The sequence below is a fragment of the Vicia villosa genome, unplaced genomic scaffold (genome assembly GCF_029867415.1).
Source record: "Vicia villosa cultivar HV-30 ecotype Madison, WI unplaced genomic scaffold, Vvil1.0 ctg.000605F_1_1, whole genome shotgun sequence".
In the NCBI taxonomy this organism is placed as follows: Eukaryota; Viridiplantae; Streptophyta; class Magnoliopsida; order Fabales; family Fabaceae; genus Vicia; species Vicia villosa.
In genome coordinates, this window is record NW_026705277.1 from 321,351 (window position 1) to 392,157 (window position 70,807).

General features: G+C 34.4%; 8 protein-coding genes across 14 annotated transcripts in view; 2 read left to right on the forward strand and 6 right to left on the reverse strand.

Annotated features, from left to right (window-relative positions):
* Positions 1-11,563: 11,563 nt before the first annotated feature.
* Positions 11,564-12,193, reverse strand: LOC131629756 (uncharacterized). The gene has a single exon (XM_058900531.1). The coding sequence runs from the start codon at positions 12,191-12,193 to the stop codon at positions 11,564-11,566; it is 630 nt and encodes a 209-aa protein (XP_058756514.1).
* A 119-nt stretch (positions 12,194-12,312) lies between these two features.
* On the reverse strand, positions 12,313-13,420 carry LOC131629757 (protein FAR1-RELATED SEQUENCE 5-like). The gene is made up of 3 exons (XM_058900532.1): positions 12,614-13,420; positions 12,467-12,556; positions 12,313-12,408 (listed from the first exon to the last, which is right to left on the reverse strand). The coding sequence occupies exons 1-3, from the start codon at positions 13,418-13,420 to the stop codon at positions 12,313-12,315; spliced, it is 993 nt and encodes a 330-aa protein (XP_058756515.1).
* A 4,808-nt stretch (positions 13,421-18,228) lies between these two features.
* On the forward strand, positions 18,229-24,783 carry LOC131629772 (ultraviolet-B receptor UVR8-like). 3 transcript variants are annotated; one of them, XM_058900558.1, is made up of 13 exons: positions 18,229-18,666; positions 18,832-19,018; positions 19,286-19,367; positions 20,206-20,352; positions 20,925-21,006; positions 21,357-21,512; positions 21,774-21,953; positions 22,293-22,364; positions 22,862-22,933; positions 23,080-23,198; positions 23,977-24,062; positions 24,233-24,285; positions 24,498-24,783. In XM_058900558.1, the coding sequence occupies exons 2-13, from the start codon at positions 18,883-18,885 to the stop codon at positions 24,567-24,569; spliced, it is 1,257 nt and encodes a 418-aa protein (XP_058756541.1). In that variant the 5' UTR covers positions 18,229-18,666; positions 18,832-18,882; the 3' UTR covers positions 24,570-24,783. The 3 variants fall into 3 exon arrangements, with proteins under 3 accessions (XP_058756541.1, XP_058756539.1, XP_058756540.1); XM_058900556.1 differs by lacking the exon at positions 19,286-19,367 and having other exon boundaries at positions 18,230-18,666; XM_058900557.1 differs by lacking the exon at positions 19,286-19,367 and having other exon boundaries at positions 18,232-18,666; positions 21,780-21,953.
* Positions 24,784-29,397: 4,614 nt separating this feature from the next.
* LOC131629773 (auxilin-related protein 2-like) lies at positions 29,398-35,925 on the forward strand. Of its 2 annotated transcripts, none has more exons than XM_058900560.1 (8): positions 29,398-30,017; positions 31,736-33,365; positions 33,663-33,786; positions 33,893-33,990; positions 34,325-34,390; positions 34,825-34,914; positions 35,106-35,282; positions 35,497-35,925. In XM_058900560.1, exons 1-8 carry the CDS (start codon positions 29,644-29,646, stop codon positions 35,533-35,535), a joined length of 2,598 nt encoding a protein of 865 aa, XP_058756543.1. In that variant the 5' UTR covers positions 29,398-29,643; the 3' UTR covers positions 35,536-35,925. The 2 variants fall into 2 exon arrangements, with proteins under 2 accessions (XP_058756543.1, XP_058756542.1); XM_058900559.1 differs by having other exon boundaries at positions 35,561-35,925.
* Positions 35,926-36,150: 225 nt separating this feature from the next.
* On the reverse strand, positions 36,151-38,944 carry LOC131629774 (amino acid permease 3-like). Of its 2 annotated transcripts, none has more exons than XM_058900561.1 (6): positions 38,549-38,944; positions 38,083-38,316; positions 37,841-37,934; positions 37,405-37,619; positions 37,173-37,312; positions 36,151-37,069 (listed from the first exon to the last, which is right to left on the reverse strand). In XM_058900561.1, exons 1-6 carry the CDS (start codon positions 38,652-38,654, stop codon positions 36,443-36,445), a joined length of 1,416 nt encoding a protein of 471 aa, XP_058756544.1. In that variant the 5' UTR covers positions 38,655-38,944; the 3' UTR covers positions 36,151-36,442. The 2 variants fall into 2 exon arrangements, with proteins under 2 accessions (XP_058756544.1, XP_058756546.1); XM_058900563.1 differs by having other exon boundaries at positions 38,527-38,942.
* A 1,579-nt stretch (positions 38,945-40,523) lies between these two features.
* LOC131629775 (amino acid permease 3-like) lies at positions 40,524-43,957 on the reverse strand. The gene is made up of 6 exons (XM_058900564.1): positions 43,817-43,957; positions 43,472-43,705; positions 42,957-43,050; positions 42,437-42,651; positions 42,195-42,334; positions 40,524-42,023 (listed from the first exon to the last, which is right to left on the reverse strand). The coding sequence occupies exons 1-6, from the start codon at positions 43,881-43,883 to the stop codon at positions 41,391-41,393; spliced, it is 1,383 nt and encodes a 460-aa protein (XP_058756547.1). The 5' UTR covers positions 43,884-43,957; the 3' UTR covers positions 40,524-41,390.
* A 12,156-nt stretch (positions 43,958-56,113) lies between these two features.
* LOC131629777 (amino acid permease 2-like) lies at positions 56,114-59,621 on the reverse strand. 3 transcript variants are annotated; one of them, XM_058900568.1, is made up of 8 exons: positions 59,489-59,621; positions 58,780-58,901; positions 58,563-58,684; positions 58,235-58,468; positions 58,053-58,146; positions 57,148-57,362; positions 56,919-57,058; positions 56,114-56,835 (listed from the first exon to the last, which is right to left on the reverse strand). In XM_058900568.1, exons 3-8 carry the CDS (start codon positions 58,654-58,656, stop codon positions 56,191-56,193), a joined length of 1,422 nt encoding a protein of 473 aa, XP_058756551.1. In that variant the 5' UTR covers positions 58,657-58,684; positions 58,780-58,901; positions 59,489-59,621; the 3' UTR covers positions 56,114-56,190. The 3 variants fall into 3 exon arrangements, with proteins under 3 accessions (XP_058756551.1, XP_058756549.1, XP_058756550.1); XM_058900566.1 differs by having other exon boundaries at positions 58,780-58,837; positions 59,489-59,615; XM_058900567.1 differs by lacking the exon at positions 59,489-59,621 and having other exon boundaries at positions 58,780-59,481.
* Positions 59,622-62,797: 3,176 nt separating this feature from the next.
* The window catches only part of LOC131629776 (amino acid permease 4-like), a 10,543-nt gene continuing 2,533 nt past the window's right edge, over positions 62,798-70,807 (reverse strand). The window contains exons 4-8 of the mRNA XM_058900565.1: positions 70,596-70,807; positions 70,278-70,371; positions 64,464-64,678; positions 64,039-64,178; positions 62,798-63,720 (exon numbers count right to left, since the gene is read on the reverse strand). The exon at positions 70,596-70,807 is cut by the window's right edge and continues 22 nt beyond it. Coding sequence (XP_058756548.1) covers positions 63,076-63,720; positions 64,039-64,178; positions 64,464-64,678; positions 70,278-70,371; positions 70,596-70,807 — 1,306 coding nt within the window. The 3' untranslated portion in view covers positions 62,798-63,075. The remainder of the gene's footprint in view (positions 63,721-64,038; positions 64,179-64,463; positions 64,679-70,277; positions 70,372-70,595) is intronic.

The window sequence follows — 70,807 nt, forward strand, 5'->3', positions numbered from 1 at the left end:
AGCAATACTGATCCACCATCTTGATCACATAATTCCTCGAACAAGTCTTTGTTTGGAGTCATGTGCCAAGTGCAACCTGAATCCATAATCCACTCCTTCTTAGAGTCACTGCTTGAAACCACAAGAACATCAGATGATTCGAAATCATCTTGAACAATGGCAGCGTTGCCATTATCCTTACCTCCATGATATTTCAAGCGTTCAGGGCACACCTTTCTTGTGTGACCCTCCTTCTTACAATGGTAGCATCGAATGCCAGATGCTTCGCCACTGTAAGTCTTCGACTGACTTTTGCCTTTCTTCTTGTCGAACTTACCATCCTTTCGTAAGAGTTTTCCTTTAACGGCCAAACCTTCGCCAACAGTCGAAGGTTTATGCTCCTTTCGTTCATTCAAGTCCTTAGAGTACAAGGCTGATTGAACTTCTTCAAACGTCAGGGACTCCCTTCCATACAAGAGAGTTTCTTTGAAGTGAGCATGTGATCGAGGCAAAGAACACAATAGTAACAGCGCTTGATCTTCATCATCGATCTTCACATCAATATTTTCAAGATCAAGAATCAGCTTGTTGAACATATCCAACTGCTCAGCCAATACTTTGTCTTCAATCATCTTGAATGAATACAAAGCTTGCTTCAGGTAGAGTCGATTTACCAGCGATTTGGTCATATACAAACTTTCAAGTTTCACCCATAACCCTGATGCCGTCGTCTCCTTTGATACCTGCCGGAGAACCTTATCACCAAGGCTCAACAAAATTGCGCTGTGTGCTTTCTCGATCATATTTGTCTTCTCCGCTGCCGTCAATTCTGCATTCATGGCTGTCTCTCCCTTCAACGCTTCCAAACAACCCTGCTGAACCAGTAGGGCTTTCATCTTCAAGCGCCACAGACCGAAATCATTCGCTCCGGTGAACTTTTCAATCTCATACTTTGTTGAAGGCATCTTCTCCACGCTCACCGCACCAATTTGTTGTGAAAAACGATACCAATAACAAAGTATAATAGGGAATTATAGGGGAGAAGAAGAACACAATAATTGGTTATAACCGTTATTCTTTTACTTTCTCTTAAAACAAGATTACAAGTTTACAAGAATAACAAATAACCTCTCTCACCCTAAATTAGGATTTGCAGCTTAGCAATGATGAGAGACTAGTATGCTATTTATAATAAAACCTAACATACTAACTAATGGGCTTTTTTCCACAAGACCCATTATACAAGCCAACTTAATAAACAAGCTAACTTAACAAATTAGGGTTTAAACACTAAAACCTAATTTAACATGCTAACAACCCTAGCATCTTCGACACAAGCATGTGAACAACCTTCGACTTCATGCTCAATCCTATCGAACCAAGAAGCTACCTTTCGACCATACTAGAGTTCGATCCAATATCTCACAATATATATATATATATATATAGTCTTGACACCCCTAAGAATGAGTATGATTCCATGAAAATGTGCAAAGATTGAAAGACAAAGTTTGAGACACGTTCAGATTTGAAAACATACTGAAAAATAGCCACTGACTTGCAGGAAATCGACTTCCAAAACATGGGTAATCGATTTCCTTGTGAAATGTTGCACCTGAAATTCAAAAATGTGTGAGGGAAATTGATTTCCAATAATAGGGTAATCGACTTCCAAGCCTGAAAAATGAATTCTTGAAAAGGGAAATTGGTTGGGCATGAAATGGAAATCAATTTCCCATATAGGGGTAATCAATTTCCTGATCATGATTTTGACACTAATTTTGGTTTTAAGGCAAAAACATAATGTATTTTTTTTAGAGCACCAGAGACCAATGCATGCTTGTGTTTTGGAGAATAATTGAGCACTAAGATTATCAAAATAAATGCATGCTTAAACCTCTATCAATCAAGATCCATGCTTAGTCTTCAAATTTAATCTTAAGTAATTTGGTGCTAACTTTTGTTCATGATAAGACTTGGACGCTTGAATTGATATAATTCTCTTGAAGCTTTTTCCAAACTTTTTGACATGATTATTTGACTTGCACTTTGTATTCATCAAAACACATTGGATGGAGAGTCTTGACTTCACATTTGTTTTTGCCTAGTGACAAACTCACTGCATCCAAAATTTTCAAATTCACGCAACTTCTCTTAGCGAGACAACAAATTTCTTAGCGAGAGTGTCATTGCAGAGCATTAAGAACTGGGTTCATACACGAAACCCTCTGTTTAAAGACACTTTCAACTCATACATAAAAATACTACAAAAAGGCATGTCCGTGGTGTTGGAGATAACATCGTCCTGAGAGCATATTTCGGTTCATCTGGAAAAACCATCGGATAGACCCAAAATGAAACGTTAGAAGATTTACATAAGAAGATTGATAATCAACAAAGAGAATTTCAAGATAAGTTAGACGTGGAGCAGGAAACTCGCATGAGAGAAGTGGAACAAATAAAATAGTTTTATGTGGTATGTGAGAATATTGTGATAATTCTATTTTGTGCATATGTGTTAGAATATTGTGTTAATTATGTTATTTGTTCCTATGTTTTTTATGATGCATAGAATAAGTGGTATCGCCCAACCGTGTACGAATGAAGATGATGATGAGGACGATCAATTGCTTGCTAGAAATGTTATATGTGGAGAAAGCACAAAATGGAGTTGTTCAACCGCCCTCACCGATCACGAGATCGATGATGGGTTATAGAATCCCTCTGAAGGATCATATGCCAAAATGTTAAGTACCGTTATGCACCACGATGACGAGTTATTCACTATTGCGCTAGAACTTGATCCAGATATTGAGGGGTTAGAGGAATTTATAATTTATTCTAAAGATATCAAGGATTTGGTTGTTGGACAGAAGTGGTTGGACTTAGGGCTAATACAAGTTGGACGCACGTACGTATATCTCATTATGGTACATTAATTGTTTTTTTTGTAATTTTGTAATTTCTCACGTGTTTTTTGTATTTTGTTTAACCATGTAGGTGCATTCACCGTATTTGTAGAGTTAAATAAATCAGATACTTATGGATTTTTGGATCCAGTTAGAGCACGATTTACAAGTACTCAAAAGAAACGTTGAAAAATTCTTAACATCACAGAGAACAGGTGGGAAACAATGTTACTTAGCACCATTCCTCCATAAGTGAGTAATTTAAAAAAAATGGTTTATCTATTATAGTTAGCTTTCATGTTTTACCAAATACTAATTATATATATGTGCTTGCATTATTCATTCAAAGAGCATTTTCAATTGATTATCATATCTCTTCGGATGAATATGATAACTACACTGTGTTAGTTAAACAGACCACTTGAACCTCATCTCTTGAATCAGCAATAATGTAGTGAAATAGGGGATAAAATGAGTGATGTTTACCTCAAATTGTAGTTTTATATACTCCCTTTGATGTGATCAACCGTTTGAAACTTAATTTTGAGACGAAAAATGGATTGATATTGATGGAAGTTTTGGAAATTGTTTGGGTTAGTTTTTGATAGAAATGATGAAATAGTGAAGGGAAAAAAATGGTATATGAACAGATTATTTCGGAAATATACTTCCGAAATAATACCTGACTGTTAAAACTAACGTATATTTTGAATTTTCATGCATTTCAGAGATACATTTTCGAAGTCTGAAAAAATCTTTAAAAAATTACTTCGGAGATACATCTCTGAAGCAGGGACAAGTTTAAAATTTCGCTGAGATCACCAAGAAATTTTCAAATAAATTTGAATGTGTGGCAAAGTAGTATATAAATTTCAAAAACGTGGCAGGTTGGTAAAAAAAATCTGAATTTCAAATTCAATATCCAACCTGAGGACTGAGGAGTTTCTAATACTTGAGTGGTTTATCCAACATTTATCGTGTCTGATGCACATTGTCAAATCCAAACAGCATCAGCAGAGACCCCGGGTAATATCGCAACAACAATTCGACACGTCAACACACTTAAATGAGGCAACAAATAATGTGTGGGACATGTTATTTCAAAAACTTTTATGTCATGTACTTTCTATAAGAATAAATATTGAATATATTTGATCTTAAATATATTTAACTTTTTATTTATATTTAACACAATAATGTTTTATTACTAATACTACTGATAAGTGTGGTTTGGAGAGCTGGATTTTAGGTGTGTAGTTAGTACTCCTTGTTGCTGCCTATTAAAAGTTTGTTGATCTCCAACCTGGCTCATATTTATGGTGAAAAAGATGGATTTAAATTAGTCTTTATCCAATTTTATGGCCGGATACAATCATAGTACAAGATTTTAGTATAGTAGTCAACTATTGATGAATAATAGAAATCCTCAAAGTCGGCTCCTCGGATATACTAGCTAGTGTTTTTTGTTTACATATAATAAGAAAAGAAAAACACTCCTATAAAAGAAAACTTTTAAAGCATTAAACAACAAAAACTCAGACTATACCATTCAAATTCTATAATTTTAATGGGAAATTCTTTTACTGAATTTGAGTTTGAATTTGAGTTTGAATTTTTTTTAACAAAATTGAGACGTTAATATTTATCTTAAATCTAATCAATTAATAATTTAAAATATTTAATTTTTATATTTAGAATATTAATTTTTTGATTATCACATTAATTTTTTTTATTTATATACTATTATTTTAAATATTTGAAATATATATTTGAAAATTTATAGGAATGTTTTAATTTACTATTTCTAATTTATGTTAATAATTGTTACAGTTCGAGGAAAATTATGTGTTTGAAAAAATTGACTATTTTAATTTTAAAAAATTGATTCTGATGACTCGGATATGGGGCGGGGATACCCCAACCCATTTGAGACGAATTTTAGATTCAGTTATTTATTTTCGTTTAGGTTCGAATTGGTGAACATGTATTTAACTGAGATTTAGGTTTGGATATAGGGATGGTAAGACTCGTCTCCTCCCTCAACATCATCATACCTATCAGCTAACAAGAACATAAATAGCCACAACATAAATAGCCACATTGGAACATCATGGAGCTGAACTAGATTGATTGAGCAAATTGTCCATTTCTCGACAAGGAAATTTGTACAATCATTATTCTTTTGAAGATAGGGATGAAAAGAGATATTCCAATTTATATTCATATATCCCTTAATGAGTTCTAACAAATTAGGTTATGGGGGAACTTCGAAAATCCATTGGGAACCAATTCAACCACATGCTTAGAGTCTAAGTAAGAAACAAGATTTCTGAAACTTGTTTCCCAACAAAGTTTTAAGCCTACCAACAAAGCCTAGATTTTTTGTGTGAAGAATACTTAACCATCATGAAGTTACATGTCCCTAATACATTCAAGGGGAGAATTCCAATACAGTTTTATTGTTGCTTGTCTTGTCGCTTTCGTTTCGTTTATTATTGTTTATTGAGTCTCCTTCATGATTACACATCTCTGAATCAAGTTTGAATTGATTTATTTTTAGCATGCATAATTTAAGTAGTTGTATTTGAGTTTGATCATAATGTTTTAAGTCAATTGCTTAAGTTAATAAAACAAGAACCATATTTTGTAATGCCCTAGACTACTTTCAGGATTATCGACTGATCCCACAAACCAACACTAGTCTTTTCAGCATGTTTTGTCCTCACTCACAGCTTTCTATGAAACTTTCCAGAAGGTCACCCATTCAAATACTACTCCAAGTCAAGCACGCTTTAACCGTAGAATTATTATTTGTTAGGCTGCTAAAAAGAAGATGCATCTTGTTGGTATAGGTATTACTAATCAATCCTTACAAGCCTTCCTTCAACCATGCAGTCCCTTCCCTACACAACCTAAGGATCCCTCTCGTACGATATTTCTAATGACGATGGTGCATCAGGGACAATTAAACGGTTGTTGTACATGCCAAAATTTACTGTAATAACTTGAACGACATTTCTAATTATTTCTTTTATACAAAAGCAAAGATAATCGTAGTACAATGGAAATGGTGGGGTTATGGTTGAGGCCGAATCCATGTATTTCTCCAGTTTAGGGATAGAATAAAATACGTACCCGCAGACATATGCAGATAAAATCTATCATGGATATGAGGCGGGTAGCTTAAATATCTGTTTGTTAATTGATATGGATGCAGGTTTAGTGATACACGTACCCGCAGATATACATATCCGTTAATAAATTATAAAAATTATTTAAATATCCTTAGCTTATTATACCTTGTCTTTTCATCTTTTAAATAAATTAGTCTTATATTTCTTTATGTATTTTATTTGGAAATTTTCTTTGAAGAAAACCTTTCACATTCCATACAAATTCTATTAGTTATTTCATATTTAAGTTTCTTCAATATTCCATACCTCACTTCAACAATTCCACCGTCTAACTAACAAGTGTCGTCCTTCCTCTGTCGAACCAGTGCCTCCTTTTCTACTCCTCTGTCATTTGTTATTCTACCATAACTCACAATAACAATATCTTTTATTTGTTTAGTTAAAATTGAAATGTATGGATATTATGTTTTGATCTTATTATGTTTTGGATCTTATTATGTTTTGGGGAAAAAAGAAGAAATTAATGTGATGAAATTTTATTGTTAATTTGAGAGCAAATTGTATAGATGTTATGTGATAATAACTTTTTGTGTCTTTTAATGAAGCTACATTTTTTTTCAAAAAATAATTTTAGAAAAAAAATATTATTTATGGATATATGTAAATATTCGCGGGTACCAAAAAACCAGCGGATTCCCGCACGGATATGGGACAAATAGGGATACCATATTTATCCAACGGAGTGGATACGTGTATCATAGTATCTGTCACCATGGATATCTATTTACATCACTACTTTAGTTCGAAAGATAAGAATTTTATTTTGGCAACCATCGCATTCTATGGTGTCATTGAGGAGTTTTTTAGATTGATTATGTTATATTCAAAGTTTCTTTATTTAAATGAAAGTGGGTTCCTAATAACAATGATGTACAAACTGATGAGTTAGGATTCACACGGGTTGAACTTGACAAGGTAACTTATAAGACCTAACCATTCACCATGGCTATTCAAGTAAAACAAGTTTTTAATGTGATATACCCTACAGACTTATCAAGGAGATGATTAATTGTTCTCAAAGGAAAACACATCCCTTATAGTGATGATGAAAGTTCTAATATTCCTTCCATTTCTTCTTATGCTACACAAGTGCCTACTTCTTATGAAGAAGTTGATCGAGATGATGTGCAAGTTATTCGTAACGATCATCAAAATGGCATATGAGAAAATTAACAAGTAAGTATTTTATATTCTTCATTCATAATTTATTGTATTTTACAATTTCTAGTGATGTTATTTTTTAAGAACTGTTATTATTTGAAATTATAGGCGTTTAAAGCTAAGACACCAAGAGACAGTACACCGAGACAACAAGATAATATTATTTGATGTAATGATGTGTATATTGTAAGTTATTTTGTACCATTTTTGTTTTTGATGTAATATACAATTTTTGGTTCCTAATGGAATTCTGCCATTGATGTAATACAATTTTTGGTCTAATTCAATTCACAAATAGGTGCATTGTTGTATCTGGTCTGATATCGAGGTTAAAAATTTGGGAATTCTGTAAGTTAGAAAAATATATATTAAAAAAATGATATCACAACGGTTTTTAATTCAAAAGTTGTTATAAGTAGAACACTATTCAGAATAATAAACTCCAAGAACTATGAATTATTTCACAACGGTTGTTTTCTTCATCCGTAGTTATAAGTAGCGCATTATGTAACTTATAACCATGGGCACACACCCGTTGTGGTAACCAACATACATACAATCACAAGCTACATAACAACGGATGTGCAACTATCATTATATGTGTTTCACAACCGTCATTATATGTGTTTTTCGTAGTAGTGTGAACTTCAGGAGTAACATGTTTCATCGGCATAAGACACTTTATAAATTTACCCTAATCACTAGTAAAAGAGTTAAACCAAGGCACCCGGGAGCAAAGGAAGATCAACCCCTGATCCCGGGCATCATCTTAAGAAGTACAGGCCACGTAAAAAATATCCCAAAAGATCTCCAAAGAAGGTTTCCAAGATTTTTTCTTGGCACAAAGTGGGAATACCTTCATGTTAGCCGAAGCTCCAAAATGAAGATGCGAGAGGGAGACTCTCAGACGATTCATCACAACCACCTGAAAATCAGAAAAGGGGAAACATATACCCAACCTGGTGAGGAGGCATTTGTATAGAGGAACCGAGCAACCTTAAAAAAGATGCATATCCTCTCCTTCAAGCCTACTAGAAAAATCAACCAATCCGAGGGGTTGTCAATCCTAATGTCAGCATTTGCTATAGCCTCGATAATGCTCAAGGTGGAAGAAGTCCAAGCCATTTCGGTGGCCACACAATGATATCTATCGACATTATCCAGATTAGTTGACCGAAGTCCCATTCGGGCTAGTTCATCAGCTTTAAAGTGATCGTCAAGACTGATCCAAGATATAACATTGGATATCTTTGATACTCCAAATTATTTGTGATCTCAACATCGATAGGCTTGTGATCGTTCCTCCTTCGATAAAACTAGACGAAGTTATCCAAAATGCAACATTGGACATCTCCGGTACTCTAAATTATTCGCGATCTCAACATCGATAGGCTCGTGATCATTCCTCCTTCGATAAAACTAGAAGAAGTTATCTGCATATTCCCTCCTTCACTGAACAACTTTTATTTCTGCCTCAGGCAAGACGGAAGGGGGAATTGGTCTTTCAATAAGATCCTTACCCCATCAATTTTCCCTAAAAGGAGAGTTCCTGAAGAGTCGCATAACAAAGCTCTCTCATAACAGGAGTTCCTTGACACTCCTTCTATTTCAAAATCCTCGACCAGAGAAGTGATATCTGATTCAAAATCCCTACTAGTAGAGGGAAGATAATGTGATTCAGGCTCCATCCTCCTTGAAGAGGAAGAAACACCACCCTCTAGATTACTCTCTATGTTAATAGGGTTATCGCTCATTGTAATGAAAATACGGTAAATGCTTGAATGAAAAGTTGAAGTGAAGAGAATGTACCTTGAAGTGTAAAGCCAACGACAATAAAACCAAAAAGAACGCCTAAAGTTAACACTTTGATGCTTTGAATGCATAACAACAATTACTCTAGGAAAAAATCTCTTAGAGAAGAGGGAAAAACTCAACGGAAACAAGGGAAACTCAATCTAAGAGATTGCAAAAACTTTCTCCATGTTTCCTCGATCCTTATATAGGGGAGGATGATCGAGCATATCAAATTGAAAGTAAGAGGACAATGTGAATCAACGGTCATATTTCATCTTAGAAACACAACCAAACTCAAGTGCACAGTAAGAAGCGTCACGTCACTCTCTACCTTTTCATGTCGAAGGAGTGAAAAATACTTAGAAGGGGGGATTGAATAAGAGTTGTATCTTTTTGGCAGTTAAAAATAATGAACACAATTATTTTTATCCTGGTTTGTTTGAACTCAAACTACCTCCAGTCCACCCTCACAGGTGATTTACCTCCACTGAGGATTTAATCCACTAATAAAAAATGATTACAATGGTTCTCCACTTAGATCAACCTCTAAGTCTTCTTGAGTCTACAGATCACAACTTGATCACTCAAGGAATTTTGGTTTACAAAGATATAATTAAATACAAGAGATTAATGTTGCTTCTAATAAAGCTGTAATCACCAAGTGATTTTTCTCTTAAGCTTAAGTTCTAAATCTCACTAAGTATACAAAAGTACCTGAGCTTGAAGATGAAGATTACTTCTTTGTTCTTGAGCTTTTAGCGTGAGAAAGGTTCAGAGTCAGATGATGAGTATATGAAAAATGAACGTAGGCTTTCTAACATTTTTCCTTGCTGACTTCTTCCTTTTATAGGCGTGAGAATATGACCGTTGAACAGTTCTGCATTTAATGCTTTGCGTGTACAGTACAATGCTGCATTTAATGTTTCACATTTTTGTCAACTACATCGAGCCTTACATTAACTGCTACTTATGACTTTGCCTTTTGTAGCCATACTTCCAACGTTCCTTTTGTCAGACACACAGACTAGACTTTCTAGCTTTTCATCATTTGCTTTTGTAATGGATTCAGACTTTGCAAGTATCTTTGAATATCAGAGTTTCCAGCGTTTGGTGCATTGTTAGAACTTCAGCGCTTCAGCTTTTGGAAGTTCTTTAAAGCGTGATACCTTTAGAGCTTCAGAACTTGCTTCTGCTTGTCAAGATCTGATGTGGCCATCCAGAACATCTGAGTTAGAGCATCTGAAAGCTAATGTAGCGCATACTCTTTTGTACTTTTCCTGAAATGGAAAACACAATTTATTAGAGTACCACATTGTCTTATACAAAATTCATTCCTAATGTTATCATCAAAACTAGAAAATATGATCAGAACATTTCATGTTCTAACACATGTCACATGTCAAAAGAAAAAAAGTTAAACGTTTCAATGATGGGACCATATTTAATGCTCCTATTCCCTATTACGCTTTTTCAAAATTAAAACAGTGCATAACAATCGACGCCTGGACAACCATTCCTGAAGGCCGACCACTACTGCTAAAAGACTCCCCCCATAGTGCCCGAGGAGTCTTGAGGGCAACTGTTCCATGCCGACGAAAGATCCAATAAGATATGACCCACTTATTTTTCTCGCTCCATTAGGCCCGATGTATAAATACTTTCACAAGAATTTTCAAGTACACAATCTCTAATCTTCACTCTCACTACGATTATTAATGCTAGTTCAAGATCACTTCTTCGATTCAAGAGACACCACAATCGCTATCTCTGATCCAAAGTTTCGCATCACTAAATCACTTAAAATGCTTTGCTCCACTGTAGTTTCTGCAATCCTCTCTATTTTTGGTTCTACAATAAAATATAACTCTCATACTTTTTTAAGCTCCAACAATTTTAATGATTCTCTTTCAAAAATATAATTATTAAATTTAGAGCCTTCTGTTATAGTTTCAAAAATATATCACCCATTTTCTATCAATGAACCTTCCGTAGGTATATCTACGGAAAGAACCTAGATATTTTGTTTCTGTAGGTGTACCTACGGAAAAAAACCCAAAGTTTTCAAATTTAGAGCCTTCCGTAGATACATTTACGAAACTTTCACTGTATGTTTTTTTTAGTAGAACAAAATAAAATTAACAGTGCAGAATTTATAAACACCTAAACACAAACTTAACCTTCCATTAGAATTTATAATTGACAAAAAATGATTATATTGCAATGTTAAAGAGTGCATATATTATACTTTTAAAGTACAAAACACATCAAAAGAATTGTCGCCGTCTAAATCAATTGTTGGTTCCAATTTTGACTTTTCCTTATTCGATTCCTTTTCAACATTGTTCAATCTTTCAAATTTGTGCATCCTATCAACAAAAAGATCTGGTCACGTCTCGACATCTTCGATATGATGAAGCGCCTATTCTGGTGACGTAGGAAGTACGGAGCATCCCGGTTTCAAGTAAACTTGCACAAAATGATTCGATTTTGCAAGCCATCCAATATACATGATGCGGTCATTTGGATTTATAGGTGGTACAGTGTGGAGCGGAAAAACCCGTATCGCGTCAAGTCAATGCACACCCTATCATATATGCATGCAATAAAATGTTCCATTTCCGGGAATCTCATCCATTTTGACACTGGTGCGTAAGCGTCCAACAAAGGAACAATAGCTTCGTGCACCTTTTCAGATTTAACTTCCTCTCCATATAACCGCGTGTACGAGTCTTTATGCGTCTTCAACTCTTGGATAAATTGATGAGATACAAGCGTATGACTATCCTCTCCATTACCAATCAACGCCGAGATGGCCCTGTAACCGCAATTCCTGTCTTCCGTAACATTGACGATCCGCTCGATGTATTTGTGCATAAAAACCGACATTTGTTTGATGAATGGAATTTTTGGTAGAATAAGCATCTCTTCGATGAATTCAATTTTCGGTGGAATAGGTGTCAGAGGCGGTTTGCTTATGCGAGCTATTTTGTTTGAACTTTTTTGAGATTTTTGAGATTTAGGAGTCGGTGAGTCGGGAAAAAGTTTATAGACGTGTTCACAATAACAAGGAGCCAGTGTAGTCGAGTTGTCATTTGGTGTAGGCTTCACCTTCTTCGGAGAATCCTTTGTCTTAACCGATTGAGAAGGCGGTTTCATGTCGGTTGTTTCGGGATATTCAATCTTCCGCAATTATTCTTTGATGTGGAGTTTCATGTTGTTATCGGCCTTCAAAAACCTCTCTTGTATCGCTTCCAATTCGGAAGTAATAGAGATATTCAATTTTCTCCTTCGATGCAGCCATCATCATCAAAACTAAGTCTTTTCCAATGAGGGCTAACTTCGTTCATTCTTATTGGCTCGTCTAGTTTCATCTTCTTAGCAATAACACAAATACATGGGAGACCATATGCTTTAGAAATAGTGAAATACCTTTGCCACCTCATTCATCAACGTGGTATCGCGGTCTGTAACAATTGCCTCCGGCATCTCGACTTGTTCCTTCAAAAGTGACTGACACACCTATAATGCCCATGTTAAATTATCCTCTTTTTCACACTAAAAAAAAGCAAAACCAACCGCGTATGTCTTCTCGATGGATGTAACACCGACCATCTCAAATAACGGAAGTCTATACTTGTTGGTCCTGTAGGTAGAATCGAGAATGAGCATTGTCGAAAACGTGTTGAATAACTTTATCGAATCCGGACGAGTCCAAAAAATATCTCGAACCGTAACTCCATCGTCACAAGTTCTGTACCGTGACACGTATTTGTTATCATCCAACAATTTCAACAGTTGTTGCATCTCACTTCTATCTCCCTTAATCACCTTATTATTGTGGTACCAGATGTCAGGTTCCTTCCGTTTCAATGTGACAAGTATATTTTTTGGTTGGACAAGATTCAAGGACATGTCACTAATACATGTCTTCTCTTCCGGTTTGAGCCGACATACACTAGGACGACCTTGTAATTTTGAGCACAAATCATGGTTATGCAAATCATAAATAACACTAAATCTCCACTTCTTGCTAGTCAACATATAACAACAGATTTTAAATGGACACTCATATTTTCTACTACCCGTTTCGTCCCTTTTAAACTTCATTAGAGGAGAATGGTATTTCTCGCTTTTTTCGCACAACATTGTTACGAAAGCGTTTCTTCTTGTCGTACCATTATTCGATCTTCCTATTACCACACTAAAACCAAGGTTAATTGCAATCCTACGAATCCATGTGAGCATGCTTTCACGATCATCAAACTCTTTCTTGTTATTAAAGCCACCGCCGACATCTACCGCCTTTACGACTACCCCTTCAACATTCAGAGAAACATCGACTAAAGGAACTAATTCTCTTGAGATATTATCAGGATGCGCCATACCTATTTGTAAACAATAACACAAAATCACAAGACTGCTGAAAAAATAGCACAAACATGTTCCGTAGATACACTTCTGGAACGTGTTCATCTTTAACTCGTTCCGTAGATGTACCAACGAAAGCAACATTACATTTTTCAACAAAAAATTGATTGATAATGTGAGCAATGCAACAGATAAAGATGAATGTTTACCTGAAATTCTGTCTTCTCTTGCTCCCTTTGATATGTTGCACCAAAAAGTTGGAGTTTTAGAGTGAAAAATGATATTGATGATGTAGGGTTTTTAGGTTGTGGAGGTGAGTGTTGAAGAAGAAAACCAACAATAGGGGAGTGATCATGCTAGTTCAAACTATATCAGATGTACCTACGGAAAATTCTCTAAACTGAATTAATTTGAAGTTTTCTCAACATTCACTGGTTTAAAATGCTTTCGTAGATGCACCTCTTAAAAAAACTAAATTTTGTTAAAAAAAAATATTTTTAGATATGCATCTACGGAAGCAAGAAACATAAATGGAATTTCGACATGTACTCTAGAATTTCAAAAGGTACATTGAGATTTTCTCATTTTTAATCATAAATATGTTTTATCTACTTAATCTAAATGCAAGGTTGTCATGATGACAACCTTTGCAACAAACCTAAACCTAAAAATGATGTGTCATTCTAATATATAACACCAATGCTGACGTGTCAATCTCTTAAAATTTCTAATATTAATTAGTCATTTGTATTATAATATTTTGAAATACATAATTAAATTAGTTTTTAATCTTATAGTATTATAACTCAACAATTAAATATACAAATACTTATAGACATCTTTATATAACCTTAGCTAGAAAAAGTATCCTTATAAAAAATAATTTTCTTATTTAGCAAAAAGTATCCTTTTAAAAAATAATTTTCTTATTTAGCATCACAAATACTACATATATCACTTAAAATAATCTCATTTGTATAAATATTTAATATTAGAGAAAAAATAAAAATAGTAATAATTTTTAATATGAATAAAAAATTACAATGCATCTTATCCTATTTATATATAATATTTATATATAAAAATTTAAGATAATTTTTAATTTTAACCCATTATGATTTCATAATTAAATATAATATTTTATACAATTCAATATGTAAATAAAAACAATTCCTACGAAAAAACAGATGATACAATTTATTTACGCCGCATTAATTCTCTTCCCATCAATATTTGTAATTGATATTCTCGTAGTTATAATTACTACAATTATAACTCTCCAATTATTATGAGTACCTCCACATCCATTTTCTTTCCATCATTATTTGTAACTATTCTTAATATATTTATAACTCTCCGATACAAATCAGTAACGATGCATTTTGAAGGTTTTCTCCATCCTATTCTAATGACCGTTTATGTTTGGAACAAAATCAGTTACAAATTTTTTAATTATATTATTTTTATAATTATTACAAAAATTAATGTTAAGAAAGTGAAGAGTTTTATGAAACTGTCCATCATAATATCATTTTATTATTTTGAAACCGATAAATTTGTCCATATTTTTTTCTTAAATAGATAAACTCTTCTCACTTTCTTTCTCACACGTATATTTTGGAATTTGATGAATAATCTGAAAAAGCATGGAATGAATGAGTGAAATTTTCTATCGGTTCAAAAAGAGAATTGAGTTTTATATCTTTATCTAATCCAAAAGCTTTTGGAAGATTCCATCTTTTTTATGTCCATATTTTTTCGAATAAATTTAATTTTTATTTTTATCATATTTAAATTTACTTCATCAGTATTATTTTAATCATATTCAAATTCATTTAATGCTCATATTCTTATTGTGTAATATAATTTATAATTTTTATTTTGCAGGTGTTGCAATTTAAAAGAGGGTATAATCGGCACAAACACTTACAAATAACAATCTTAAAACGAATTTTCTTATTTAGCATCACTAATACTACATATATCACTTAAAATAATCTCATTTGTATAAATATTTAATATTAGAGAAAAAATAAAAATAGTAATAATTTTTAATATAAATAAAAAATTACAATGCATCTTATCCTATTTATATATAATATTTATATATAAAAATTTAAGATAATTTTTAATTTTAACCCATTATGATTTCATAATTAAATATAATATTTTATACAATTCAATATGTAAATAAAAACAATTCCTACGAAAAAACAGATGATATAATTTATTTACGCCGCATTAATTCTCTTCCCATCAATATTTGTAATTGATATTCCCGTAGTTATAATTACTACAATTATAACTCTCCAATTATTATGAGTACCTCCACATTCATTTTCTTTCCATCATTATTTGTAACTATTCTTAATATATTTATAACTCTCCGATACAAATCAGTAACGATGCATTTTGAAGGTTTTCTCCATCCTATTCTAATGACCGTTTATGTTTGGAACAAAATCAGTTACAAATTTTTTAATTATATTATTTTTATAATTATTACAAAAATTAATGTTAAGAAAGTGAAGAGTTTTATGAAACTGTCCATCATAATATCATTTTATTATTTTGAAACCAATAAATTTGTTCATATTTTTTTCTTAAGTAGATAAACTCTTCTCACTTTCTTTCTCACACGTATATTTTGGAATTTGATGAATAATCTGAAAAAGCATGGAATGAATGAGTGATATTTTCTATCGGTTCAAAAAGAGAATTGAGTTTTATATCTTTATCTAATCCAAAAGCTTTTGGAAGATTCCATCTTTTTTATGTCCATATTTTTTCGAATAAATTTAATTTCTTATTTTGATCATATTTAAATTTACTTCATCAATATTATTTTGATCATATTCAAATTCATTTCATGCTCATATTCATATTGTATAATATAATTTATAATTTTTATTTTGCAGGTGTTGCAATTTAAAAGAGGGTATAATCGGCACAAGCTCTTACAAATAACAATCTTAAAACGAATATTGAAATATATATCTCTTGCAATTATATGGAAAATATCTAAATTCTAAAAATTGCAATACATATGCTAATGGTAAAATATTTTTATTTTTTGTATGATTTTTATTTATTTTTTGTTTAATTTTCTTCCTCTTTTTTCACAATTCTAGAATGGAACTACTGCTTTCTTTTGGATATAAATTCTAATTATTATTTTAATCATATTTTTTAGTCATATTTATTTTATGAGTTTTATAAAATTAAATATTAGAATTTTTAATTTGACTATTGACCTTTAAAATTATTAAAAGAAAAAAAGAATAATTATAGAGCACTATTGTTCTATATATTTAGGTGTATTATATAATATTTTATTTTAAGAAAAGAGTCTTATAATATATTTTAACCATTAACCTGATATTTTAACAAAAAGTTATTTATTCAATTTTTTTAATTATTAATTAATTTATTTTATAAACTAAAATATTATAATTTTTAAATTAATTATGATAAATTTAATGACAACGGATCATTACGCCATTATAAAACTGTTGAATTAAACCATCGTTACTTCAAAATTAATAATAATAAAAATATATTTTAAAATATTTTATAGTAATAATAATAAAAAGGATATCAGTGAATGAATGAAATTAATAAATAATTTAAAATCAATGAAAAATATAAAAAAAAAATTAATAGTTAAAAGGATTGTGAATTCTTACAAAATTAAAATAAATACAATATCAAAAGTTAACAATTTAAAAATGTCATTGATTAAATAAATATATAAATACAACTAATAAATTTTTCAACTTGTATAATAAATAGCAATTAGTTTATTATAATTGTTAATTAATTAGTTAATGTGAAAAAACAAATATGTGTTTGAGAAATAACTAAAAGTAACAAAATAACATATATTCAAACAAATTGTCACATGGCTTAATTATAAGCGGGGTACAAAGAATTTTATGGCAGACTAGGTAGTAGTAAAGGAATTTTTTTAAAGTTAATATTTATATTTAGAGGTAAGATCCATTTCTCAAAAAAATTACATAATTTAAATTAAAATTTTATAAAAAGATTTATTTAATATTTCTAAAATTTAACTAGACTATATTAATCTATTTGTTAATACTTCTTTAAATAAATTTTTTTTTTAATTTTTAAACTGTGTCTGAACAATCATGTTTGATTTTTTTTTTTTTTTTTTAAATATTAAACTATTTTTTATTTTAAAAGAATTCTAATTTCAAAATATTAAAAAAGTGAAATGTGTTCCTAAATGTAATGGAATCCAGAGATTTTAAAACTATATTTTATATCTTTACCACTAAATCAATACTATAATTAATAATTTATTAAAATGCGACATTTATTTTAAAGTAGAGAAGTTAATTTCTATTAAATCAAAGAATTCAATTTCGCCACATTGACACTTTGTTTCCGTTAGTTATTACTAATTGTTTTTAATCAATATTTTGGATGGAATCGAGCGGAATTGAATAAAATAAAATGATATTCTATTGTTTGGATTACATTCAATTCCATCACTTACCATCGTTTTTCTTACCTTTTGATTTGAGCGAAATGAACAACTTACCTTATTTCGTCCTAAAATTTCTAAACAATAGAATGATATCTTCATTCCGCTTCTTCTCACTTCGCTCCGCTCTATTCCACTTTGCTCCATTCTGCTCCGTTGATTTTATGATATCCAAAGATAACTTATAGTATATGCATTATTTGCCGACATGCGAGTAGTAGTAACTAATAGTGACTGACAAACAGTTATGCATGAAAAGAAAAGTGAAAAATTTCCATGTATGTCAAAGGAAAAGAATAGTGAATGAAAAGGAAAGATGTGTACAGTGGTGGTGAGGAATTGGTTAGAGCAGATGAAGAAGAAGCGAAAAAATGGTTGGTAATGTTGGCCATGGGTCCCCCACACGCATTCAATGCCCATTGTTTCTGAATTATTATCTCTCTTTTTCTCATTGGAACATAAACTTCATAACTCTTCCTCGTCTTGTCTAGTTTCTTCCCTAACCTAAGCTCTCAGCATTCTCTTCCTTCCACCTGTCCACATCCATCCAAACCACGCTTCTTTTGTCTTCTCTTCCATTATTACTCTCTCTCTCTCTCTCTCTCTCTCTCAGTGTTCACTGTTCACTTCTTTACTCAAAAAAGGACAATCATGCAGGAGGTTGAGCCTGAAGCCACCGCCGCTTCTTCATCTCCGCCTCGCCGTGTTATTCTTATATCAGCTGGTGCTAGCCACTCTGTTGCTCTTCTCTGTAAGATTATTTATATTAGATTACGAATATGCCCTTTTGATTTATTTGTTTTGATTTTGAGAGTTTGCCATTTGGGTTGTGTAAAGTTTGAATTTTTAATGGGATGGATTGATTTTGTTAGTTTTTGAGTTTTGTGGTTATGGATTGATTTTGATCTTTTTACAGCTGGGAATGTTGTTTGCTCGTGGGGTAGGGGAGAAGATGGACAATTAGGTCATGGGGATACTGTTGATAGACTTTTGCCTACTCAACTTAGTGCATTGGATAATCAGCAAATTGTGTCTGTTGTTTGTGGAGCTGATCATACTATTGCTTATTCGGAGGAGCGTGTTGAAGTATATAGTTGGGGATGGTATGCATATTCTATCTTTTCTTTTCTCTTGTGTTTCTTTAGACTCACTTTAATGGCAAAATGAAAATGCATCCTTTTCTGTTGGCGTTTTCTGTGACTGATATGTATCATATTTGTAACTGAAATTTGATTTGCTATTTCTGTTAGAATTGTTCATTGGTTCTTTAATGTAATATTGCTGTATTAGATTCAGCTTTATTAACATAGTGGTTTTGTTATACTTGATTTCTCTGAAAATGTCAGCTCATTTGATCAAGTTTGTGTTAGGTATTTGCCTTGTTGATTTGGAGACTTTCATATCACAACTATCCCTAGCTGTACGCTTTAACTACTATGTAGTTAATCTTTTGTAAGTGAGGGGTTTGATCCTAAAATAAAATACACATTTTCTTCTTTTTACTATATATATCTGCACTCATGCTTAGTCCTCTTTGTAAGATATTGGATCGAACTCTAGTATGGCCGAAGGGTAGCTTCTTGGTTCGACAGGATTAAGCATGAAGTCGAAGGTTGTTCACATGCTTGTGTCGAAGATGCTAGGGTTGTTAGCATGTTAAATTAGGTTTTAGTGTTTAAACCCTAATTTGTTAAGTTAGCTTGTTTATTAAGTTGGCTTGTGTAATGGGCCTTGTGGAAAAAGCCCATTAGTTAGTATGTTAGGTTTTATTATAAATAGCATACTAGTCTCTCATCATTGTTAAGCTGCAAATCCTAATTTAGGGTGAGAGAGGTTATTTGTTATTCTTGTAAACTTGTAATCTTGTTTTAAGAGAAAGTGAAAGAATAGCAGTTATAACCAATTATTGTGTTCCTCTTCTTCCTTGTTCTTTATTCTTCCTTGTTTTATACTTTGTTCTTGGCATTGAATTCACAACACTCTTAATGCAAGGGTTGACACTTTTTTGTTAACGGTCCTCTGATTTGGGGATATGATTGTTGCTAATTTAATAGTCATTTTGTATTCCATATTTTATTCATATGCAAAATAAACTGAAGTTTGATTTGGGTGGAAGAAAAATACTGGACATTTATTAGATTGTATGAAAACTCATTACAGGGAAAAAGTTGCTATTTTGGGCCTGTGATGTTTCATGACACTCTTGCTGTTCACATAAAAAATAGTGGCTTGATATATTGTTATAACAATATTCTTAGATATTAAGTAGATCTTATTCTGATTTTTCCAGGGGTGACTTTGGACGGTTGGGTCATGGTAATTCTAGTGACTTGTTCATTCCTCAACCTATTAGAGCATTGCAAGGACTAAGGATAAAGCAACTTGTTTGCGGGGATAGCCACTGTTTGGCAGTTACTATGGAAGGCGAGGTTCAGAGGTTTGTAGTTCTTGACCGAGTTTTTATCTGTCTCTGCTTTAACTATTTATTATCAATTAATGTTTACTAATTGTGCACCAGTAAAGTTAATTATTTTTTTGAGTGCATATATAGAAACTGACAGTGCATGCTCATATAACCATTTTGTACTGCATGCTATAGGCCCAATCTTTTTAATTTCCTTTCCCTTTCTTCTTTATTTACGGAACGAAAGGTTGAAGAGAATCTGATACTGGAATTGGAAGATGTTGCTTTAAATCAACACTATTTGATATTTGCGACAAACACTTGTCATACTATTCTCATTACTTAGATTATTGATACTCCTTTGATGGATTAGATTGCTTCCATGCCCACATACATGCATCTAATCAATAGTTGAATATTCCATTTATAAAGGTATCGATGCATATTGAAACCCTTGTTTTGTTGTGTGAGGATAAAGTCTGTCTTCTGCCGGTTGTTTGAAAGTGCTAGCCACAAGTCATCTGCATCATCATAAATCAATGACTTCATTCTCATTTTGTCTGAACTTTGTATTTCTTTTTTCTTTTGATCTCTACTCATTGTAGTTGGGGGCGGAATCAAAATGGTCAACTTGGACTAGGCACTACGGAGGACTCGCTTGTTCCACAAAAGATTCAAACATTTCAGGTACTATTTTTAGAGACATTCATTAAGGTTATCTACAATAAATAAAACTCAATGAGCTAGTTATCAACCATTAATCAATACACAGTGACAAGTTACTTTTACTATAAGAGAACATGACTAACTGATCTATAGTACTTAGTCTTCAGGAAGCATTTGTAAATGTTAACAGTTTTACGGAAATGTTCTCCACTTTAAACATTTGAAAGAAGCAGCTAAGAACCAAAAGGAAAACCGATATTGCATTCTTGTCAAGAAATTAATAGTGACATTGCATTGAACACTTAAAAATATAATGCATCAAACAAATTATTCCATTAACTACTGGGCTCATGTAAATGTTTATATTGTAGGGAATACCTATCAAAATGGTTGCTGCTGGGGCTGAACATAGTGTAGCCATCACTGAAAATGGAGAGCTGTACGGATGGGGTTGGGGCCGATACGGAAACTTGGGACTGGGAGATAGAAATGATCGCTGCATTCCAGAGAAAGTTTCTTCTAATGATGTATGTTAATGTTCATAGACTGGTATCATTTTGTCTTTTTTGGCTAGAGCCTAGAATGTGATGTATCAATTAGAACTTTAAAGATTTGACATGTATTATTTGGTTTAGTAGAAGAAGCAACATTTGAGAAATTAACTTTTGTCACAACTGTCAATTTTTCTAGAAAATGTTATGATGCACGGATAATTTATAGGCATATATACTAATGAATGGAAAATATTTATTTTACTCCTTCCTAGTCTAAGTCTTGCTTGTTAAAAGTTGCAGTGTGACAAGATGGTCATGGTTGCTTGTGGCTGGCGGCATACAATATCTGTTTCATCGTCTGGCGAACTATACACATATGGATGGAGCAAATATGGCCAACTAGGACATGGAGATTGTGAGGATCATCTTGTGCCTCACAAGCTTCAAGCCTTGAGTGATAAGTCAATTAGTCAGGTGGTCCTTTAATTTTAACCAGAGTTGGTACCTAACTTGCAATTTCTCATATTATTTGGATGCATTGGGATTTTCCTTCGCTCTGCTTGTTCAGTAGATCTTAGTTTCAACCATATATGTTATGTGCCAGTGCCGCACTGATTTGATTTTTTTCCTTCCTTTAAAATTGTATATGGTATCTGCTGGTTGCGTGGTTGTAAAAGACTAGCAAAAATTAACTCAAATTTTTTTTGTCCTATTTAGAACCTGCGAACTTGGTGCATTGTATTTGGTGTTAGATAAAGTGGTCAACTATAATTGTGTTTATTTTGTTGCTGAACTTTGCTTAAATTCTTTCAGGTGGCAGGTGGTTGGAGGCATACTATGGCACTCACGACTGGTGGAATTCTTTATGGATGGGGCTGGAATAAGGTTGGCTGTATTTTTTATTTTCCTCTGATAGAAACTCAAAATTCAGATAAATGGAAAATGTATTATTGATTGAAATTGAAATTATTACAGAGAGGAATCTCTCTAATCCCAGAGCCAAGTGCTCCTCAAAGGAGAAATGATTCTCACTCTGCCCAACCCAAACGGTTTCTATCCAAAAATACACATAATGATTTCTCCCTTGCTATCGGGGTCCTTATATGACTACCCTCCCCCTTCTGACATAAGCAGTTATAACTGATTCTCTATTAGGCCTTTCTATTGGGCTAAAGGCCCAAAACCAGGAAGTATTTGTTGAATTACGGACAAAACAGAGAATTAATCACACTTGATGATTGGTAAAAGAATGCACATAGTGTATGCATAGAGCTAAAATATATACTACTTTAATTAAAAGGATGACCTGAGACTTTATTCTACATCTAAACAATCACGTGCTTCGAAAATTTTCACTTCACCTATTTTTACTTTGATTGTAGTTTGGACAAGTTGGAGTTGGTGACAATGTCGATCGCTGTTCTCCTGTGCAAGTGAAGTTTCCCCATGATCAGGTACCTGAAAGCTGAAACTCTGATACTCTTCATCTCTTTATTTTTTCCATTTGGAAATTTGTTAATTTCTTTAAAAGTCAAATTTTCTTCAAATAATCGCTAACTGTTTGATTTATATTTGTGCAAACTTTTGTTTTTCTTGACAGAAAGTAGTTCAGATGTCATGTGGGTGGAGACACACACTTGCTGTTACTGAAAAAGACAACGTATATTCTTGGGGAAGAGGCACAAATGGGCAACTTGGGATTGGTGATACCATTGACTGGTAATTGCTTACAAAACTGAATATATATTTTGGACTAAAAGGCTTTTACGTCACTGATTTTGTTTCTTTCCGTCATCTTTTTCCTGAACTCACTTTGGAGACATTCTTTATATTTTGGTTGTAAAGATACATTTCAAAAGTGAAACAGTTAATTTTTTTTAGTGGCGTTAACTTTATTTTGGGTCATGACAGCAGAGTTTTGAACCCATGAGTTTCAAACTGCCCAATTTCATGATCCAGCTCACGCCTGGTGGTTTATTGGTTATTCTAACTAACTTCTTGAAACAACACCTTTTAATTGAAATATATTAATTGCTTTGTTTTGAGTTTAAACTAGCTCTTATTTAATTGGGAAAAATCTGATATCATTTTGGTAATAATGACAACTGCTGTTAATCTGTTAGAGGTTGGTTAAAGTTCTTATGATTGAGGTACTAGGTGGTACTTTTGCAGTTTTGCTCATGAAGTGAGTAGTTAGGCTCTTAGTGATTGTAGCCTACCCTACCTATATATATTCATTAAAGAAATTGGTGCACCATCTTAGCGATTACTATCATTAAATAATGTCTGTTCTATCATGGACGCGGGAAGATAACTCTGTGTTCCTTCTTTTGCCCTTGTAATGAAATTGACTTTTGGGGCAACTATGACTATATATTTTAGTAGAAAAAGTTATGTTGCCCATCTTAGTCATTAGCTTGAAGCGTAGCCTTAGACTCAGGTATTGGGTGCATTTCTTTAATATCTTTGGTTCATAGAGTCGTTTTTGGATTTGTAGGAATAGTCCAAAGATTATCGAGGCTTTGAGTGTTGATGGATCTTGTGGGCAGCACATAGAATCCTCAAACACAGATCAATTATCAGGTGCTTTGTTCTTCTCATCAATAATATTTCCTTCTTATTTATGTTTTCTGGCCGTGACTGATATTAGTACTATTTGATACGTGTAATTTAGATTCATATATTTCAATTTCTTATTTATTTGTTTTAACAGTTTTGCATTATGCTAACTTTTCTTTTTTACCCCTTAATAGGAAAAACCTTTGCCTCCTTAGCTGAGAGATATGCAGTTGTACCAGATGAAGCTGTAAGTATCTCGTTTTAGCATACACTATTTCTTAATAGAAGAGTTAATATATTAGTTATTGAAAATATGGAAGAAATTTTTTTCTCCTAGTTTAAGAAAAGCAGAAAGAAAAGGATAACGTTAACTCGTGAGAACTATCTGTATGAAAGATGCGCATTTCATGCTAAGATTATAAGTCATGCATTGAGTCACTGTCTTGTATGATTTGGCAGGCGTCACTGCAATCTGTAGATAGGCTCGATCTTAGTGTCCCAGAGAGTGATGTCAAACGGATCAGAGTTTGATTTACTAACGAGTAAAGGTATCCTTTTGACGAGAATGATGCATCCAATCAATGTCTCTGCCTCAGCAGTCCATGGGGATCAAGCACCCACTTCTCTATCATTTTGGCTATTAACATGATTATTGTAAAGTAATATATATCCATTATTATGAAAAATATTGCATGTGATATGACTCTTCTATATATATTATTAATCAGCGAGAATACATTTACAATGTCCTGGTATAAATTTTTGTTTCAAGCTGTATGATGATGATGATGCTGCCTTATTCTAGGAAAGAAAGAGGAGAAATATAAATACATGATCTAATAATGGATACAGTAGCTACATAAAATGTAGATATACAAACCAGTTGGAATTAGGATTTGGATCCGTCACAAATTCGGACAGAGTTGATTTTAATTTTAAGAATTCTGAAATACCAAGATTAGTTTATCTTTCATCTCGTTAGTATTATTTTTAAATAGGATTTACTCGTTATTAATAAGCTTAGAGTGTGGCTATTCACAACTTCATTCAATTTTTCTTTCATTATATCGTATCAGTGGACTCTTTAGAAGAGTTTCTTACATGTTTGTTATGACCCATCAAAGTCAATCTTCAGTAGCGATTTCCATATGTTTTTTCTTGATCATTTGTGTTCTTGATTTTCTTGTATCATTTTCTTTGTCCTTATATCGTCTTCTTCTTCATGCCTCCTTGAGCAACTCCTACTCTGGCCAAAACTGACTTCTAATGTTAATCTTAGTGAAGCTCTCAAACTATCTCACTGTTACCCTCAAGCTCAATGAGTCCAATTATCATGCATGGAGTAGATCAATGCCTCAAGCTTTTGGTTTGAAGAACAAGCTTGCATTCATTGACGATTCAACGCCTATTCCTGGCGATTTGGATTTGAATAGAGCTAATTCAGAAATGTGCAATCATCTTATTCATTATTGTCCTATCAATTATGTTTCTTAACCTATTGGCTATTGCTCAAACTATAATCTTTCATGGCAATGCAATTGCCGTTTAGGAAGAGTTGCGTGAGCAATTTTCTAACCCATTTCAACCCTTCAATCCCAAATCAACAACCTCAAACAAAGTTCTAGAAGTGTTTTGGACTAGGGTTCCCATTTCAACCCTTCAATCCCAAATCAACAACCTCAAACAAAATCATAGAAGTGTTTTAAATTATTTCATTAAAATGAAGACTCTATATAGGAAGAATTGAGTTCACATAGATCTATTTTCAATTTCACATGTATGCATCCTTGCTGATGTGATTCTATGTGAATTGCTCCTTATTACTATCTAGAAGATCAAATCATTTAATTTTTAACAGGTCTAAATGAACAATTTTCTATTATAAAGACTCAGATTCTTATGATGGAACACCTTCCATATATTAATAAGCCATATTCTTTGGTTTTCCAAGAGGAAAGTCACAATAATTCTACTATTACCATTGAAGAACCTACCATTTTATCAAATCTTTTGATTCAAGAAGATCTTAAGGTCATGGTAGAGGTTCAAATAACAAGAATAACATGTTTTCTACTCATTGCAATTGTCATTGTCCCTCAATTGGTTTTTGTTATACATGAATATCCAAATTTCGATAAGCCTATTCATCAGCAAATGCCTCTTCAATTGACGTTTATGATGTTTGAGCTCCAATTGACAACACTCAAGTGGTTTCAATAGGTCACAATGATGAAATTACTCAAGAAAAGTATGATCACTTTGTTTTCTTGTTCCAACAAACAAGTTATAAGACATTTTTTTTACATTTCACATGGATTAAGAAATGTAAATATTATTTTAAGAAAAAGTGAAATAATATATAACTTTATAAAATTGTCCTTTAATAATAACATTGAAAAGCGAAATTAGAAGTATGAAAAAGAAATAATAATAAATAATAGAAGATATATTAGAAAAAAATGTATTAATATTGTATTGTAATTATACAATGACTTATAATTTGAAACAAATTTTTTCTCCAAAGCGTCTTATAATTTAGAAGGGAGGAAGTATCCCATAATGATTCAAGTTCTAGTCAAGATAATGATGCTTCTAGTACTCATTATGGTCCATCTCCATATGAGCCTTCCACTTCAGGTGTCATATCTTGTTGTTTACATGACACGTCTAATTTTTGAATCATTGACTAAGGTGTCAATTATCACATCAGCAGTGCTATTTATCACGAATCATTTGTCAACGAAATTTAACGACAAGTAAAGCTGAATAAATTAAATACATAAGAGAGAAAAAATAAAAACGTTACTGCATAGGATTCACTGGAGGGTTGAGTTGTAAACAATAAATACATGATAGAGAAAGTAAAAACAATATTATAAAGAATCAATCTAAAGGTTGTAAACAATTCGCTCATATTCGTGTTTGTTTCTTTTCGTACCATTAAGCATTTCCCTTACCACATATGTTCATGTGTTAATTTTTTAAAGTTTATTTTATGAAACAAAACCTAGTGCAAGTTTGATAAATGGAGACTTAATGTATGTTCAAAATGTAAGTAATGTTATTTTTTCACCCAACTTACACCTTACCAATGTCTTACATTCTCATGATTTCAAATTGAATTTGATATTAGTTTATAAACTTTGTAAAACATTGTTATTTACTCAGTTTTACGATGGCAAGTGTATAATATTGCCAATAGGGGAACTATATAGGCTCTCCGAAGATGATTTGGTTAACGCGAGAAAATAGATGAACTATATAGGTTTATGATGGACGATTTTGTCCAAGACACCACTTCTTCTTCTTCTTCTTCTTTTGTTAATAGAAATATTGTGTTATTTAATGATGTAGGCAACCCTTAAGTGTTCTTGGTATTCCTTTTCATGCTTTATAGCATTTTAGATTAAGTCATTTATCTCACAATAGATTGTCAATAATGTCTCAATTGTATCTTTATATTACTACTGATAATAGAATATTTGTCTCACTTGTCAATTTTGTAAATAGAAAAAGTTATCTTTTAATATTAGCAATTTTACATTCAAACCTAAGTTTGAACTCATTTTGTACTTGTTAAAAAAGCATAATGATGGACAACCCCTAGCTGCATTGGCCTGTCTGAGATATATGGTTTATGATATGTTGAGAGCTCGCCCACGTAAGAGTTCCGGAGAGCTCTTAAGAGTGTGTTTTTTAGGGAAATTTTGTGATCCTCCTTTGTGTAAACGAGGTGTATATAGGAGACCTCTTGAGCCTTGATCAGAGGCCAAGATAAGCCTCTCCTCTTATTTAGAGCAAATGTGTGAGAGTGGGAAGACTGCATTCTTTTTGCAATCGTGGCATAAACATCTATCCCTTGAATGATTTTGTGCATGCCACGTATCCCACCAATTGAATCAACATAAAACGTGGTTTAGTTAGGGCGGCTAGGCCTAGACCGAATAAGGCGTCTTCTCATGTCTTTTGGGCGACTTATGGCCTGACTAAGGGGGCTCGTCAAATACTGGTCCAAGTGTCTCGGCTTGTGTCCTTTTTTACTATTTCTTCTAGGCCCTAATAAAATTAACTTAGTCCACAATCTTTCAAGTTTGACGCCTTAAAAATGGAAAATTGATTAACCCTAACATGTGATGCCTCAGGAAAACTCGTCGACCAAGTACCTGAGATTATTCATCCAAATGAAATTAGGACGAATCCTTAAGTGAGCTTGGAGAGATTCCCTCAAATAATGCTTGAGGCGTGCCCCTTAAGTGGAGCGTTAAGGGCGAGTCTTTCAAATGGAGTTTGGAGCGAGTCCTTAAGTGAAGCTTGAGGACGAGTTCCTCAAACGTCACCAACAATGACTCATGCAACATTAAATACTTATAATGATGGAGTTGCCCTAGGAAGACAAAAGGACTTGGAACCCTACACACGTCAGAGATGTGGGGAAACCTCACAGCAAGTATTAGCGTGTATAATAAGGGGTTATTATTAATTTTTTTGGCTTTTAACCACCGGTATAGTCTGGTTTGGGGGTCAGCTCTAGCATCAAATAGTTCTAGCCTCCTCTCGATTGCAGTTGCGGAGGATCGAATCGTGGTCCTTCCTACCAAGCCCAACACCAATCACTAGTAAACCAACTAACGATCGGTAATAAGGGGTTATTATTGCCTACTAGTTTTTTATTCTATAAAAAGGCAACTCCATCTCATTTTCAAACATGCTATTAAATTCTCCTTTCTTAGTGTAAGTTGTTCATCTTCTCCAACTCAATGTTCTCATCTCTATTCGTCTACAGGTACAACACCTTTTTTTAGTGTAAGTTGTTCATCTTCTCCAACTCAATGTTCTCATCTCTACTCGCCTACAAATACAACACCTTCTTCCCTTTCTTCACCTTTTCTAATTTTAACACCACAATTATTAAGGATTCAGATGAGTGTCAAGGTGATAGAACCCTCCAGTAATAGAGAATGGACAAAGTTGTATTTACATTATATGAAGAACATCGAGCGAGTTGATAGAACGACAACTATATGCTTTTAGAAATGAGGATGCTTGAGAGTTATGATAGCACCTCTGATTCTAGCGGCAATAATGACTCTCTTTCTTCCTCCTCTTTATCAAGAAACTCTAAATATTCAAGGCGGACAGCATTCCCAAACAATCAACGGAGGCCAAGACTCTGAACCATATAGGAAGACTTCGAGACCCACTATTCTCTCACCCGAATATCTTACTAGTTCTCCTAAAAAAAGAAAAGATAAAATAATTGACTACCGAATATAAGTACTGTTCTAAGAACAGTGCCGGTAAAGTAGTTAGTTATAAAGAAAAACGCCAGCAAGTAAAATTTAAAAACGCGCAATGCCTTTTTCTTCCTACACTTGAATAAGACAAAAAATGAAGAAACTGAAAAAAGTGATCATAGCCTAATCAACCTGGAGAAGAACAAAGATGCCAGAAAATAAAACTGTAAAAGGGAATAAGAGAGTAAGCAAAAAAATAAAAATAAAGTGAAGAAGTGAAATTGAATAAAATCATTCTCTCCTTCCCTGTGTAACCGTCTCACCGACGATCCACCGTACAAGGAGGAAACCACCGTTCACCAGATCTCACAATGAACGATTTCGACGGTTTATTAGGTACTGATTTCAAATTGAAACAACAATCGGCGCCAATGTCATCCCAAGGATCTTTACATTTCACCAAAACTTCCCGATCCTCTCGCTCTCCCAATCAAGATTCCGCTCTCTTCTCCGATCTCTTCAATGTCGATTCCATCTCTCGAACCTCCAGCTCCGGTTTCGCTTCACATTCCGTCAACTCCCCTGTTTTCGATGATAACAGGCTCTCACACCGCGACGGAAGGACCACCGCGTTTGACGATCTTCTCGGTAGATTCGGTAAAACCGTCAAGAATGAGAATGGCGCGGATGATTTTGATGATCCGATCTCTGGATTTGGGAACAGTAAGCTCTCCTCCCGTCAAAGGTGTGGCGACTGTGCGTATCTTCTTATCATACTTTGTTTTTATTCTACTCTACATACATGATGAAGTGCATTGCGGTTTCGAGGATAGTTTATTTATTTTTATTGTTTTGCTTGCAATTGAAGTAACAGTAGCAATTAGCAAAAGAGCTTGTGAATGTTGTGTAGTAAGACCTGAGGTTGTGGTTTATGGATCAGTAGTAAAGCTTGTAAGAATAACATTTGATTGGAACTATGGGAATGAGTGCGAAATGCTGAAAGTAACTGAAAAATCAACGAATGCTCTGCTTCTTAATATTTCCCCTATTTTCCACAACAACAAAAAAATAGAGAAGCCAGCACAGGATTGATTATGTAACTGAATGTTCCAATGAAGAGTTTAAAAGCTTTTGGTAAAATATTGGTTAGTAATTGGCTATATTGGCGAATCAAGGCATGATAGAATAGTGATAGCCCGATAATTGTGTTTAAAACATATATGGTAGAGACATATCATTGGTTATACCATTCACTCACTGTCTATCTGCTGGTTATCCTTGCATTTAAACAAAGAATCACAGGCCACCAATGTCATCAGTAGGTTATTGTCTGAAGGATTTCTTTTCACCTTCTAAAATTGATCTGTGTATGGTACTCAGAAGTAAGTATAATGGTACTTGCCGAGCATTAAGAATTGGTTTGGAGGGAAAGAGGATGCTTCTTTGCTTATTATTATGTATTTGTTTATTTTTGCAAAAATTGTATGTTTGGCTGTGAAGATTGCATGTTGTTTAGCAGATCTTTCAAGATTATGGGATATTTTATGCATTTTAAAATTATGATCTGTGGTTGTTTGTATCATATCAGTTTTTATGGTAATCTATGCAGTTTATATCGAAGCAGGCATACATCGTTTGAAACATAACTGGTAGTTACGCTTGCCGATTTTATTCATTAAAGTAGACAACTAAAATAAATCTTGGAGGAGTTTGGATGGGTAGAGAGGCACCAATGAGCTGAGTTTCTTAGGTGATTTAATTTTTGCGCAACATTTTTGAATTGTTTCATCATTGTTGGACACCCTGGAGTCAAACAAGAGCATTTTAATACAAAAAATCCTGAGTGATTCCAATCACAATACCTTATACCTGAAATGATTATAACTTCCAGATTCTGACAATATCTTATGCCTGAAATCATTATGCTCAATTTTTTGTTTATTGCTGAAAAGTTCTTATTTCAGTAGAAGCAACTTTCGGGATGTCCTTAATACTTTTATTTTGCTGTGCATCTTTTGTTTGAGAAATGGATTAATTATTTCATCTAGTAGCTTATAAAACAGATCTATGGAGAAAGAAAATTATTATTGTTTTGCATTGATTTGTTTACTGCCCAAGATTTCTTATTTCAGCAGAAGCAACTTTTGGCATGTCCTTAATACTTTTTCTTTGCTGTGCATTCTTTATTTGAGAAATGGATTCCTTATTTCACCTGGTAGCTTATAAAACAGATCTATGGAGGAAGAAAGTTATTGTTGTTCTGCAATGATTTGTCTATTAGGAAACAGGAATTGAAAGTCTTATGGCTTTGTTGTTCATAAGCATCCCATTTTATAAAACAAACATGAAGAGGATGAGAATAGAGAATAACTGAAAAGGGATTATCCGATTCCTTATTTTTTATGTATTAGTTGATCTGTTGATGTATTGTAATATCTTTTTTTACATATCTTTTCATAACAGGCCCACTCCTGATACTGGTTCATCATCAGAATCTACTTTCAGTGCATCTAAAACAGCCTTCAATACAACAGAAGACCCTTTCAAAATATTTGAATCAGCTTCTGCTCCAACTGGTTCATCCTCAGGCCACTTCACAGACCCATTAGAAGAAATTAGTAAATTTACTAGTTCTAGAAGCACAAAAACTGATAGTTCATCAAAATTTAATGGTGGAGTATATGATGATACTAATCTCTTTGATGGACTTAGAAATTCAGTACCTGCATTTTCATCAGAGAGGACCTGCAGGAATGGTACCAGTTCCCCCATGCCGAGTTCAAACACAAGTTCAAGTTGGACCAGAGATAAAGAATCATTTGAAAAATTGCATGTCAGGAGTCCTGATAGACAGACACATAACAAGATTCCTGTTGAACATGATCAGGAGATTTATCAAACTCCATATGACATGCCTACATATTCATCTGATTTGAATAAACCAGTAGTTGGCCAAAGGTCTACTTCCCCTTTTTATGTTAATGATGTTTTTAGACACGTCAATTCTCAGGTAGACATGTCTCCAAAATATGAAGAGAAGTATGTCTCAGATGATGATATATGGCTAACGGTATCAGAGGTTCCTCTTTCCACACAACCAACTTCTGCTCCACCACCTTCAAGACCACCTCCTCCTCGACCAGTTCATATCCCCAAGTCAGAAACATGTTCACCAGCTTTTGCCAATGTCAGGAAAAACAACGGTTTTTCTTCTTTCTCAAATTCCACTCAATTTTCTCAGGATCCTAAATATGCTCCTGCTACAGCCAAGTTATCTTCTGCATCGCAATTTGATAAACTTAAAGATTTTGCCATGGGCACGAGTCACGATGATGATAATGAACGTGAAAATGGTGATCCTGATGAAGAGTTAGAGATGAACTCAACTGCTACATCTATGAAGGAGGCTATGGAGAGAGCTGAATCTAAATTTAGGCATGCAAAAGAAGTTAGGGGGAGAGAAAATACAAAACCTGCTCGAAGCAAAGAATCCATACATTCAGTGAAAGGTGACAGAGTTGTGCCAGAGGAGAGAGGCGGGTTAGACCATGAGCAGAAGCAAAAGGAGATGGAGGAAATGGAGCAAAGAAGAATTGAGAGGGAAAGGGAGGACAAAAAAAGAGAGCAACAACGACTTGAGAGAGAAAGAGAAAAAGCAAGACAGGCTGTGGAAAGAGCTACTAGAGAAGCACGTGAAAGAGCAGCTGCTGAAGCTCGCCGAAGAGCTGAGAAGGCTGCAGTTGAGAAAGCTAATGCAGAAGCTAGAGTGCGTGCTGAAAGGGCCGCAGTTCAGAGGGTACAAGCTGAGGCCCGTGAAAGGGCTGCTGCTGAAGCAAAGGAAAGGGCAGAAAAGGCTGCTGCAGGGACAAAGGGGAGAGAAGCGCGAGAAAGACCTGCAGCTGCAAGGACTGAAGCTGAAACGCGAGTTAAAGTAGAACGTGCTGCTGTAGAAAGGGCTGCCGCAGAAGCCCGAGAAAGAGCTGCAGCTGCTGCAAGAATGTACCAGCAAAAAAAGGAAAATGATCTTGAATCGTTCTTCAGCATGAGCGGACGGGCCAACAGTGTTCCAAGACCTCCTAGATCTAGCTCTTCTGTGAGTACTAAGTATTGTTAAACGTTATTTATGCTAAAGTAGCTAGCTCTTGGGTTTGGTGCTTGGTCTCTTCCCCCATCATTTTTATCCGGAATGCAGCAACATATATTTAGCTAGTTGGTATTTTATTCTTTCCATTTTTTATTTTAAATGGATCTTAAATAAAATTGGAATATATAAAATTGACAAGTTTTAAAATTATTTCATATGTTTTAAATGAAAAAAGGTTGGCTGACATGCACCCTAGAGTCAACTTTTTCTATTTTAAAATATTTTTTTGGATCTCTCTACTCTCAGGATTCAAATTTCGATGCCCAGTTTCAGCCAGATGTAAGCCGGAAATCTACAAGCACGTCGTCGAACATAAAGAAGGCATCATCATCAAATAATATTGTTAATGATCTTTCCTCAATTTTCGGAGGTAGGATTGTGTGGCAATATATTGTTATTGATGTGAAAATTGCTTGTATTTTCTTGTCTCAATGCTTACTGGGCTCTTTCTATCCCTTTTCTTTTATGGTTTGAAGCTTCTTCCTCAGCTGGAGGATTTCAGGAAGTTGAAGGGGAAAGTGAAGAAAGACGAAAAGCCAGGTTTGAACGCCTTCAAAGGGCTCAGGAGCGTGCGGTATGTTTTGCTGAATTTTGTTCATTAATTTGTCTTCTTGATTGTTATTGATTGTAAAAGAAGGCAAACAATTTACAATTTTTGAATTAAATTGACATTGAGGTCATGTGGAAGTGATGGGGTAAAAAATAAAAGGGAGTTAGAAAAGGATAGAGAAAATAGTTCTCTCCTAATCTATCCATTCAATAATTCAAAGAAAAAAAAAGTTCTTTCTTATTTCTCTTTCATTTTTCCAGCTCTTTTCTTTAAGATTCTAACTGAAGTGTGTGCATTATTTAATAATCTTTTCAAATTATTTGTCTATCTTACTTCTAACATTGTCATGTTATACTAGACAATAGCATTGGCTGAGAAGAATCAACGGGACCTACAGACTCGAAGAGAGCAGGCTGAGAGACACGTAAGTAGTATATTTTTCTGCTTTCCTTTTTATTTGTGACTTGGTGGTTTCTGCTCATACACTTGCATTGTGCCCATTGTGTGTATAAAATACATATCTGTCATTGTGCCTATAGAAAAGCCATTTCTTTCATTTGTTTTCCCATGACATGTACAAATCAGGTAATTGTCCAACTTCCTGATTTCCAATTGAATTGTGTTTTTGCATCTCTTACTGAATTGTGTTTTTGCATCTCTTACTGAATTGTGTTTTCTTAAAAAGGAACATATCATTCACTCTCTTGCTTGCTATTATTTGTTTAAAAAAGGGATATCTTTATGTTGGATAGATGTGATTAGTTGGATGTTACTTCTAAGTTCTCCGTTAATTTGCATGGTTTTTAATGTCACGTGTTTCATTTCTACTATCTAATTTGATCTACCCATTGATTTCAGAGGTTTGCGGAAACACTAGATTTTGAAGTTAAACGCTGGGCTGCAGGAAAAGAGGGGAACTTGCGTGCTTTACTCTCCACGCTACAATATGTATGTACCAAGTACTTGGTATAAATTATAATGCCCAGGGTTTGTTGCCTTGTGCTGTCTCTTATTGTATTTTCTATAAAAAATTGCCCGGGCCAAATTTTAACATAAGGCATGCTGAATTTTTAATATTCTCTGGTTTGCCTCATTTAATCACCTCTTTTTAACCCATCTCTTTCATGAACGATGATCAGGTATTATGGCCTGAATGTGGTTGGCAAGCAGTTTCTTTGACTGATCTTATTACAGCCGCTACTGTTAAAAAGGCATATCGGAAAGCTACACTGTGCATTCATCCTGATAAAGTGCAGCAGAAGGGTGCCACTCTTCAACAGAAGTATATTGCAGAGAAGGTTTTTGATCTATTAAAGGTATTTGAGTCCTTTTTATTTGTTGCTTTCTACATGACAATATTACTTTTTTGGAAGTAGAATTCGGGTTAGTGGTGTCAGATTTTTTTTTTAAAACTGAATTGAAAAGGTTGACTGGCTTGCATGGGAGTTTGTGCTAAGATTAGATTATTTATTATGTCCAGAATACTACATTGCATTCATTCTTGCCTTAAATCTTGATAATTAATAACAGGAGGCATGGAATAAGTTTAACTCAGAGGAGCTTTTTTAATCTCTGATACACTTTACAACTTCAGGGTAAGTTGCACTTTGCACAACTGATTCCTTTTGGGGGGACAACAGCGCTATTTCAGCTACCTCCATCATTACCTAATTGATTTAATGTTGCATCAATGGTGAAAAATTAATGTTGTCTGGCGTAAGGATAGCCAAAGGTTACACTTGGGTGGGGGTGTTGGGTTTATACGGATGCTTAAGAAGGTTGCATATTTTGTCGTAAAATATCTTTTTGTGGGCATCTGTCAATCTAAATGTATATTACACCCACTTGTAAATTGACATTACAATGTGGGAACATTCTAGTGTAATTGAGCTTAAGTTCCACGGACCTTATTTGTACAAGCTTCTGGATTTCGTAATAGCATGTCCGGTTTCTAATTTAGATTCCCAAAATTACGGCTTAAACAACAATTATAAGAGAAAAGCTTTTGTCCAAATCATAATTTAAAGTTTAATAAACAAAAAAAATCAAATGAATATAAATTTTTTTGTAGTATCTACTGGATTTCATTGCACTGCGTTCAGCTGCTAGTTTATCTGGGGCTAGGACTAAGTTCAGTTATGTCCAGCTAGTTTACCTATGAGTCTACGACTATATTAGTTCTGGAGAAGTATACATTTATTTAGTTACAAGCAAGTTGGAACATTCTAAGAAAAATATAGTATTGACATTGCATTACTCAATATACAATACAGTACAATTATATACAAACCACCCCCACCCCCACCCCCACTGCCTACAGCAGCTTATTCTAAGAAAAATGTAATATTGACACTGCATTCCTCTATATATAACACAATACAATTATATACAAACCACCACTACCACTGCATACGGCAGCTTTTCCAATCTGCAAGCCGAGGAGGCAGTAGATGTTGCTTGAGTTAAGATTCAATATTCAGGAACTGAATGCCTTGTAAGTCTTTAGGTCATTCGCAATACTGGCGATTGAGCCAAGAGCAGCCACAGCTGAAGCGATAAAGCATAAAAGACTTATGATTTCCATCACAATCCATTTAGAACTCCATTTTGGGATCTGCTTCTGCACAATATACATCTCCACTGGAAAAAAAACTGTTAAAGGCCAAAACCCCACTGCTCCAAGAAATCCCAGAACGTCATTAAAGAAAGGAATCAGCATTGCAACAAAAGTAGTTACGATTACAAATATTGTCCTCCAAACTATTCTAAATAGATTTAAATTGTACCCACTGAAAATTTTGTGTTCCACTTTTGTTTGGGGCCATTTTTTTGCTGCCCCTTTCTCTATGAAGGCAAAGACAGGTTGAACATATACTTGGTATGCTCCAACAAGGTGAATTATTACGGCGATATTTGCTACATCGATGACCCAAGATGGATTGTACATACCAAATCCAGTGAGCAAGTTCCCTGGTGCTTGTTCTCCAAATGCAGCATAGCCCATGCAGCCACAAAGTATATAAAATGATGTAGTCACTGCAACACTTAAAACTGTCGCCGCCTTCATTGTTTTTACTTCGGATGGTGGATTTCTTATGGTATCCTGTGTAGTAAAAATGTTTGTATAATACTCAGTTGCTGTCACCATATTATGTTGTTTTTCTTAATGTTTATATAACAATAAAGAAAAAGGCATTTATACATACCTGAATTTCAATGAGAATTTGAGAGTAGGAATAAGCAAATGCTATGTTACCAATAGCTTGGAAAATTCCCCATACTTTTTTTGTTGTTGACACAATTTCAGCGCCACCTCCAGTGAGAGTACCCTTGACGGTACCGTTTGCTGTTTAAGAATCAGTTAAACAAATAACATAAGTCATTCAGCGCCACCTATAGATTGTTTATGTTTAGTCTATAAAACGATAGGAATGTAACCTGCAACTTGGGCGGTTACGAGAAAGACGCCGATTATGGAATATACGAAAGACATAACTGCTGCTATTACTGAGAGCCACCATGTTTCATGAAACTCTGGAATTTGAGAAACGAAAATTTCTAAAATTCCAAATCCGATCATGTATGGGTTCGTTGAAAAGCTACATGCATCTTTTCCTCCTGATTTATGGAGACACCTAGATCTTTTCATTTCCCTGTCACCCAAAAATCAGTTTAAAATTTTAAAATAAAATCCATCAACACTAATCTAGTTAGATAATCCTATCAATAAAACAAATAAGACATAATTCTGTTATTCCAGCTCAATTGTAGCTGCAAAAACATATAAAAATTCTTCAACTTTCTCTCTTTAAACCCCAATTTTACATTCCACAAAATCTTGTTTCATAGTTATATATGATATGATTTAACTCACATCATGCTAATGGGAGCTGCAATTGAGTATCCTATTGCACTGCCATACAGATATAAATACTGAATTGTTCCACAGACTTTGTACTGGATCCCGCCTGCAAAATACGTTTCAAATGATAATTTTGTTATAGAATGTGACCAAATAGTATGCATTGAATTTGAAATGTTTATCTCCTAGAAGTCAAATATATTTAGTTCAAATTTAAATCAAATGAAGTATTTGTATGTGTCTATATATGTTACCAAGAATGTTGCGAACTGCGTCGACAAACGTATAGCTTCTCTTTCCATAAATGGGATCGCCATAACGATAACATTCAGCTAGCATTGATGAAGTATACAGAGTGACTAAGCTGAAAAGGATCATCGCGATAGGACCAGCAATCCAACCTAATTGTGCTACCGCCCATGCTAAAGATAGTACTCCCGATCCTATCACGGCTGTTATTATATGAGAGCTTGTCGTCCAAATGGTTCCTGTTTCATATATATACAAAAAAAAATGTGTGAAATTTAAAATTCATATTATATGAGAGCTTTCTAACAAATTTTCAAATGTAGTTGATTCTATGAAGACAAGAAATTGACACCAAAGTTGGCATAATAATGAAGTCATGCAATTGACACAAAAACACATTTTGTGTATCATCAAAAACAATGACAAAAACGACGAACATAAAACCATACAACTAAATGAATTAATTTGTGCCTGTTCTTTTAGGACGGCCGTCGTCGTCGAAGTATTTAGGATCAAGTTCTGAAGAGACGCCATCTACGGAATGGCTCGGGTTTGCTTCGAGGTCTTCTTTGAACATAATTTATGGAGAAGATTATACAACGAAGTGCTAATACAATAGTTGAGAGAATATTGATTGATAATGTTCAAGAAAGATAATCTTGTTTTGCTCTTGCCAACAATGGGGTTACGTTCATAAACCTCAGAACATACAAACTATAAAAAGCTTGGTTTGAATAAGAAAATGCACGACGTGAGTTACACTATATTGGCACATATAAGGTGCAATGGTTGGGAATGGTTGGTATTTGCCGGGGGCTTCATTGCGAATTTCGAAAAAAGTATATTTGTGGTGACAAGATATTTAATAGAAGAAAAAAAAAATGACCAATGAAAAGTTACAAAATCTATCTATTTAAAAATTAAAAATTTTAAAAGAAAAAAAATCACGGAGCAATTTACCAGCAACCCCACTTTCATAAAATTATTCATTAAAACACCTCATAAAGGGAGAAAAAGAATTGTACATAATAATGAGTGATTATAAGGAAAGTCCGTTTGATTAAGTTTGAATTTCTTCAATTTCAAATTACGGTGGTACTCGTCCTCGAATCAACTTAATAATAATTTAAAATATTTAATTTTGATAATTTAAAATATTAATTATTTGAAATTTATATTTGAAAATTTGAAAATTGTTTTAATTAATGTTTGTTTGATTTTATAATATATTATGAGTTCGCTTAAATGAATTATTTAAATTTTAAACAATCGATTCAGATGTGGGGATGGGACGGGACAGAAATACCCGAACTCGTTTGAGGCGAAATTTTAGTTCAATTATTTATTTTTGTGTTTAGGAGAAAGGTAAAATCTGTCCCCGCCTGCCTAGTGATAACTCGTATCATATTAGGATAAGTATGACACGTAGGACACAAGCACTTTGGTGTCATCATATCTTCTATGTATTGGGCTATATGATTAAATATGTTGGGCTATAAGCACATTTCATCTATCAACTAAAAAGATGGCATTGTCATTTGATGACGTGTCGTGTGTGCTGCATATGTCTATTTAGGATCGTCTTCGCAACTACACTGCTTTGGCCAAACCTGAAGTGTTGGACATGGTTGTTGAGTTGATTGGGTCAAACCTCAAGGTTACTAATCAAGAATTTAAAAAGACCAAAATTACTCATGCAGGGTTCAAGTTCTTGAAAGATGAGTTTGAGAGACTCTTGACAACTGCAAGTATTGTTGACAATGATGATGATGATGATGATGAGAGACACATGCACATACCTCAATATGGTCGATTACTTTGCAAGTATCTCTTATATTTGGTGGACTGCAAGTATCTCCTATATATGATGAGAGACAACTGCAAGTATCTCCTATATTTGGTGGACTCGACTATATTCCCGTACAAGAATATCATTTATACTTGCGTGGTGTATTTGAAGTGTTTCACATACTTTGATATGGTCGATTACTTTGTTTGGGGCATTATTGCTCCGACTTTTTTATATAAGGAGTTTAATGCTACGACGAAGTTCAAGACAAAACAGTTGATAAGTTATATGATACAAATTCAGACAGATAACATATTTAATAATTATTAAATTAGTTGTTAAAAATATTATATTTAATGTTGTTTATTGATTAGTATATGTTGATACAAACATGAATCTTTTAGCATTTTTTTCAAGAATGAAAGACGAGAATATGAGCAGGCATACATAAAGATTGAGTCACTTGTTAACCACATCATTCACTACTACACATGTTTGTTTGATGTCTTGCTTATACTATGATCAGATTAGATATGATTCATGCCTAAGAGAGACTCATGCCAGTTTTGGTACGTCCAGACTATTCAAAGATATTCATTTGTTTCTGTTGAGCTTTTAGTTACTTGATATTAGGTTAATTAGATATGTTGAGTACCTAGACCATATATTGTCTGGAGAAGGTCAAGGCGACCCTTATCCTGCACAATTCGAAGACTTCAGTGAAATACATCATGTGGTATTTTCATATATCTCAACCTACGTAATTTCCACATCTAAAGAAGTGTCGTTGATGCCAACAGAGGAAGAAACACTAACAGAGGAGGTAACGGAAGAGTTGTACAACAATGTAGATAGTCTGGTCCATACTTGCACACGGATCTAGGACTAGATATTTGGGTTATTATCTAGTGGAAAATAGAGGAGGACAATATAATCCGAGAGAGACTAAGGATGCCTTATAGTATAATTTCCTTAGAAACAATTTCCTTAGAAACAAGTGTAACATATTACACTATTTCAACAATACATCTAACATTAGAAACAAAACTCGACAATTTCCTTTCTAAATTCTAAGTATTCAACCATGAAAATAATCCCACTTGACAATAATAAAAATTTAGTAAGTCATTTCCATTTCTTCCTCTTAACAACCAACTTGACCTTCAACTTTTTCAATTTTCTACTTGCCCAACTCTTTCATTAAGTTAGAACATTACAACCTGAGTTTCAACTTCTCAATTTTCCTTCAAAGTCTAAACACTCACCCTAACTCATTGTAGCTCAAGAATTCAAGTCTTGAATCCAAGACCACACATGTGACATGCAAAGGATGGCTGCAAAACTGCCTTAAAATAAGGTTGAAAATTTGAAATTACTCCATCTATTGTGTCAAAATCATGTGTTGAAATAGCATTTCTCATAATATATTTTTTTTTACAAATCTCAATACAAAATAAAAGATAAATGTCTTGTATTAACTTTTCTCGTGTGCAAGCCAAAGAGTTTGTGGTAGATACTTGATGTTCAATAATCTGTGACGAATGGCCTGTATTTCTTTAGGTCAACCACAATGCTAGCAGTTGAGCCAAGAGCAGCCAATACCGATACAATAAGACATACAAGATTTATGATTTCCAACCAAATCCATTTACTACTCCATTTTGGAATCTTCTTCTGCAAGATATACATCTCCACCGGATAATAAACCGTTAACGGCCAAAACCCTATTGCTCCAATAAATCCCAGAACATCGTTGAAAAAAGGAATCAACATTGCAACAAAAGTCGCTATGATCACAAACAATGTTCTCCAAACTAATCTAAATAGATTTAGATTGTAACCTCGAAAAACTCTGAAATTCACTTTTGTTTTAGGCCATCTTTTCGCCGCCCATTTCTCCACAAAGGCATACACAGGTTGAGCATATATTTGGTATGTTCCAACAAGATGAATTACGATCGTGGCATTCGCTAAATCAATGACCCAAGATGGATTATACAAACTAAATCCAGTGAGCAAGTTCCCTGGTGCTTGTTCTCCAAATGCAGCATAGCCCATGCAACCACAAAGCATGTAAAAAGCTGTAGTCACAAAAATACTCAAGTTTGTCGCCTTCTTCATTGTTTTCACTTCGGACGGTGGATTTTTTATGGTGTCCTGTGTAGTCAAGATGTTTGTATAAATTCCTCAGCTATTATTCCCACCAAATTATGTTGTTTTTTCTAAAGAAAACTAATAAGAAACCCGTGCAGACACACCAGTCAATTTATTTGTTGCAGTATAAACCGTATTTAAATACACTTGTAAAGAAAATGTATTTATTTGTACCTGAATTTCAATGAGAATTTGAGAGTACGAGTAAGCAAAGGCTATGTTACCAAGAGCTTGGAAAATTCCCCATACTTTATCTGTTGTTGACACATTTCCACTGCTTCCTCCGATTATTGTACCCTTGAATGTACCGTTTACTGTTTAAGAATCGGTTAAACAAAAATCGTAAGTAAATGATATTCTTATATGGTTTATAAATATGCTTGTTTGTTGTATCTATAAAACTATAGGAATGTAACCTGCAACTTGGTAGATTGCGAGAAAGCAGCCGATTATGGAATAGGCGAAAGACATGATTGCTGCTACTACTGAGAGCAACCATGTTTCATGAAACTCTGGAATTTGAGAAGTGAAAATTTGAATTACTCCAAAACCGATCATGTATGGATTGCTTGAAAACAAACATGGATCTTTTCCTCCTGATTTATGAAGACATCTAGTCTTTTTTATTTCCCTGTCATCCAAACCGATTTTAAATTGAAACAAAACATCAATATCTTTTCATTTTTATATTACTGTCACATTTTCATTATAAAAATTTAAAAAATTCCCAGATTGAATTGATTGATTAATTCTTTTACTTTATAACAAGATGATTAATTCTTTTGCTTAAAACTCGCTAATTTAATCTATCATATATTTAAGTGAATAAATTTTGTTTAGACTTTCTCTGTTTAAACTCTAATTTTACATTCTAGAAAATGTTTTAAACTAGAACCAATTCCCCCCCAAAAGTATAAATGATATAGTTGAACTCACATCATGCTAATGGCAGCTCCAATTGTGTATCCTGTTGCACTGCAGCAAAGACATATGTACTGAACTAATCCACAAACTGTGTAATGGTACCTGCCTGCAAAAAAAAAACATTTTTAAAATATAAATAATTTGTTAAAACGTCAAATATATTTGGTCCATCTCACATTTTGCCGGAAGAGAAGTTTTAAATTGCTTTACATAACCGCAATTGTGACAAAAATATTGTTAATACGGTAATATATGCAACCACGTCAAACTTTAATTGTGATGAGATTCAAAATCTTGCAGAAGATCACATTAAGAACCGCACCAAGCAATTCCACTTATATTTGTTCAGTTATTTTAAGTGTATTTAAATGATGTATTTCATAAAATCTCTCAATCAAAATTTACGCTACAAAGGTTACAGTGTATGTAACAACAACCACAATGATAACAATCACAACAATCGCAACTGCAACCACAATTTAAAACTATGAGAATTGCTAGACGAGAGAGAATATGTGTTAAGTTACCGAGAATGTTTTGAACTGCATCAACGTAAGTATAGTTTCTTTTCCCAAAAAGAGGATCACCATAACGATAACATTCAGTTAACATTGATGAAGTATACAGAGTGATGAAGCTGAAAAGCATCATGACAGTAGGACCAGCAATCCAACCCAATTGTGCAATAGCCCATGCTAAAGACAGTACTCCAGATCCAATCACAGCTGTTATAATATGAGAGCTTGTTGTCCAAATGGTTCCTGTTTGTTCATCATATACCACAAAAATGACTCTTCAACTTCGTTACTAGAAAACATAATAAAAACAATTAACGTAAAACCATATAACAAAAATAATTAATTAATTTGCACCTGTTCTTCTAGGACGGCCATCATCGTCCAAGTATTCGGAGTTAGGTTGTGAAGAGATAGTTTCCATTGGTTTCGATTACGTCAAATAATTTGGAGATTTTATTTTTGACTATAGGTTTACACTTTACATCATTTGTCTATTTATAATAATAGTCCAAATGCAAAGAATTCTAGTATTCTACATTGACTAATGTGGACAAACACGGTGAACGTATAAATGCTAAAGGACCAGCAATCCAACCCAACTGTTGCAAAAATAAATACATCTAATTATAAACAACACTATACTTTTGCCCAATTTATTATTATTGGTAAAATAAATAAGTGTATCCGTACTAATGTATTTTACTTATTAGTGATAGACGGGTAGGTAAGAAGTCCAAGTATATAGTTGAAAATTAAGACTATGTACATCTACTTTTTAGATTTTTTTTTAATGTTTCTTTTTAAAGAAAAATATTAGATCATAGTAAATAATATATTACTGATAAAAGATGTAGACCAATTACAATTATGAAATTCTACTTCACTAGTTGAAATTTAAGACTAAATATTCATTTTTTTTTTATTATTTTTATCATTATCTTTTAAAATTTAAAAAAATTATATTTAATTTTTCTTATTTTAAAAAATTCTAAAATTTGGTAAAGAAATGTTTTATTGTATTCTAAACATCAATGAAAAAAATTATTCAAAAATTTAAAAGTTTAAGGATAATTAAACAATTTTCAAAATTTTAGAGAATAACAAGGACTAAAACATAGATTATTTTAGACCTCATATAACCCATATCACCAACATTGTCTGAACTAAAACATATCCTACAATTGAAGGATCACCTGTTCACCATAAAACACGATACCATAGCTCATAATACTCTTCAAGTACCTAAAAATCCACGTGTGTCTGCTTCCCAATGAAATTTTCCCGATTTAGACACAAAGTTACAAACTTGACTTACAACTTATTTTAAATATGGTCTGGTGTAGATAATACCATACATTAAACAACCAACAATACTGACATAAGGGACTTTCGAATTACTCATGTCAAACTTGTCCAACACATTTTCAACATAAATTTTCTAAGAGAGCAGTAATTTTGTAGCACTCATATCCTTGTGAATTTACATTGCGAGAATCTTCTTAGGAGCACCTAAGTCTTTCATGTAAAACTCATTTCCCAATATGACTTTTCAGTTCATTTACATCATGTAAATGAATAGAAGTTATCAACGTATCATCAACATACAGTAAGAGAAAAATAAAAGAGCCACCATCAAGACTCCTAATATAAACAAAACAATCATACTCACATCTTTTGTAACAATCTTAAGCATGTATGAACCAAAGCGCACATACCATTGCCTTAAGAGCATGCATTAAACCATACAAAGACCTCTTAAATTTACAGATTAGTCTTTCATATAAAGTGTCATTGAATCCCTCTGGATGTTCCATGTAAATTTGCTCATCTAGATTACCGTGAAGAAAAATTGTCTTCACATCCATATACTCTTAATGCATGTCTTAGATTGCTACCAAGACTAACACTTTCCTGATAGAAGTATGTCTAACGACCGGAGAAAAATTCTTATCATAATCAATCCCTTTTGTTGTGATTACCCCTTTTCTACAAAAAGATTCTTGAACCTTTCCCCTTCTTTTTCCATTACAGTAGGTTTTCTCTTAAATACCACCCACTTACAACCTATGGCCCTTTTTCGCTTAGGAAGATGAACAATCTCCCATGTTTGATTTTTCTTCAAGGACTTCATTTCATCCACCATTACACTCATTCACTTATCTTTCTCCTAGATAGTTATAGCCTCTCGGAAAGTATAATGGTCTCCAGAACAAGTAAAAAACACATAAGATGCCAGGTATTTATACCGATATCTTTATGGTGGTTTGGTTAAGTGGTGCTTTTTGTCACGTACAAGAATATAATCATGTATTAAACCTTAAACTTCAGGTTTATGGTCAATTTTAGTATTAGAGCTCGATTCCTCCAGTTGTTCAGACACTACTTAGATTTTGTTCATTGGCGGAGGATCAACATCCACCTGAATCACTTGTTTGCTATAAATTTCTCCTTCAAATGTTAATACATTTGTTGCAACTTTCTGCTTCAACATTAACTACTTATCAAAGACAGCATCTCTGTTTATTACCATCTTCCTCATAACTTAAACGCCTTCACATCTTCTGTGTAACCGATAAAGACACAATTCTTTGACTTTAGATCAAGTTTGCATCGATCTTCACTGGATATATGCATATAAGATGGACAACCAAAAACCCTTAAATTTCCAATATCAAATAAAATTACCTTTTCATACCTCCTTTGCAACCTTCCCCTCTAATTAAGCCCATGGTGACCTATTGGTAAGATAGCACACCATGTTAATTGCCTCTGTCCAAAAACCTTTTGATAGTCTAGCATTTAACAAGATACATCTTGCCATTTCTGTTAGAGACTTATTTATTCTCTATGTCATACCATTTTGTTGTGGTGTCTTGAAAAATGAAAAAAAACGTTTCATTCATATAGTCAATCACTTAAGAACTATGGGTAAAACTTTTCAAAATATGGATAAACAAAGTCGTTAGATTATTTAACAGCAACTAAAAACCTAAATTCATTGTGATTTTTGAATCTAAAGACTTGTCTACCAAGGATTTGACTACTCTATTTGATAAATTTCGGGAACATTATTTTAAGCTAAACCGTCTTGTAGAAAGCGAAGAAGGTGATCATAAAAAAAGACATGCACTAAAAATTGAAGAGGTCAAGGAATCCAAAATTGATGAAGACATGAATCTTCTTCTCCTTGAATTTAAAAATTTCATATAAAGGGAAAACAACCTCAAAATGTTCAATATAAAAATGAAGAAAGATTTTCCTTTGTGTCAGCATGCTTATAATGCACGAATAAAGATCACATAAAGACAAATCGTCCACGAAATCAAAGAAAACATGATAGATGAAAAATATATATAAAAGAATCTAAAAGAGCGTACATTTTATGGAACAAAACGACGTGGAATCCTTAAATGAGTCTGTAAAAAAAGGATAAACCCAACATATGTTTCATGGAAAATCACGAAGAAAGTGAGATGAAAAGTTTCAAAGCAAAGTTTACTTATTATGAGCTATTCTCAATATGTAAAGAAATGTGCGATGAATCAAGTAGATTAAAAAAATATTGTTTCATCCTCTAAGAAAACCATCTCTTATCTTGAAAATAAAAACGAAAACATATTAGAGGAAATAATACTTCTTAAGGAAAAATACATTTTTTTAATTAAAAACTCTTCATCTACTCATTATGATATTTCAATATATAAATCTATCAACTGTGTAGAATGAAAAGTTTTAGAAAATAAAATTTAAGATTTGCATAATGCTCTTGACAAATGTATCTTATCAAAGGGAGAGATAACTTGAATATCATCTTATATAATCAAAGTGTGATTTTCGTCTCCACCTCCAGAATCCTAATGGGGGATCACCGAGCCTGGAGACTGGTGACATCATAGTGACCTTGGGACCCCCCAACGCTTTGAGGCGACGTCTCCTATTACCACCAGTGGTGTGGCTTTGAGGTTACTGCATAATGTTGTCTCTCACTGTGCTTGAACTCGGGACAAAGTTTGTTAATTCATTTACACTCGTAGGAATTTTTCAGCTCGAGGTGTGCATTATATTGTTGTTCAAAATTATAAACGTTGGAGACTATTTCATTTGGTCCTTGCATCTCTAGGGTGGCATGAAGTTGTTGGAGACTCTTGACATCTCTAGTTGGAGAATTTAGACCTTTGTTTGAGATTGTTTAGTGGTATAGTCTTGAAGCAGTTGTTGGAAAGGCCAGAATGTCAGCAAAATCTAAAATGTGCTCTTACTGATAGGTGGAGGGACTGGATTCTGAGGAGATGAGATGGTTACAGAAGTCACAAGGACTGTTAAATTATAATTCCTTGTGTCGAAAAGATTTGATTTTGTTTAGAAGTGTGGAAACAGTTTGTAACACACAGATTTGTTTTAGATTTAAAATAGATTAGATTTGATTTAGTTCTAAAATAGGTATTTTGGACTATTATAGTTTTGGGATTTGACTTAGGAAGCAAGCTAACCTAAATCTATAAATAGGGAGTAACCCTCATTATTTTGTAATCAAGTCAAAATGTTGTATTCACAAAATTTGCAGTTTATGGGCAGAGAGTTACTCTGTAGAAACCCTAATCTCTTTTCTTCTTTAAAATTCTTTTCTCTTTTCATTGCTATCGTGTAGTGATAACAATCTTGTTCATCAAGATTGATAGAAATTCATCATAGGTTTTGGTGGATTTCCAACACCTGGTATCAAAGCTCCGGTTTATCGATCAAGGGAAGAAGAAGAAGAAGAAGAAGAAGAAGAAGAAGAAAATCACGATAGTGGTAAATTATGGGAATGGAAGTTATCTAGAAAGTCTACCAATTCTGAAAGTAGATAACTATGAGAATTGATGCAAGAAGATGAAGGTTCTATTCATGTGTCAAGGTCTTTGGGATCTTGTAAATGATGGAGTAGAAGAGCTTGAAGAAGGCGCTTCAGAAGAAGAAAAGAAACAACATGAAGAAAATGCAAACTATGAAATAAAAATGAAAGTTGAGATATTTATAAGAATCGCACCATATGCAACTACAACCACATCCATGATTGCAACCTCAATTTTAAACTATGAATTTTCTCAAATTGTTCTCGCTTTATGTCAAAACAAATTATATAATAAGGTGCTTTTATGTCTATATCATCGAGGTCGTCCAATCACATTGTCTTTCCTTACAACACTTGTACATAAATTATTTATAATAATCATTAATAATTAACTAATTAGTAAAAACATAGCAAAGTTTCACGTGAGTGATGCATTATAACAAAACAAACATCAACTTGTTCAACCATAAATCATCTAAACTATTTCATCATGTGCAAGTTGATACATGGATATTGGCGATCAGTGGACCTGATTGAAATGAAATAGTGCTTCACATTTGCACAAAATAACATACAGGAGAAGCATTCAAGTGATACATACAAGAGAACACTAACACAACACAAGATTGATTTACGGTAACAAACGTCAACATAAAGAGACAGTCAAACACGGCCACGACATTGATGAAGAGACAAAGAAGCGTTGCTCAAAAAAGAGACGTGGAGAGATACGTTTCAATTCTAGTACAAGCAATAAAATAAGGTTTTTTTTAAAGTTTTTTATTTTAGATTAGGCCTTTTTTGGGGTTTTTAAAAAAAAGTTCAAGAAAACTTATAGACTCGTAAACTCGCCATAGACTCGCGATTCTATACGAGTTTATGCGAGTCTACCCGGATATACTCGAGTTTATTGAAAAATGATTATATGCGCGAGTTTACTCATTTTTTCTTTCTAGACTCATAAACTCGTACGAGTTTACCCGCGATTTTGACATCCATGGTGACACCCTACACTCCACAGCAGAATGGAACTGCAGAAAAGAAGAATTGAACCACCATGAATATGGTGAGAAGTATGTTGAAAGGCAAGAATTTACCTAAAGATTTTTGGGGTGAAGCTGTGTCGACTGCGACATACATTTTGAATAGATATCCAACAAAGAAGCTAGAAGGAATTACTCTAGAAGAATGTTGGTATGGTATGAAGCCTAGCTTGAATCAGCTGAAGGTATTTGGATCTATAGCACATAGACATGTACCAGATAAATTAAGAAGAAAACTTGATGACAAGTCAAGTCAGATGATCCTAATAGGATATCATTCGATTGGAGGTTACAAGTTGTTCGACCCAGTGAATAAGAAATTAGTGATCAGCAGGGACGCGATCATAAATGAGCTTAAAGAATGGGATTTGAGTGAAAATGTCAAGAAAGATTCAATGGGAATCTTACTCGAAGAACCAGAAACTCAAGTCGAAAGAGAAGTTCGATAAGAGGAGGTTAGAGAACAATCAAGTACAAGCAGACCTCAAAGAGAAAGACACGTGCCTGCAAGGTTGCAAGAATGTGTGATTACATTAGATGATGTAGTCAATGATGAAGGTGAGCTGGTACATTATGCTTTTTACGCAGATGTCGAACATGTTAATGCAACTGAGGCATTGAAGGATTTGAAGTGGGTGAAAGTTGTGAATGAAGAATTGAAGTCTATCAAAGACAACAACACTTGGTCAGTTATCGAATTGTCTCATGTAACACCCCATTTCTACCCGCCAATTATATGCAAGAATCAGAGTTTCAAAATTTCTCAACAAACGAATGAGGCGTCACATATTAATTTCAAAACAAATCACTTAATCGCATTTAGCGGATACATAGCACTACCTTTAATCAATGAACAAGTACTCAGACACATAATACTTTTTTTAAACAAAATAACTTCTTTCATTAAAATAGCGGAGTCATAATTATCAATCTTGGAGTCAATAACATATTATTCAGCTAAGATAAAACAATAAACAACAACATGATAACAACATAAATCATCCCCCAAAGTGCTACGTATCAGAGCAACAACCGACTCGATAAATAACTACTAAATCTTCATACTCGAACACCTGCACGTTACCAATATAAAGGCAACGGCGAACAAGATAAAGGGTGAGATATCAAATCATATAAGTGAGCGCATGATAAATTGTATATTAGGATCCAGGCATATATGGGTATCACATTGCAAGTATTAATATTGCCACACACTTCATACTTTCACTAACTCATAAATCTCACATACTTCTCATCGCATCAGAAGTCACACTACTTCACATTCGCATCAATTATATATAAACATATTAGTCATTCACTTGCAAGTCAAATCATGATACATCACGAGTATAAACCACCATTTTAGTCTCAAAACATCACAGCATATAAGTCACTCATCTAGTCACAAAACATCACATATACATTTAATTACAAAACATCTCATATACGGCTAATCACAAAACACCACATATAAGTCACACCAGACATATTTTGTTAATTGCATTCACAAACATCGATATCATCGTACTATTCACAAAATCATCAATTTACATCTTCACATACTTCCATCATTTAACAAGTCACAACATACAATCACAATTTAGTCACAAAACGTCACAACTATGAATCACATAAGACACATGGGACATGACTCATGTATATGCATGTGGTACCAATCGGAGCTTCAGCCCCCGTCACCAATTGCCCGAATCTAAGGCACAAGACATAAGCCTTCGTCACTAATTTGCCAATCCAGGCCGTCACAGAGTATGCATATAAAATGTTACTCGACAAACAAGACATACACAACATACTCATCACAATCACACATCCTCACTAGGTATACGCCCACGTCACTTATAATTACCAATTATTAGAGGTAATTCAATGTCACAATTAATAATTCATCTTCACTTAGTCATAAAATTATCATCACAAATATATACAACATCACATATTATCAATCATCACAAACATCGTCATGCTTCAACACATCATCGCAATTATACAACTTCTCATATAAACAAGATCATCACAATTATCATCATGTTCAGCATGTCATCACAAATACACACTTCATCAGGACTATCACAACTATCATCGTAATCGACTAAACTAACGACAACTTGCTAGGGTTCATGCCATAAGGCTAATCACATATGATGCACATTAATAAACATATTGGCAATCACAACATTATTCGCAACAAAGGCATTCAAACCGAAATCACAATTTTCGGTTGGTTCGTAGAGCAATCTCAACATGCTAATTTATCAAGTAAACCGAATCAACTTCCTATTAACATTTAACTAAATTAGATATCATGTTAAGTATCAAAACGACAACGTCATGCTTCGGTATATCACAACAATTCGACTTATTAAGTCAATTCAAATTAGTCTTATAATCATCTATAAATTAGTCTTCTAATTAACTCACTAATCCACTATCAACTAACCAAAATTAATCACAAAGCATACTTCAATTAATTGTACAAATTCCGCGTCGCTACCGGTTATCTAATTTTCGGTTATATTCTTAATATTCACGACTTTATGAGTCTTCTGGTTACACTTCCAAGTCACCAAAAACACAACTCAACCGATAGATTCGGATACAATTCTATCCTTTACCGGTTATTCGATTCGTTCGGTTAAATTCTCAAGATATCGTAATTTACCGATAAACCAAATAGTTAATCTAAGTTCAAGTTTATTCCAATTAAATAGGCTTATAAAAATTAATTCAACTATTAATTTAATCGACCGATTAATATCACAATTTTCGACAAAAGAACATTACCACGTTAATGTACTAATTAAACTTAGCTACCACGTAAATTTTTATCAAATTCCAGACAACTAATTATACCGCTTAATTCGGCTATTATATATATATATATATATATATATATATATATATATATATATATATATATATATATATATATATATATATATATATATATATATATATATATATATATATATATATATATATATATATATATATATATATATATATATAATAATGGAAAATGTACATGAACAGCAACACATATATGAACATTAAATTAATATTATATGTTTCTTTACGTAGAATCACATATATGAACAACAACACATAATTAGCACACAACATATATTAACAAACAGCAGCATTAGAGTGACGACCGTCACTTGTGCAACCATTGCCGCCCGTCAATGGGCCTGTTAACACAGCAACTCAAATAACAACATACGGCAACCACATAAATTCCAGTTTTCGGAGCAATTTAACACAACAACCACAAAACCTAAATTCCTAATTTCCAACAACAATTAACACAAGCAATTGCAATAACATAAATCCCTAATCCCCAACATACAAGGTTTCATAAGCCCCATTATAGGAAGAGAACCCCACCCTTACCTTAATCACTTTGAAGCAATTTGTTGGGTCTCCGATTTGGCACCATGGATGGAAGTCTCTAAACTTGTTCCTCTTGGCTTGCCTCCTTCTCTTCAAACTTTGTTTTCTCCAAATGACAACACTACACTTCATATCTCTAAAACCCTAATTTTATTATTTCAATTGGGCTAAGTTAACACTTCCTCTTCACAACCAATTTTAGGCCCAATAAGATGAATAACTCCAATTAAATCAAAGTATCACTTTTATTAATATTCCAACAATATAATAAATTTCGACTTGTAAATAATATTATTCTTAATATTATTCTTCGACCGTCCGACTAAAATCCGACTTTTAACTTAATAAATTCAAATACGCTTCTTAAAATAACACCGACAATCCAAATTCGACCAATATATCATATTTCCGGTCTAATCTTAATTACTCAGAAAATTCCCAAAATTTCAAATATTATTGAAATAATATTTCTAATACTGAAAATATCAAAACTCTTGATTAAATATCGATTCGCTATCCCGAACTAATACCGACTAAATCGTCTCAAAATACGAAAACTTCACTAAACACTCTGAACGTCTAGATTAAGCGAATAATCGAGTTTCCGGGCGTTGCATCTCAAGGCAAGAAGGAAATTAATGTGAAATGGGTATGTAAAGTGAAGTGTAATCCCAAAGGAGAAGTGACTTGACACAAGGCAAGGCCTGTGGCGAAAGGATTTCTTCAAAAAGAAGGAATTGACTTTGATGAAGTATTTGCACCTGTTGCCAGGATCGAAACAATTAGGTTAGTTGTTGGTGTAGCAAAAATAAACAGTTGGCACATATGTCATATGGACGTGAAGTGCACATTCCTAAATAGACCCTTAGACGAAGAAGTCTATGTTGCACAACTAGTTGGGTTTGTGAATCATGGCAAAGAGAGAAAGGTATACAGACTTCATAAGGCTCTGTATGGATTGAAACAAGCTCCAAGAGCTTGGAATAAGAAGATCTATGGTTTCCTAAGGGAGAAGGAATTTGTGAAGTGCACAACTGAGCATGGAGTATATGTAAGAAGAAACAATAGTGAATTACTTATACTATGCCTCCATGTCGATGATTTGTTGATAACAGATAGCTGCAAGAAAGAGATCGAAGACTTCAAAAGTGATCTCAGTAAGGAATTCGAAATGTCAGATCTGGGCGACATGTCATATTTCCTTGGTATCGAATTCTACAAGAGTAGTAGAAGCTTGATGATGCATCAAAAAGGATATGCAAGTGAAATTCTCAAGAGATTTGAGATGGAAGAATGCAATTCGACTTCAACACCTGCTGAAACAAGACTGCAACTATCGAAGAACCCAGATGAAGATAATGTCGATCCAACCCAATATAGAAGACTTATTAGGTCACTAAGATACCTTTGTCACACAAGGCCTTGTTTAGCATACAGTGTAGGTATGGTAAGTAGATTCATGCAGAAACTAAAGGTATCACACCTAGCAGCGACGAAGAGGATATTGAGGTATCTAAAAGGAACTCTCAACTATGGAATTTTATTTCCTGCAGTTGATAAAGGAAAAGAATGAAATTTAGTTTGGTACACTGATTCGGGTTGGTGTAGTGATGGTGAGGATCGAAAATCCACAGCAGGTTATGTGTTTATGATAGGTGGTGCACCAATTGCTTGGAATTCAAGAAAGGAACCACTAGTGGCATTATCATCGTGCAAAGTAGAGTACATAACTGCTTCTCTTTGTGCATGTCAAGCAACATAGATGGTGAACTTGGTCAAAGCAAGCACATCGAAATGAGGTTCCATTATCTTCGAGAGCAGATAGCTAAAGGGAAGATGGACGTGGAACACTGCAGAACTGAGAATCAGATTGCAGATATCATGACGAAGGGAGTGTTGCTCAAAGTGTTCAGAAGACTAAGGGCTATGATGAACATAGGTAGCCTAGACACAATGAATTAGGTGGTGTGTTAAATTATAATTCCTTGTGCCGAAAATATTTGATTTTGTTTAGAAATGTGGAAACAGTTTGTTACACACAGATTTATTTTAAATTTAAAATAGATTTGATTTGATTTAGTTCTAAAATAGGTATTTTGGGCTATTATAGTTTTGGACTTTGACTTAGGAAGCAAGATAACTTAAATCTATAAATAAGGAGTAACCCTCATTATTTTGTAATCAAGTCAAAAGGTTGTATTCACAAAATTTGCAGTTGCAAGTGAATAACAATGTTTTCCACAATTTGTGGGCAGAGAGTTACTCTGCAGAAACCCTAATCTCTTTTCTTCTTTAAATTTTTGTTCTCTTTTCATTGCTATCGTGTGGTGATAACAATCTTGTTCATCAAGATTGATAGAAATTCATCATAGGTTTTGGTGGATTTCTAACAAGGACTAGATGGATCTCCTCTATAAGAAGAGATATGATTTCTTTTGTCGGAATGCGAACCGATGCAGCGTCTTCAACTGCAGCACCAACATTGCAATGCACGTCCATTGAAGCTTATTAAGATGTTATCATTATTGGTGGAAAGTTAACAAAGATTAGAATGGTTGTGGTGGCGCAACGAGTAAGACTTGGTGAATTTTGTGGAAATTAGCAAGAATCAAAAACCGATTTCCCTATATTGTGCCACAATTCATGTGAAAAATAGGAGATTGATTACGTAAAGGTAAGGAGTTATTCTGGTGCGGTGGTATGAGTGTAATGAGATCCAAGAGATTTAAATTTTTTAAATGAATGAAATGATATCTGTTGCGGCGCATAACAGGACTTATATACGAAACACAATTAAGATCGCTAGGGTTTGGCCCGATGTGAGGTGCAAAACATCGTCCAATTATCTAAAAGTTGACTTTATGGGTTTGTTGATTTTCATGATTTTCTAAGTTTGTCAATTTTTGAGGTTTTTCTAAACTTCTTCATGATAGCTTATAGGATTCGTGTGAAAGCAAGATCAACATGTGAACTGAATTTTGAATTTTGGTTGTTGTTGACTTTTTATGATAAAAGGGAGATGATAATTGTTGAACAGAATTTTCAAAGTTTGTTGATGATGAATTTAATTTATGTTCTTTGGTATTTAATTTATGCTTTCAAAATGAAAGAAGTAACATGATGAACTTTTATATATTTTAACTAATAAATTAACAAGTTTCATATCCTTTAGAAACTATTTATTAATTTTGTATAGTTTATTAAGTTTGTATATTTAAAGAGTAAATTGGAGAAAATTACTATTTTACTGATTAAATAAATAGTTTATTTTTTTATAATATAAATTTTATGTAGGCACAAGCAAATTTAAAAATTCTTGAAAAAGAAAATATCTAACTAGCACTATTGTTATTCAATAGATAATGATACAAAAAACACATAAATCACTACCCAAAGTTGCTTTTTACACCCTTAAGAAGACAGTAAAAATTGAGTTGTTTTCAATAATCAGTTGTGAATGGTTTGTATTTCTTTAGATCAAGCACAATACTTGCCACTGATCCAACAATAGCCACAACTGATACTACAAAACATATAACACTTAAAGTTTGCATACAAATCCATTTATAACTCCATTTTGGAATCTTCTTCTGTGTGATATACATCTCCACTGGAAAATAAACTGTTAAAGGCCAAAATCCAACTGCTCCAAGTAATCCCAAAACATCGTTGAAGAAAGGAATCAACATTGATATAACTGTTGTTGTGATCACAAATATAGTCCTCCAAATTAATCGAAATAGGTTTAGATTGTAAGGACGAAAACCGGGAAGTGTAAGTATGTATTCCTTGTTTATTTTAGGCCATCTTTTTATCATTATTTTTTCGACGAAAGCAAATAAGGGTTGCGCGTAAACTTGGTATGCTCCCACAAGATGAATTACGATAGCGGCATTAGCAATATTAATGAGCCAATATGGATTATAGAAACCAAATCCAGTTAGTAAATTTCCTGGTGATGTGTCTCCAAATGCAGCATAGCCCATACCGCCGCAAAGCATGTAGAATAACGTTGTCACGCCTATACTTATCTTTGTGGCTTGCTTCATTGTTTTTACCTCAGAAGGTGGACTTTTTATAGTATCCTATGAATTAGATTCAATATATGCAAATTAGTAATTAGTTAGATCATAGAAATACTCGAAAATCGACAAGTACTCGATAGTACCTGAATTTCAATGAGAATTTGAGAATATGAATACGCGAAAGCGATGTTGCCAAGAGCTTGGAAAACTCCCCATACTTTTTGGGCTTCTGTCACAGTTCCAATGCTAACTCCTGTGAGACTACCTTTGAAAGAACCATTTTCTGTTCAAAACAAAACCAGTTTAAGGATATTGTTTTTTTTCTGCTAAGAAATAGTGTCATGATTCATTGAAATGAAACATATATATAACCTGCAACTTTGGCAATTGCAAGACCAAGGCCAATTAAAGAATAGGTGAAAGACATGATTGCTGCAAGAATTGAGAGCCACCACATTTTATGAAAATCTGGAATTTGAGAAAAGAAAATTTGGATTACTCCAAAACTGATCATGTATGGATTGCTTGAAATGTGACATGGGTTTTTTCCTCCTGAGGAATGGAAACAGTCAGACCTTTTTATTGCCCTGTCTCAGACAAAACCAATTCAATTAAAACAAACACATTAACCATAATCAAACTAGACATTCTTCTTAATAATACAAATAAAGCTCAATACTTGTGCAAATTTTCATATATTACATTTTTTATCTTTATATTAGTTATTTTATTTATTGATTTACTTAAGTAGCCTTGGACCATGAGTAAAAAAAAAACATAGCCTTGGACCACTGGCACTGGCAGACCCTAAATAAATATTGCCACAATGAATTATTAAACACAGAAATCAATAAATAAATGCAGCTCAAGAAAAATTGTATATCATCATTTATTATTTTTTTAATGACTAGCTAAAGAAAAATTGTAAATTATCATTAATTATTTTTTAATGACTAACTAAAGAAAATTGTAAATCATCATTATTTATTTTTTAATGACTAGCTAAAGAAAAATTGTAAAATTAATTTTCAAATAATGTAAAATATTTTTTTTATTAACAATAAACAAATTTCATTTATCTTAATTTATTTTTGAATTATTTTAATTTAAAAATTTTACATTCAAAAAATGCATATGCCATATATGGTCCAAAAGATTGAAGTCTATCATGCTTATCTAAAAATACATACATTTACTTCTTATTTGTCAATTTCTAGATCTACCTTTTAAATTCTAAATATTAAAATATAAAAGATATGTTAAGTTTTGTGACTTACATCATACTAATGGAAGCAGCAATAGTGTATCCTATTGCAGTTCCATAAAGATTGGTGTACTGAACTATCCCACAAAGGGTGTCATTGAAACCACCTGCAAAATCATATATATTCTTTAGTTAAATATTACATTATCTCATACAATACAACAGAATCATTCCATTCTAAACTTATAATGTTACCGAGAATTGTGTGAACTGCTTCCATGAAAGTATAGTTTCTTTTTCCGTAATGAGGATCTCCTATTCGATAACATTCGGCCAGAAGAGATGAAGTATACCAAGTGATGAGACTGAAGAAAATCATAACTGAAGGACCAATTACCCAACCCAATTGAGCTATGGCCCATGCTAACGACAACACTCCTGATCCTACAACTGCTGTTATTATATGCGAACTTGTTGTCCAAACCGTTCCTGTCACATTTTTTTATATATTCATCAAAATGAAAACTTATGACTCTATGATCATCATATCATATATATAGTGTAATTGAATTAATTTTGGTACCTGTTCGTTTAAGACGGTCATCATCGTCGAACAATTTGGAGTCCTTGTGTGTAGGAACAGCGGCTTCTATAGAGTATGCTTCTTTCTCCTCCATTGTCAAACTCTAGAGAGAGTTTGTTTTTCTGAGTGTTTAATTTGACACGAGGTTTATGAAAGAGATAGAGACAAAATGAAGATACAATAATTGAGAGAAAGATTATTCGGTAGTGAAAATGACCTTAATGTCGTTTTGTTGCTTGTGCTGTCAATTGGACTGCATTTTCACTCTCACAGATCTGAGAACAGAGCACCAAAGAAACACAGAGGTTTTTACAACTATGTCATGTGCGGTGTGATATTCTGTTTCATCACAATATTTGTTGCGATGGGTAAAACAAATTAAAAATATTTGTCACTGATTTTATTAAAATAAAAAAAATTGTAGTCAGAGGTCTGGGCAAAAACTTTACATCATTAATTATTCGTTTTAATTTTCACTCCCTATTTTTACTAATTTTGTCCTTGATTTTATCTAAAAATCGGATATTAAATTGGGAGAGTACAAAGAAAATAGGGGTTGAACTCAGGCGCATGCCCGGATTTGCTGGGCCTTGGAACCGCCCCAGAAAGTAATATTAAAAGATTTTTTTATTTGTTGGTGGAGGCTTGGGTCTAGAGAGTGTACTCCTCTCAAGGTTCTGAGAATCTTTGTATTGGGCAATCCATACAGAGTTTTGTTCTGGTTTTAAATGGACCCCGTAAATGGACGGTGAGATTGGTCCTCTTGAATTAGTCGGTCGCAAGACCGGATCCCTAGATTTCAAAACACTAATTCATGTTGAATCCAAGTGAAACAGCTGAAAATGATATTATACTAACAAAAATGTGTTTGAATGAATAAAAAAAAATGAAGATAGTAGAGACTAGTTGCGTGCAAGTTTACTCACTGATATCCAGAAGCAGGTTTCTCTGTTCTTTGGCTCTCCACAAATTCAATGAAGTGTATATTAGTGTTCACTTCATTTATAGGTAACTAACAGCTGGCTTACCATTCGGTCATATTCGGCGTGCTAGAGACACTACATTTGAATGGACTCAACTAAAATTATACTTCTCTTAAATCTCAACCATTGAAAAATAAAATAATAGAGAGAATTTAGAATATGAAAAATGGACCGATAGAATTTTTAATGGTTGAGATTGTGATTGGAGACCAATCCACTTGACTGAATTCAATTCTCGATAACTAGCATCACTATCTTAGTTGACATTATCAATTACTTAAATACTAATATGCTAGTATCAAATATAATTAAAAAAAACCCAAATGAAGTTGTAAATATCGTGAAATATGCTTGCTATCAGTGTGTTTGTGCTCTGTCTATTGGATACCTTATCTCTTGCTATAACGTCTTTTATATAATCCATGCTTCCAACCCTTAGGTCATAATGATCTGCCTCTTCGTTTTCCACATTTAAATGTTTAAGTTAACGTCTGTCGTTGCCATAATTGTCGACGATCATGATCTATAATGGCTCCTTCATGAACTTCGTAACCTCTATGCGACCCTAAGACTACCTCTAAACTATTATGTTGGGCTATCAACCCGAATATCCTGGCGTCTATCAGAGGAAGATGTCTTGGTCCTACACGACCATGGCATATAGGTGTCAAACTGACTTTCGGTTAAGGTCATTCATGCACTTCTGGATTCATCAACTTGGCTAAGATATTTTTCGGGATGTACATAAGCCTTCGAGCACAATTCCTGAAAGAATGAAGTGTTCAGACAAAAAAATCCTAGAATACACAATGCTCTTGGAGATTTCGTCCCATCTCGGCCTTAGTCCGTTTAGAGATCTCCCTTAAGCCTCGGCTTGGTGACGTGTGATGTCGAGTTGAGTTTGTAATGATTATAAATATCCTAAAAGATTTCTTCCCTCTCGTCGCCATGATAACTTTTTATAGCGAACCCAATGCCATTATTACCCTAAAACATTTATGTTTTGTCTAGTTGTTAGCAAACTCTTATTAGATAAAACTCTCGCTCTTCGTTTTTTTGTCCTTACTCTTGAACTTCTTGTCATTTTCTTGAAGTTGCTTTTGAATGGTTTTAATACATGAATGCGACGACCTGGGCAACGTACCGATTTCTCGAAATGCCCAAGAGAGGAAAGAGCTTTGGAATTCATGCATGAAAGAGTGCAAAGATCACTTGGGGCGAGCTGAGTTTGATCAGATTGTTAAGAAAGTTTATGATGATATTTTGTCACCTTTAAACGAAATTGATTCGGAATCTTCATCATCGTCTGGTTCCTTAGAAATAGTGATGGAGATGATTAGATTATTTATTGACCATGAAGTTTTAAGCCATGATCCAAGCACAATCGACGTCAAATATATTTCCAAAATTTGATCGGAGAAGAAGATCTCTTTATCGGTAACGAAGACGACGTCATACTGGAACCCTGTATTCAAGGTGAACATGTCTGTATAACTTGACCCTGACGAGTCTCGGACGATTATTTTCTTTTATATTGGTGTGATTGAGGATTTTAAAATTCGAATCTCTTTCACCAATTTTGAGTTTGGCCTTCTAAAAGCCCTAAATATCGCGCCAACTCAACTTCGCCCTAATAGTTAGGGTTTTATAAAAGCTTTTGAAATTGTATGTGAGGCTGTGGGAAAAACTCTTATCCTAGGTTTGATTTTCTCATTCTTTGAGCTTAAAGATGCCGACAAGGGAGGATGAATATCCCTTAACTGACTTCCAAGAAAAAAAATCTTCAGGTCTATATAACCAACTATAAAGGTTTCAAAGATAAATTTCTCCGTATAAGATAGGTGGGAACAGATGTCTCCAAGTGATGTATGTGTTGGACGATAACCATCGTTTTCCTATTAATTGGACTAATAGCCTGATACTTATGTCTGAGTTCAATTATGATAAATTAGATGCTCTGGAGGTCTGAATTTTGGCCATTTTAGACGCTTTTCGTATGATAAAGGTCTAGAATTTAATGGGTAAGGCTGACATAATGGTGTGGCTCAAGGTTGCCACAATGCAGTCCATGATGGAAAGGCCTAGTGGTGTTGTTGTGACGAAAATGGGGACAATTGTATATGATGAGGAGTTAGCAATGGTTGGTCTTGTGATAGTGGCATAGAGGTCACCCGAGCTATAACATCTCTTTAAAGAGAACTATAACATCTCTTTAAAGAGAATTCATGTGTATGAAAATCCTTCATAGAAAAACTAAAAGAATTGAATTCAACATAAAATATCATTATCAATGGTAAATTTTCTTTAAAAAACAAAAATTTTAATTAACTTTGGTGCATGTAAGACATTGTATAAGGTTTGGTATGATGATGACTTCGTTGTCAATGTACGAGTGGTCATCAAGAGGAGCCAAGATAAAGTATGCAGCACATCTGAGTGGTCATAAAGAGGAGCCAAGGTAAAGTATGCAGCACATCTTGAATGTCAGTTGATGCATATGATAGTTAGGCCTTAGTTTTTGTTGCGGTTGCACAATATGAGCCTGCTGAGTCTTAGACTCAAGAATTCCCTGATGGTAATAACAAAGAGACCGACCAATTTGGTGTTGTTAGGTATGGACACGGTGGCATGGCCCAAGGTTTCCATAGCTCAGTCCATGGTAGAAAGTGTAACGCCCTAAAACCCCGACTCGTTGTTTATAAAAAGATAAACAAATAATTTTGCAAACATCGGTGTTACACATACTAAACATACAACTTCAACCAACATATATTAATATAAAATAGCAGCTGAACTCAAATGTCAATCGTACTTAAATTTGTCTTAATAACACAAAGTACTTGATTAATTAAATAATCCAAATAGAAACTCAAAGAAACACTAAAACTCATGCCTAATGTTATAGATAAGAGCTTCGACAAAATTAGATAACATGAAAAACAATAAATAAATGAAGAGGCCTCAACGCCATCCTACAGCTCAAGTAGAAGCTACTCCTCTACCTGGGTATTTGTATCCCAAGAGAATACAGACACCACAAACGCTCAAAATATGTTAGAGGTGCAAAAGATAACAAGGGTAACATATTCAAATCCAATCATTAAACACATAACTCATACACAACAACAATAACCAATTAACCATGCTAATAAGTATGCAATGTGATACCAATTTTAGACATCTGAGTTGTGTTGAAGATTTTGTCAACTAACCAATGGTTCCCCATCGATATCTAACAAAGCAATGCAGATATACATGACAAATAAAATTGAATATTCACATCAAAGCATAAATCCTTGTCAGTTATCACAGCATCGATTATCACCTCATTTATGATTTAGTACCACTAGTATGGGTACAAAAATTAATTAAAAAATATACAGTAAAAGGATCATAATATTCAATACTGATTATTATTCTTAATTGCAACCTAGGAATAATTTCACCACTTATGAAATCACGATCCCATTGAGAACCTCCCACAGCCGTTTACATACAAAAAGAGGCAATAGATTTTATGACGTGTGTATTCAATTCTCTAAGCTGAAAGGTTTGTATTTTTGCAGGTCAATCCAGACACCAACCAATGAGCCAAGACCAGCCACGATAGAAACTATGAGGCAGAAAGCACTCATTATTTCCAGACAAATCCATTTCCTACTCCATTTTGGGATCTTCTTCTGTAGGATATACATCTCCACAGGAAAGTAAACAGTTAAAGGCCAAAATCCCAATGCTCCAATCACTCCCAAAACGTCATTGAAAAAAGGAATCAACATTGCAATCAATGTGGCGACGATAACAAAAATTGACCGCCAAACTAACATAAATATGTTTTGATTGTAGACTGGCAAACCGGGAATTTTAACTTTGAACTCTTTGTCAATTTTGGGCCACTTTTTTCCTGCCTCTTTCTCGATAAAGGCAAAGAGGGGTTGGGCATACACTTGGTATGCTCCGAAAAGGTGAACTACAATAGCAGCGTTAGCCATATCCACAACAATATATGCTTTCGAGACACCAAATCCGGCGAGCAGGTTACCTGGTGCAGCGTCTCCAAATGCAGCATAGCCCATGCAGCCACAGAGTATATAAAATGTTGTGGTTACTGCAATACTTAGCTTTGCAGCCTTCTTCATTGCTTTTCTTTCGGATGGTGGAGATCTGATGGTGTCCTGTGTATTCATATTAAACATTAATTAGTTTGAATAAAGCTTCTTATACATTTGTATACTTACGTCCCTACACACCAAAGTATGTGCTGAAATAGTTGTGCGAAAAACGAGATGTAATCAGCTGTAGGTAGAAATAAAAACCTTTTATATGTGAAGGGATCTGCGTGTGTAGCAGAAGTAAGTATTATAAAGGGGTACGTTGAAGTCTCACGAACTTTGACATGGTAAAATTTTGTGCTAGAATCACTCTATAGATATAGATATTACTAAAACTTAACATGACTTGGCATATGATGTTATTGTTTCTTAAAGGTGTACCTGAATTTCCAGGAGAACAAAAGAATATGAATAGGCAAAGGCGATATTTCCAAGACCTTGGAAAACCCCCCATACTTTTTGGGCCGGGGTCACTGTCCCGATGCTTATTCCTGTGAGGCTACCCATGATAGTACCCGTTTCTATATTGAACAAAATAAGCGAAAATGTAAGAACCACCGTTATTTATAGCTGAATTACAAAAATCTATCATGATACAAAATTCAACTACTTCAACCCTTGAACTTATAAACTGTATAGGTTTTTTTGCAAGTGATCAGATAGGTTCGGTAATGCATTAGGCATGTCACACACTTTAAACCATAAGAGATTTTCTGCAGTGAACCCATAACTCAAGGGGTACCGATAAAACAACAGCCAACAAATAAGTGAAAACTTGTATCAAAAAATTGAAGTAGGTATATAACCTGCAACTTTGGAAATTCCAAGGGCGAGAGCAATTGTAGAATAGAAGAACGACATGACCGCTGCAACTATTGAGAGCCACCACGTGTTATGAAAATCTGGAATTTGAGAAAAGAAAAGTTGTGCCACACCAAAAGCGATCATGTATGTGTTGCCTGAAATGTGACACGGGTCTTCTCCATGAGAGGAATGGACACAGTAAGACTTTCTGATTTCCCTGTCAACAAAAACACCCGCCGACGTCAAACAACACAAATCATTCAATGAAATACAACTACCGTGCATGTCAGTTATGTGGTACAATTTAATACATGCCATAGTAAAAGACAACTGCTATCAACAGAATTAATATAATCTAGCTTGATTGATTGGAATACATTGAAGTGTGATTTAAATTGATCTGTAAATAAATTTCCATATCGGAAATTACTTTAAAGATACATTCAAATTGGTTTGATGTTAATAAGTATATTTTGTTAACTTTACTAAAAATTTGATAGAATTAGGTAAAGAGAGAGAATGAAAAGAAACTCTCATTGTATTATATGATGAACAGTAATACAAGAGGCTACTATATATAGCCATGTGATACAAACAGAAAAGGTGTGAGGCGCATAACAAGCTAACAGCACACCACTAACAAAACTGACAGCTCAGCAAAACAGAATAGAAAGATAAAATGAAGGGCATATTAGTAAACTACTCTATTAGTCCCCCTTAGAAGCTGATGGCAGACTTGTCAAAGCAGCCTTATCATACACACGCAACTTGGAACGAAGAGGAACAAACTTGGCAGCAGAGAGGGGCTTAGTGAGAATGTCAGCCCATTGATCTTGAGCTGGTACATGAACAACAGTCAGACTTTTGCTGAGTACTTTCTCTCGCAGAAAGAAAATATCAAGCTCCATATGCTTAGTCCTGTTGTGAAGAATAGGATTGTGAGCCAAGGTAACAGTGCTCAAGTTATCACACAATATCTTAGGAACTTGAGAGGAATAATGGAGTTCCTTAAGCAAGGACTGAATCCAAATGAGTTCAGCAGCTAGCTGAGCCATACTGCGATATTCCGCTTCAGCACTGGACCTTGCAACAAGCTGTTGCTTCTTGGACCACCAGGAAACAACATTAGGCCCAAGATATATGCAGGCCCCTGAAGTAGATCTCCGGTCATCAGGGTCTGATGCCCAGTCTGCATCACAGAACCCTAGCAACTGCATTGGTTGCTGAATAGGAGCAGGCTGAAGGAGAAGACCATGGTGCAGAGTACCACTTAGGTACCTTAAGATTCTTTTAACAGCCTTCCAATGATCCTCTAAAGGATTGGACAAAAACTGACAGACTTTGTTGACTGAAAAAGAGATCTCTGGCCTAGTTAAGGTAGCATATTGAAGGGCACCAACCACAGACCGAAACTGAGTAGGGTCATCAACCGCAGCAGACCCAACCTTGGACAGTTTGCTGCTAGAGATCATGGGGGTAGGCATGCCATTGGCATTCAACATATTAAGCCTAGAAAGCAAATCTGTGATGTACTTGGTCTGAGATAAGAGAAGAGAACCATTAGGGAGATGAGTCACTTGAATCCCTAGAAAATAATCAAGTTGTCCCAGCTGTTTGAGAGAGAATGAATTATTGAGATGCTTGATCAAGGAAGCTATAAAAGGAGCAGAACTACCCGTGATGATTATATCATCAACATAGACCAGAATTAGAATCTGAAGTTTACCTTGATGCAACAAAAACAAGCTAGGATCACATCTACTAGCCTTAAACCCGAGTTGAACCAAAGCACTCTTTAGCTTATCAAACCAGGCTCTAGGAGCCTGTTTTAAACCATAAATAGCCTTATTTAACTTGCAAACAAGAGTTCTGTCAGCAACTTCAAAGCCAGGGGGCTGTTGCATAAAGACTTCTTCTTCAAGAGTGCCATTGAGGAAGGCATTGTTAACATCAATCTGCTGCAATGGCCACCTGTTTGTAACAGCAATAGAAAGAACAATTCTCACAGTGACAGGTTTAATGACAGGAGAAAAGGTCTCTTGAAAATCATTACCAGCCTTTTGATGGAAACCTTTAGCCACTAATCTGGCTTTATACCTGTTTATGGAACCATCAGGATTCTCCTTAGTCCTGAACACCCACTTACATCCAATAGGCTTCCTTCCAGCAGGAGCTTTCACCAAAGTCCAGGTCTGATTTCTCAGCAGTGCCTGATGTTCTTCCTTCATGGCCTGAAACCAGTTAGGAGCAGCCAAGGCTTGCTCAACAGATGTAGGTTCAAGGTGGGCTAGTAATAGAGTAGGGTGAAGTCTAGGAAGGGTGATTCCTCTTTTGGCTCTAGTTTGCATAGGGTGGATGTTTTGAGGGTGAATGAAAGGTAAAGCTGTGGCAGCAGGGTGGGAAATAGGACTAGGGCCAGGGGAGGGACCAACTGAAGGAGAGGAATATGAAGAGGAGGGAGAAAGAGTGCTAGCTTCAGCTGGATCAGAGAGAATGAGGGCAGGAGAGGAAGAAGGAGAAGAGGTAATGGGAATGGCAGTGAGAGGTTGAGGGATAGGTTGCTGACCAGAAGAATAAGAGTTGTTAGAGGGAGCAGCAGAGGAAGAGGAAGAAGAGATTGGAGAAAAATTAGGAATAGTGGGACTGCTAAGTTGAGGAAAAACAGAATTTGAGGAAGAAGAAGGCATAGAAGACATATTAGAAGTAGAGGGAGCAGAGGGAACAGGAGGAAAACTGAGAGAGGGAGAGGAAGAGGATGGAGTGTCAGGAAGAGAGACAGATTTTGAAGAAGAAACCAAGGTGGAATAAGGAAAATTTGCTTCATTAAAAACAACATCCTTGGAGATAAAAATGCGACCATCTGAAGCAAGGCATTTATAGCCTTTGTGAGAGGTAGAGTAGCCAAGGAAAATGCACAGTTGAGATCTAAAATCAAGTTTATGAGAGTTATAGGGACGAAGAAAAGGATAACATGCACAGCCAAAGACTTTAAGGGTAGTATAGTCAGGGTGTTTGTGAAGTAATTTAAAATAAGGTGAGACATTGTCAAGTATAGGTGTAGGAAGTCTGTTAATGAGATATGCAGCTGTGACAAAGGCATGATCCCAGAATTTTAAGGGAAGAGTGGACTGAGCAAGGAGTGTGAGACCAGTCTCAACAATGTGCCTGTGCTTACGTTCAACAAGGCCATTTTGGTGATGTGTATGGGGACAAGTGAATCTGTGAACAATCCCTAAATCTGTGAGATATTTGGTAAGAGGCCTAAACTCACCTCCCCCATCAGTTTGGACACATTTAATGGGACAATTGAACTGAAGTTCAACCATTTTCTTAAACTGAAGAAACTGAACCATGGTGTCAGACTTAAGTTTGAGAGGAAAAACCCAAACAAACCTAGAGAAGGCATCAATACAGGTTAGGAAATAGGTATAACCACTGGAAGATTGCATAGGGGCAGGACCCCAGAGATCACATACAACCAGCTCAAAAGGATGAGAGTAAACTGTGGTAGATAAAGAAGAAGGAAGTCTATGAGACTTGCCAATGCAGCAAGCATGACATAACTCAGCAGGAGGTTTAGATGGAAAGGACTGATTACACAGTTTGAAGATTTCAGTGAGGGCATGATGATTGGGGTGTCCCAGCCTAGTATGCCAAAGCACATATTTATTGGATGCAATAGAATTCGCAGCATTAAAGTGTGAGGAAGGTAAAACAGTACTGACAGAGTTTAGAGAAGGATTGAAAAAGGTACTTGTAACATTATAATTGCAAGATTCATTACAAGAAGACAAAGGATTTATAGTATGATTTGCAACAGATTCAGTACACTGAGATATAGAATCTATAACATCTGTCCTATAGGAAGGATTACAATTGTATGCTGCAGGATAACTATGACTAGAACTATAAGAGGAAGAAGACTTGGACAACGGAGGAGCAGCTGGATTGGAGAATTTATAGAGGCCATCAGCACCAACAATACCACTGAGTAAGACTTCAGAAGTAGCCTGAGATTTGACAACACAAAACTTAGGATGAAATTCAAAAAATACAGAATTATCTTGAGCAAATTTGCTCACACTCATAAGGTTTTTGGTTATGTGAGGGACATGTAAGAGATTGTTAAGAGTGAGAGATAGATGAGGTTTGTGAGGTAAGGGAAAAGACATAGAACCTACAGAGTTGATGGACAAACCTTGGCCGTTACCTATGAAAACTTGTTCAGTTCCAGGCACGGAGGCAGAGTCAGACACATTAGAGGCATCAGGAGTAACATGATGAGAAGCTCCTGAGTCAGGATACCACCACTGGTTTGCACTGCTAGCTTCAGTACCTGCATAAAAGGCTTGTGGTGCAGAAGATCTGGGAGGTGCAGCCCTGGGAGAAGCATAAGCAAGCTGCACAGGATAAACAGCACGAGGAGCCACGTGAAAAGGATTGAAGGGAGCTCGATGATGTGGATAACTAGCACCACTGGAATTGGCATAACGATAGTAGCATACTGAAGCATCATGACCAGGTTTGTGACAAATCTGACACGAGGATTTCCCAAAACGACCTCCTCCACGACCAAAACGACCACCACCGCGACCAGAACGACCACCACGTGCACCATAGGAATGATTTTCAGCATTAGCGGTGACGTGACTCGTTCCTTGAGGAAACGCCTCGGAGATAACTTGATCAGAAGCGACTGGAGTAGGAGAAGGTGTTGCTTGAGTGAGATTGACCGTCGCCGTCGCCGGTTCTGTAATCACAGCTTTGCGATGCTTCTCCAATCGCGACTCATGAGCAAGCAAGGAAGACTCCAACTCTTCCAAGGAGCTAACGTCATCTTTGCTGTTAACGGCGGCGACAATAGAATCATAATCCTCAGGTAACGAATCGAGAACAATCTCAATTAGGTTACGAAGAGGAACGGGATCACCGATGGAGGTTAGCGACTCACTGATGTCACGTGAACGCGTCATAAGCTCAGTAATCGTTAGTGAACCCTTCGTAAGACGCCGGAGTTCTGAACGAAGTTGACGAGCCTTGGTGGAGAGAAGAACATCAAAGTAGCGATGAACTTCTGTCCACACCTGCCACGCATGCTTGCAGTCAACGAGCTTAGGAAGGAGAGCATCGGAGATGGTAGAGAGAAGCCAGGTGCAGATGAGAGCATCCTGTTGTTCCCACTCAAGAAACGCACTGTGAGATGCAGGATCTGAGGGAGACGGTGGCGGAATCACCGGAACAGTGACAAAGCGTTGAAGACGATGACCACGGACGACGCCATCAATCTGCTGCTTCCACTGTTTGAAGTTCTTGTCGTCAAGCTTAACAGAAATTAGGTGAGAAAGTTTCACCTGAGAGGAAGGGAATAAAGGTTCCATGGATCGGAAAAAAAAATTTAAGCTCTGTATACCATGATAGAATTAGGTAAAGAGAGAGAATGAAAAGAAACTCTCATTGTATTATATGATGAACAGTAATACAAGAGGCTACTATATATAGCCATGTGATACAAACAGAAAAGGTGTGAGGCGCATAACAAGCTAACAGCACACCACTAACAAAACTGACAGCTCAGCAAAACAGAATAGAAAGATAAAATGAAGGGCATATTAGTAAACTACTCTATTAAAATTATCAAAATGGCTTGACCAATGTGAACAAAATTAAAATCCATTTGAATCTTACTGAACACAACATTAGAAAGAAAAAATTGAAATTCATCTTATTTCATTTTTATAAATTTGTAATTATACTATTTACAAATCAAAACAATTTCTAAACTTCGTGATTTCAAAGACATAATATGGCTTACTCACATCATGCTCAAGGCAGCCGCAATATTGTATCCTATTGCGCTTCCGAAAAGATTCAAGTACTGAACTATCCCACAAATCTTAACACTGGGCCCGCCTGCAAAACACATTATAATGGATATTATGGTGTGCATCTCATTTATATGTACGGTCATTATGTTGCGAGAGAGTGTGTGTCTGTGTGTGTGTGTGTGTGAATATGATGGTTAAATATACACAAAAATGTTAACTCACATAACATTTAAAAAAATCATTATTTGCCCGGTTTCTAAAATAAATTGTCATATGATGCCATTCGCATAATAATGTGTAATGAGTTACCAAGAATATTTTGAACTGCATCCATGAAAGTATAGTTTCTCTTTCCAAATTCGGTGTCGCCACAACGATAACAATCAGCGAGAAATGATGAAGTATACAGAGTGATGATACTGAAAAAGATCATGGTTGCAGGACCAGCAATCCAACCCATCTGAGCTATGGACCAGGCTAAGGAGAGCACTCCAGATCCTATCACACCTGTTATTATGTGG

Coding starts and splice junctions, on each gene's coding strand:
- LOC131629756 (XM_058900531.1), bottom strand. CDS start 12,193: ATGAAACCGCCTTCTCAATCGGTTAAGACAAAGGATTCTCCGAAGAAG.
- LOC131629757 (XM_058900532.1), bottom strand. CDS start 13,420: ATGGCGCATCCTGATAATATCTCAAGAGAATTAGTTCCTTTAGTCGAT. Junction 12,557..12,613: donor CCATCGAGAAGACATACGCG/GTTGGTTTTGCT, acceptor TGGGCATTATAG/GTGTGTCAGTCACTTTTGAA. Junction 12,409..12,466: donor TGATGAATGAGGTGGCAAAG/GTATTTCACTAT, acceptor ATTGCTAAGAAG/ATGAAACTAGACGAGCCAAT.
- LOC131629772 (XM_058900556.1), top strand. CDS start 18,567: ATGCAGGAGGTTGAGCCTGAAGCCACCGCCGCTTCTTCATCTCCGCCT. Junction 19,019..20,205: donor GAAGTATATAGTTGGGGATG/GTATGCATATTC, acceptor TGATTTTTCCAG/GGGTGACTTTGGACGGTTGG. Junction 22,934..23,079: donor TGAAGTTTCCCCATGATCAG/GTACCTGAAAGC, acceptor TTTTCTTGACAG/AAAGTAGTTCAGATGTCATG.
- LOC131629773 (XM_058900559.1), top strand. CDS start 29,644: ATGAACGATTTCGACGGTTTATTAGGTACTGATTTCAAATTGAAACAA. Junction 33,787..33,892: donor TCTTTCCTCAATTTTCGGAG/GTAGGATTGTGT, acceptor TATGGTTTGAAG/CTTCTTCCTCAGCTGGAGGA. Junction 34,915..35,105: donor TACTCTCCACGCTACAATAT/GTATGTACCAAG, acceptor AACGATGATCAG/GTATTATGGCCTGAATGTGG.
- LOC131629774 (XM_058900561.1), bottom strand. CDS start 38,654: ATGTTCAAAGAAGACCTCGAAGCAAACCCGAGCCATTCCGTAGATGGC. Junction 38,317..38,548: donor CGGCCGTCCTAAAAGAACAG/GCACAAATTAAT, acceptor TATATGAAACAG/GAACCATTTGGACGACAAGC. Junction 37,070..37,172: donor AAATTCTCATTGAAATTCAG/GTATGTATAAAT, acceptor TTTACTACACAG/GATACCATAAGAAATCCACC.
- LOC131629775 (XM_058900564.1), bottom strand. CDS start 43,883: ATGGAAACTATCTCTTCACAACCTAACTCCGAATACTTGGACGATGAT. Junction 43,051..43,471: donor TGCAGTTCAAAACATTCTCG/GTAACTTAACAC, acceptor TTTTTTTTGCAG/GCAGGTACCATTACACAGTT. Junction 42,652..42,956: donor GGAGCTGCCATTAGCATGAT/GTGAGTTCAACT, acceptor TTTGGATGACAG/GGAAATAAAAAAGACTAGAT.
- LOC131629777 (XM_058900568.1), bottom strand. CDS start 58,656: ATGGAGGAGAAAGAAGCATACTCTATAGAAGCCGCTGTTCCTACACAC. Junction 58,147..58,234: donor AGCAGTTCACACAATTCTCG/GTAACATTATAA, acceptor ATGATTTTGCAG/GTGGTTTCAATGACACCCTT. Junction 57,363..58,052: donor GCTGCTTCCATTAGTATGAT/GTAAGTCACAAA, acceptor TGTCTGAGACAG/GGCAATAAAAAGGTCTGACT.